The sequence below is a fragment of the Phaenicophaeus curvirostris genome, chromosome 5 (assembly GCF_032191515.1).
Source record: "Phaenicophaeus curvirostris isolate KB17595 chromosome 5, BPBGC_Pcur_1.0, whole genome shotgun sequence".
In the NCBI taxonomy this organism is placed as follows: Eukaryota; Metazoa; Chordata; class Aves; order Cuculiformes; family Cuculidae; genus Phaenicophaeus; species Phaenicophaeus curvirostris.
In genome coordinates this window covers 8,958,154-9,029,658 of record NC_091396.1, presented here as the reverse complement: position 1 = coordinate 9,029,658, position 71,505 = coordinate 8,958,154, and the positions used below count along the sequence as shown (strand labels likewise).

The 71,505-nt window shown below is 44.0% G+C and overlaps 1 protein-coding gene across 5 annotated transcripts; it reads left to right on the top strand.

Annotated features, from left to right (window-relative positions):
* The first annotated feature begins 17,279 nt into the window (after window positions 1-17,279).
* WT1 (WT1 transcription factor) lies at window positions 17,280-70,077 on the top strand. Of its 5 annotated transcripts, none has more exons than XR_011337493.1 (10): window positions 17,280-17,800; window positions 21,531-21,653; window positions 21,778-21,880; window positions 27,283-27,360; window positions 37,431-37,533; window positions 38,891-39,041; window positions 46,497-46,586; window positions 48,268-48,351; window positions 55,530-55,722; window positions 69,890-70,077. XR_011337493.1 is itself a non-coding variant. In XM_069857512.1 (9 exons), the coding sequence occupies exons 1-9, from the start codon at window positions 17,410-17,412 to the stop codon at window positions 55,538-55,540; spliced, it is 1,143 nt and encodes a 380-aa protein (XP_069713613.1). In that variant the 5' UTR covers window positions 17,280-17,409; the 3' UTR covers window positions 55,541-55,781. The 5 variants fall into 5 exon arrangements, 3 of the variants coding, with proteins under 3 accessions (XP_069713613.1, XP_069713611.1, XP_069713612.1); XR_011337492.1 differs by having other exon boundaries at window positions 48,268-48,360; XM_069857512.1 differs by lacking the exon at window positions 69,890-70,077 and having other exon boundaries at window positions 48,268-48,360; window positions 55,530-55,781.
* Window positions 70,078-71,505: the final 1,428 nt, after the last annotated feature.

The following is a 71,505-nucleotide window of genomic DNA, read 5'->3' as shown; positions in this document are numbered from 1 at the left end:
AAGCAAACCATGAAGGAGTTGGTTCTCTCCACTTAAACAAAACTGGAACCAGAAAAGGCTCTCTGGGGGGTTGTACCACTCCTTTAGAGATGGGTTTGTTAAAATAATAACTGGATTTTTAAGTGACAGCTACTGATCTAATAGACACTGGGACTCACTCCAGTGAATGCTTGTTGAATGCAAGCAGATAATTCTACTTCTGCCCTTGTCAAGCCCCCTGTTAACGACTGGGCCACTGCTCTGCCTAGAGCAAAACTGAAACTGATTTTGGATGTCACTGAATACTTAATGACATTCAGAAATGGAGGATATAGTAACAATGGAGCTGGTGTCGCAGGTCTTGTCACATGGGAAAAACAGTAAGCTGAGAATGAGAAGACTGAAATTTTTCTTGTAATGCTATGTATTCTAGAGTGACCTGGGCGCTTTTATATCATGTAAGGTCAGGTTTTGGCAGTGCAAGGAATTGATATATAGCTTACAAATACATTTGCCCAGGGTGGTTTCTGCCAGATGGGCCTTTTGGGTTTTCGGCTTTCTTTTGTGTATGTCACAGGACAACTTTTTATAGGGTCCTTTATAGGAAGTGAAAGAGAATCGGTTTACCTCCTGCTCAGAAAAAATGGCATCAAACAACTTCTTCAAAGTTCAGCATGTTTCCCTAAGCAAAATTAAAAGCCTAAATGGCCAGATCAATCCAACTAACTCAACATCTAGTAAACTCTGTCCTAACTCACACATTCTACTATTCCCAGGCAGAATAAAAGGTTGGTTTATGGGGACAATGGTGCAGATGAAAAGAAGTATAGAATATCCCTCTTTGGAAAGATACAAGCTATTCTCCAGAGTACTTAAAACAACCTGATGTTTGTTACACCTCTAGATCAGAGTTGTTATGCATCTTTTCCTTCCTTCATCAGTGTCAATGTCCGGTTCAGCTTGCTAAGTGTAGATCAGATCTTCTACCTGCGCAAGCCTCCACAGTTGGAAGCAAGACCTCATACGCCAGCAAAGAAGGATTTTGCAAGACCAATGTCAACTGAGCTGTGCAAATAATTCCTTTTCCTAGCTTCTTGGCTGACCTGAGAAACAGTTGTTCTATGACAGTGGAACTAATTAATCCTGGCTGCCTGGATTTGAATCCTTGCCTCTGAGCTCTTTGCCCACCCTTCAGCCTCTCTTCCCTATGCTTCCCTTGTGATTCCCTCCCCTCTCACTGCCTTCATTTCCCTTAATTCTCCCCTCATAACAGCTGGGCAATGGTAGCGCGTGTGGTCAGTTCTGATGAGTAACCAGCCAAGAGGGAGTCAAACTGTACAAATAACTGCTGAGCTCACACGGCAGAGCTGCTTTAGTGAGGGCACTACTTTAGATCCCTTTGTTTCTATTGAACTGCCAGTTTCTTGAAGTTTGTGCGTACTTAGCTTTGTTGGGAATGTCTTGTCTCTACAGAATTTGACTAAAACAGGCCTAAGGTTGAGAAATTATCTGAGAGACAGAAGGACTGGCAGTGCAATCACATAAGCCTTGTTTCCTAAGGGAACCTGCCTTCAAATGCTTTGCTTTTGAACCAAGATAAAATATTTTTGCTTTGGTTTCCAAGACTTTTTAACTGCTTGGATTAAACTAAATATGCATGTGAAATGATACTTTAAGCATGTTAGTACTTCTCTGTCAGTTTATGCATATTTTGTTTTTAAAAAATAGCAGTGGATTAATTTCTTTACATGTTTTACAAGCAAAGCATTGCACAGCTAGTCCTGCCTAGTTTATGTTGGCTTGACAGTGTTTTTTGCTATCATCATGCTGTTCCTTTGATTTCCTTCTTCCCTCTGCATTTGATGATAGCCCGAATGTTGCTGTCTTTGTGGGAGAAATACATGATGTCTTTCCACAAGAAAGTCCACAAGTGTTTTTCTCCTCAGCTTAGCATCGTTTCAGGTGTTCTGATGTTAGGTAGCTTTACTCAATACAGAAGACCAAAAATGATAAAGAAATTACAAAGTAAATCTTAAGTATTAACAAACTGCAGACTTTTGAAATGAAAGTCCTAGTTTACCATTTCCTTGAACAGACATCATGCTTCTGTTTGGCATTTTTTGTTGACAGATAGAAATGAACACCGGGACAGTGTCTTCTGATATGTATTGCCATGTTACATTTAATGATAAAGGTATTTACTTTCCCTAGGCATAGCAGCTATCAATATTACTTGGTTATCCATCCTTGTGAAAAAAGACGTGACTCTTAAATGCATAAATATCTCATTCACTACATCCAGTTTCTCTCAAATTCATCCTTCTTTCCCCAACTCATTCTATGATTTTGACTAGCATTTTGTAATGTACTGCAGGTCATCATGTGATCTTGGTGCTTGCAGAGACACAACATGATTAGGGTTTCTTTTCTGACTTAGAAGCTTCTTACTATGCTGTTATAGAAAGCACAATAGTGAAAAGGTAATTACAGGAGGCCATCAACACTGTCATCATCTAACTAACTTTACAGTAAGAAGAGTTGTGCAAACTATAAAAGTTAGGCAGCTGACAAAAGTAATCAGTAATTCTGAGAACTGTGTGGAAATCCAGGCTCTAGTTTCTTAGTACTAGGTGTTAAGCTAAACTGTTGAGAACTAAGATTTTTCTAATAATTGCTTTTCATCTGCTGCTGCTTTTTATTTGTCCCACTGAAGCACCTAGGAACCCTGATGGCAGACCAGTGTTGTTCTGTTCTAAGCACTGTTTAAACGCAGAACAGATTCCTGCATTTAAGGACTGTGAATTCCCATTAGAAGTAAATCAGTACTTTGAACAACACCAGTAATGGCATTATTGGCTATTAATCTATTCAGTAAATCTAATTCAGTCCTCCTTTCATCTGTCTTCTTTTCCAGATCTCATTGAGAAACATTTTCCTCCTGCATATACCTATTAATTTTTGTCCTGTATTTCATTTAATGGGTTGTACTAATGTACTTAGAGAAGCTAGACTTTCAGTGAACAGCGTGATCACACCATGTTACAGGTGAGCTTTATTGTATTAGTCTTTGCAATGCAAGAACGAAGAGATTATCATTAAGCCAGGAATAGATGCTCACTAAATTCAAGAGAAAATACAAATGTCTCAAAACATTGAGGAGAATGAGAAAGAGGTAGATTGGTAGGTTATAGTGTCTTTTATTATTACTGTATTCAAATCCATTCTATCAAGACTGGTATTAAATGCATCAAGGTGTTAAACGCATCATTATCGCACTGCTGGTTCTTGGTATCTGGTAAATAGAGTTCAGAGGGTAATTCCTGTTCACAGGAACAGCCAAACTTGATGCAAATTGCCAACTTTGTTGCCATGGTTATGCAGAACAAACATCTCCCTAACCCCCGGGCAGGAATCGAGCATAACACAAAGGTAGCTAATTTCGCTCTCTGATTAGAAATAGGTTGAATAGAAAGCTTTGGTCAGCAAGGATACCAATCCAGTTCCAGTCATTAAGCATCCCAAGGTAGAGAAGTGATGTTATGGCTTCCAAGCTGTTAAAACAGACACGAAGTTTTGTCTGTACGTTCTCTGTTACAAATATCAAGCTCATTTGTGCTTTCTGTCCAGAAATATGGCAAAAGAGAAAAAAGGTGGGTTGGCCATGGCAAATGAGAGGAATCATTTTGACACAACCATTGTCTGCCTTTGTTAATGTATAGGAGGTGTCTGTTCTGGGAAAACATGTGGTGTTTTTATCCACCTGTTCAGCTCTGCCACTACTCCCAGTGGTGGTAAACTTCCATAATGAAAACATCAGAGTTTTAATGTGACATAGTCTGCCCAGCTAAGAAATGGCCAAACACTTGTGTCACTTGATGCCACTGGGTTAATAGGGAATGGAGCTCAATGCAAATCTGATGGGTGTGCAGCAGAGATGGGAGAGCTGGGCTGCTGAATTGGAAGGGTGAGGAGGGAAGAAAGACCAGGGCACACACAAAAAGCCAGAGCAACTGGTGACAGGCTGGTGAGCTGTCCAGTGAGCTAAGTGGGAAGGACAGAAGACTGCTGTCCTTTAGGGTGATTGTGGCCTTCTCCTAGCTATTGCTAAGGTCCCTACTTCTCCAGCTCTTCCACTGGCTGCAAGAGGCTAGTAGTCACAAAGGAGGCAGAGGATCTATGGTCATTTTGACACTTTGGATGGTCCACTTGCTTTGACAACATCCATTTTAGCCTAGTGGGAGTGCTGTGCACAGCCATTTGGGCTCACAGTGATGATATGGATCCAAGAAGTTGTGCCTCCAGTTCACAAGTGCAAAACTGAGTCTATCAACTGGCAGCAGTGTATGTCCTGTCTGCAACTACACAGAAATATATACTTAATGAACTCCTTCAGTTATAAAGGCCATTTAAATGACATATGACTTTCAAAACAAGATATTCTATGGGGCCTATATATCTCTCCCCACTCCTGTGTTTACTTTTCCTGCTTAAGCATCTGACATTAATGTCTGTCATTGAACATCTCAACCTGTGTATCTTTCTCATGGGAGGCACAGATCATAGTGTTAAGCTTTGTAATTTGGCATTGCTGGCATTTTTTGTTCACCGCAAACCTTTATGATGATACTAATGACATTTAGCAAGTTCTGGAGGAAAAATTATTAAGAATAGAATTAAAAAAAAAAAATGAAAAAGAAAAATAATTGGTGATGTGACTTGCTCTCTGGGAAGTTTAAACTCAGACACAGCATCCAACCTTTACATTTGTATTAGAAGCGAGGCTATGTGTAGTTATTGCTTAAGAGAAAAACAATGTTGAAAACTTTATATAAAAGGTTTTGGATTTGTTCAGAGAAGGTATAACTATTGATCAAAAATATATTCTATGTGTTTCCAGTTTATTGAGGCATACACATTTCCAAGACCAAAACTGCTGTCTTTTATTTTTACAGTCTCTGTTTGAACTGAGATCCACATTCATTGTTACTGAGCTTTAATAATCTAAGGGTCACTTGAAGGGCTTTTGTTTGAGAGACCTTTCAAGCCAAGCCAAGGCAGCAGTTTAGAGAATGTTTCTTGTTTGTAGACAAAAATATATTAAAACAACCAAGGGAGCTATTACTCTTCCACATAATTATTTTTAATGTCTCATTGGACATGTATGAAATGCCTTTCAGTTCCTGTGGGAGAATTACTTTTTCTGTTTTGTTTTTACATTTTGCAGCGTGGCTTTTGTTAAATTTCTATGCTGCTTTTCAATTGAGCAACAGTCACCCCAAAAGACTTCATAAACATGAACAGTGTCTCTATGAATATGCCTCCAACACAATCCACATAGAGATTTGTCAGCAGTCATGGGGCCCAATACCTTCCATACCTCGTGCCACCTATTTTTTCCAGCCATAATAAAGAACGTGACTCCAGTTCATGTGGGAGAAGTCAGAGAATGGCCAAGAGTCCAGGACTGTGTGAGGTGAGGCAGAGCTGTGTGCTGCAGCAGCCAGCATCAAAGGCAGGAGAGAGGGGAGGAGGGATGAGACTCCCTTTGCTCCCTTTCCCCTGGTTAATGCATGCAAGGTAATTGGAGAAACTTTGTGGTTTTGGCATGAAAAGTATCTGCAAGTGTCCCATGTAGCTCCATTCAGTTACCTAAGAAAGACTGAGATGGAGTGCATCCTTCTCTTATAACAAAAGCAAATTTGAGGAGGAGGAGAAAAAGCATGAAAGCTGGAGGTATATGCAAAGAGTATCCTTATGCAAAGACAGAAACCGTTCTGTAAGAATATAGTTCTAGTACACTAATTTGGATTTGGCTTGAGACATGCACGTTATATGCCATTTCTGCTCCACAGAAGTGAAGGCTTAGCAGGTAGATGCAGGTGCTACGCTCAGATGTCTCCTTCCTATTGTGTATTCATGGTCCTTTACATCTGCCAGTTGCCTTTTCCATTTTGAAAGATGGCCATAAGTTTCTTGCTCAGGCACTGAGAGCTCCCTCAGGTCACATAGTGGTTGTCTTAATTCTGTGGCCACCGCCCTTCTTCCAGTCATGGTGAAAGTTTCAGTGCCCCCAGTGGACCATGCTGTTGAGCGGTCCTAGCACACGCTTTGGACAAGGGCCCAGGGAGCATCAGGGCTCACTCTAAACCTGAAACCTTCCATGGACTAAAAAAGAGCCTACTGCTTATCTGTGTGTTGCACACAGGCTGTTTAACGTGTTGCATTGCATGTTGCAGTACCAGTACCTGTCTCACCTCTTTCCTCGTGGCTGATCTGTGCTCCCAGTGTAACTAGAACGAAGGAAAAATCAAACTTAGAGTTCAGGGAATGATAATGTGACTCTGTGTCAGCTTTGGGACCCTACATAAACATGTACCGTTATCAATGTCTAAGTCATAAAGCTGATTAAGTTTAGCAAAATTGAGTGTCTAGATAACTGTCTTTCTTAACTGGATGTGAATCCTACATCAAATAGACAGTGCTCCCAGATTTTGAAGAGATAAATTACCATGTTCACCATCTTCAGATGACTGGACTTGAAGTCTTTCAACCTGAGCTTATAAAATTGTTATGTAGATGAAGTATCATTTGTGATATGCTGTGGTTTGAGGACTGAAATTGCCTTATTAATGGATAAGAACCACATGTTTCTGATAGTGGAAGGCTATGGAAAGGTTTATTTGAAGTAGGATATGATGATAGAAGCAAACTACTGTAACTGTGTAATACAGTAATGTTCTAATGTTTTAAGCATGAGTTGCTCAACAATGAGTGATTGAATTGGGTAAAAAGTTGCTTTTATATGAACTTCAGTATCTTGGAAAAGTAATTAAGTTGTCTCAAGAATATATTATAAGATTGTGAGGATAACATGCGCCACTATCTTCCTAATGATGCAGTGACAGAATGCTGATGAAATATTTTGTACATAAAAATCCCTGCAAATCTGTACTTAATGACACATTCCTTGAGACAAGGACCATAAAGCAGACAAAGGAATTTTTTTGAAGGTATTACTTGAGGGCTTCCTGTGAAGTTGATCTAACAGTGCTATCCAAAGTTCCCTATCTTGATTTGACAAGTTTATGACTTTGGACTCGCAGTCAGTTCTTCAAGGTGATTTAGTCATTGGTTTGTGTGTCCTTAAATCTAGAGATAGTGAAATGTAATTATTTGCAGAATATTTAGTTCAGCTCAGTGTGCTTCTAGTCTGGAGAGGTGCTGTTGGAGGGAGCTCAGAGGAGGACAGCAGGAAAAATGACAAGGACTAAATACTTGCAGCCTGGATAAGGGGTAGGAAGAGCTGGGATTAAAGGACATAATGGTCTACATGTAACCGAAACATGTGAGAGAGAGAGAACTATGTGGAGTTTGGCAGGAGGATGTAATGAGTAATAGATGGAATGATGGAGGGGAAATAAAATTGGCTGGATGAAGAAAAGCTTCCTGACCGCGAGATCTTGTTTGATTACTGAAGCTTCCCAGGGGACTTCTGTGATTTGGGAAAAGTTGTACAAGCCTATTCAGAGAGTCTTGCAGTGCTCCACAAAGCATAGCTCTGTAGTCACCTAATAACTTGGCATCCGGGAATGGATAGTGTCTCCCATCTTTTAACAGTGTTTGAGGTTCCTTGGACTCCTTGCATTTGCTGGGCAGCCCAGAGCATACCTTGTGTGCTGACTGGCCTATGGCTTCTGTTTGGGTTGGTATTACTAAATAATATTACAGCTCCTGAAGAAAACCTACCTCTTCTGGGCTTGTGCATTCAAATGTGTTTACTGTGACTATGGGATTGATCCTGTTTCTTTGATACTAAGTACAGGAGACTACAAGGTTGCATCCAGCTGCCCAAAGGAACTCAGTCTTTACAAATGCATTAGGTAACAATTCCCTATGCCTTTGTGTATGTAACCATGAATCTGGGCCCAAACCTTTACAATATCTGGATGATATTATTGATAGATGGTATTGGAGTAGAGCATATTGCAAGTGTGAAATACTCTGAAATCCTTCTTTGGCTAGGGAGGGTTTTTATGCTTGAACAGAGTAGGACAATAAAGCAGATTATTCAAGAGCCTGTTCAACTTATTCAAGAACTTTCACTTCATAATAAAGCATATGCAGCGATTACAAGGTGTTCACATTGTCCTTACATAGAGTTATTTCATTATAGATCTGGTGTCCAGCTGAAGTTGATTCCAGTAGTTCCTTTGAGAGAAGTATACCTGAGGAAAATTGTGGTTTTAGCTGACATCCAACCAATTTGATGAACTTATTTTAACTTATACCCAGAGATTTAGAGAGCAAATTGATAGATGAGAAATTGTTTGGATTTGAACAGTAAGGAGAAAAGCAAGCATGCAAAATCCAAGAAACACAGAGCTAGTGAAGACCACAAGGTTCCTACAAATTGGGAAGCTTAGATCATGGAGTTAGGAAAATGGTCTGACAGACTATTTTCTTGGCGGGTCTCTACTGGCCTTTCAGTATATCTTTTTTGTTTTCTAACAGCTGCTCAAAGCAGTAGAACACATTTCCTCAAGTGCACATAGAAATAGCAAAGGCTGCTGCTGCTGGGAGTGAAGCAATGAGATAAGTATTGCTAAGTTTTGAAACCACACACGATCCAACATCTACTCTGGTCCCAAGAGCTAATGGGTTGGAACTGTGGAAGCCCAGAATTTTGAAACAAATCACACAGAAATGTGAGTTTTTCATGTAAGTAGTTTGCTAATAAATAAAAAACTTCTTCTTATAACGATACTCCTTCTTTGAATTATCTTCTTATTTGAATTTAATATTTATTCTCTCATGGGGGCATGATTAACTCTGTGTCAATAGGTACGTAACTGGTACATTCTGAGATATGTCTAATGTCCACCAACAAAAAAAATAAATCATTTAGATCTGGAACAGTGATCACAATGGAAGTTTTGTTTGCCAAGGATTTATGGAAGCTGAAGTCAGTATTATGTTTGGAATAAATGCACCATTGACCAGTATCAGATTTCCATAGGCTTTATCTTGCATTTTCTAAGCGACTGCTCATAAACTCTTTTAATATCTTGATTAGCATGATGGTGCTACTTGCAATTCTGTTCATGGAGCTATTAATCTATGATAGTGCAATCTAGAGAGAAGAATCACGCTTACTTTGTTGTTCCTTTCGTTGTTTCATTTTAAAAAACATAAATAACAAGTTGACAGGGTTCCTTTGTACTTCTTTCTTTTCAACTAACATGTTATGTGTTTCAAGAAAGGTTTGTCAAGCCATCACAAAAGTAGGTCTTAGTTTGGAGCTACACTTTAATAAACACTGCTTTCATGCAATAGGAGGGGAAAAAAAGTGATAGATTTGATCAGTTTAAAAGCCCATAACTCAATGACTGCAGCAAACTCATAGTGTTTTTCTGTGTACTCGAATGAATTTAGCAGAATCAAACAAGCATAAAACATGAAGGGGAAGGAATCTCCTGTTTCTCATGAAGAAGAGACTTGACTTCTAAGGCAAGTCCAACACATGAGCTCTCTCCCAACTGTCCCTGCATGGCTCCCTCTCAGCATGAGCTTCGTGAGACGAGGCTGCTGCTGAGCAGTGACAGTCGCAACTGAGAAAGCAGCCAAGTCCTGCGGTGACATGCTGCTCAGAACTATGCAGGCACCTGCACAGCTCATATAGATTACACTCGATTCTGTGGAGAGCACCAGGACTTCCATCCCTGCTTGCAGCAGATCTCTCTTGGGCTGAGGCCCCAAAGCCAGAGTTTTCAGATGACCGTTCACCCTTGCAGATGGACCATATATCACAGGCAGGAACACATGATACACACACAAGAGAGAGACCGGCCATAAAGATTTGGATTTGAAGAAAAAAAATACATTGAGTGGGAAGCCCCAGAACAAAGAACTGGGAAAGCTCTTGTTTTGGTTGGAGCTAGGTTTCTACTGGCTGTTGCTTCCAGCCAACTGGATGAGAAAAATGAGCTTGATTGCCTTTTGTGTATTGCTGCAATCCACGCATATTAGTACATATAGTCCAGAGAGAGAAAAAAAGGCACGTACCTTTATGTATCTGCAGTTAAATGAGGGACTGGGTATGCTCAGTTACTAATGAAGCTAAAGGGCTGTGCTGAGGGCCTGAAGGCAGTGGAATCTCTCCCAAGGCTATGAAGAAGCTGTTGGTGTCTGCTGTGCTAGTGGGGCTGGGACCAGGGATTCACTGTGTTGCAATAGCTCTCCAGCTCCAGCCCTGCCACCCCCTCACAGGTCAAATCCCTGGCAGATCACACAGTGCTGTGCTGCGTAATGCAATGGCCATCTGTGTTTCTTTGCTTACCCAAGATCTCAAAGGACTCCACAAACACTGCTGGAGTCCCCCAGTGAGCTGGCTAAACTGCTGTCACCTCTTGCATTTCTGCAAGCGCGTGCAGAAGGTATTGAACACAAAACAGGAGCTTTTGTTCCTCCTCTGCTTAAGACACCAATCGCATTGTCTTCACCATTTGGGTTTTGTGCTCACTGAACATCTGTAAACAAAGAGGGTATGCTTGGTTTTCCCTGCTGCATGGTGCGGGGTGTTAGACACTGTCAGACTGAAGTCTTTAAGCACCAGTTTCAGTGGGACCACTCTTACTCTAAAGCACCTCTAGTCAGATGCTTACACATGTGACGTCTTCTGAAGTGTGTAGGACGCGAACAAAATCCTATGAGAAGGATCCTCAACTGAAGTAAGACAGACCAGCTCCACTGGAGCCCCACTAGTTGTGCTCCCTGGTGCTCAGTGTTGGGTCCAGTTCTGTTTAATATCTTTATCTATGATCGGGACAAGGGGAATGGGTACACCCTCAGTAAGTTTGCAATGTTTAATGCACTGCAAAGAGATCTGGACAAGCTGGATTGACGGGCTGAGGCCATCAGTATGGGGCTGAACAAAGCTAAGTGCTGGTTCCTGCACTTTGGTCACAACGACCCCATCCAATGCTACAGGCTTGGGGAAGAGCAACTGGAAAGCTGCTTGGTGGAAAAGGACCCAGGGTTGTTGGTTAACAGCTGGATGAATGTGAGCCAGCAGTGTGTCCAGGTAGCCAAGAAGGCCAATAGCATCATGGTTTGTATCAGAAATAGTGTGGCTTAGCAGGAACAGGGAAGTGGTTGTCCCCCTGTATTTGACACTGGTGACACTGCACCTCAAATACTGTGTTAAGTTTTGTGCTCCTTACTGCAAGAAAGACATTGAGAAGCTGGAGGGTGTCCAGAGAAGGACAACAAAGCTGATGAAGGATCTGGAGAACAAGTCTTATGAAGAGTGGCTGAGGGAACTGGGTTTGTTCAGTCTGGAGAAAAGGAGCCTGAGGGAAGACCTTTCGCTCTCTAAAACTGCCTGAAAGGAGGTTATAGTGAGGCAGGTGTTAGAAGCTTCTCCCAAGTAACAGGTGATAGGATGAGAGGAAATGGCCTCGAGTTGCAGCAGAGGATGTTTAGATTGGATATTAGAGAACATTTCTTCACCGAAAGGGTTGTCAAGCACTGGAACAGGCTGCCCAGGGAGGTGGTTGAGTCACTATCCCTGGAAGTATTTAAGAAATATGTAGATATGGTGCTTAGGGACACGGTTTAGTGGCGGACTTGGCAGCGTTAGGTTTACAGCTGGTCTTTTCCAACCTAAATGATTCTGTGATTCTATGTATGAGACATAGTTTCCCCCTGAGGAGGGCTGGTCAAGACAGTATCTTTGCACAGGGCTGCGAAAGGGCTTTGCAAGACAAAGTGAGATTTGGACTTTGCTTGCGGTGTTAAAATTTGTTGGTTTAAGAATGAAGTTGAAAGATGAAGGCATGACTGGCTAGTGTTTAGGAAAATATGCTCACATCAAATCTACTGGAGAAACTGGTAAAGGACAATTAATCCTCCATCCCTGCCCTGTCATACCCAATGGTTAGTGAGACCTGAGGCTGTGTGGTATCCCTTGTAAACTACCTTTCCCTACCTGTGAGGTACCAGAAATGTTACCTGGGGACAGCAGGTCCACATCAGCTGGAGCTTTACCCAACTCTTCTGAACATGTAAATGTTTGGTTTACATTTCAGATGCGTAATCATATTCAAAGATGGTATTCCATGTGGCTCAAAGAATTCTTCAGATTTGTGTCCATAGCAGGTACTGCTGCTTGTATTATATTATAGAATCATAGAATAACCAGGTTGGAAGAGACCCACCGGATCATCGAGTCCAACCATTCCTATCAAACACTAAACCATTCCCCTTAGCTCCTCGTCCACCCGTGCCTTAAACACCTCCAGGGAAGGTGAATCAACCACCTCCCTGGGCAGCCTGTTCCAGTGCCCAATGACCCTTTCTGTGAAAAATTTTTTCCTAATGTCCAGCCTAAACCTCCCCTGGCGGAGCTTGTGGCCATTGCCCCTTGTCCTGTCCCCTGTCACTTGGGAGAAGAGGCCAGCACCCTCCTCTCTACAACCTCCTTGCAGGTAGTTGTAGAGAGCAATGAGGTCTCCCCTCAGCCTCCTCTTCTCCAGGCTAAACTATATTATATTATAGTATATTCCTTTTATATTATAGTATATTCCTTTTATATTATATTGTATTGCTATTATTATATTATATTATATTGTATTATATTGTATTATATTATATTCCTTTTTTATTACATCTAGAGTTCAGCAATGCCTTTAATAGTGGGATCTGCATACTAAAACGAGAGAGAAAGTAATTCCTTAGATCTCAGTTATCATACGCCAATTAATAATATACTAAGTTTTAGAATATATTTTTCCCCTCTCAATGCGAAAACGTTGTCCCTTTCAAAACCATTAGAGGCGATGCCAAGACCTGAACTTATTACCTAGGGATAGGTTCTCCTCTCCGGGTTGAACGCGGGGTCAGCGCCGCCGTCCCGCTGGACCGGGCTCATCAATTTCGGTGCCTGCGTCCCGGCGCGGCGCTAATGCGGAACAAATTGAGACATATCCTCTCCGTAATTAGTTCCAGCGTTTCAAAGATTTACGGTAAAATAATGACACGGGGCTGGGAGATGCAGCAGCGCGTATCGCCCGCGGGGGGCGTTCGGTGCTCGGGGTACCGGCTCCATCCCCCCGCGGTGCCGTTCGGCACCGCGGGGGGATGGAGCCGGTGCCCCGAGCACAGAACGGCAGCTGGTCCCGGTCCCCAGCCCCGCAGAGACCTGTTCCACGGGCAGGGACACCTTCCACTGGAGCAGGTTGTTCATAACCTCCTCCAGCCTGGTGTTGGACACCTCCATGACTTCCCTAGACAACCTGTTCCAGTGATGCTGAAGCGTGTCCAGAGAAGTTGGTGAAGGGGCTGGAGAACAAGTGTTACGAGGAGCGACTGAAGGAACTGGGGTGGTTTAGCCTGGAGAAAAGGAGGCTGAGGGGAGATCTTGTCTACAACTATCTGAAAGGAGGTTGTGGAGAGGTGGGTGTTGGTCTCTTCTTCCAAGTGACAGGGCAAGAGGGGATGGCCTCAAGTTGCTCCAGGGGAGGTTCAGATTGGACATTAGGAAACATTTCTTCACCGAAAGGATTCTCAGGCACTGGCAGAGCCTGCCCAGGAAGGTGGTTGAGCCCCCATCTCTGAAGAAATTTAAAAGATGGATAGATGAAGTGGTTAGGGATATAATTTAATAGTAGACGGCTACAGTTGGGCTTGATGATCTCAAAGGTCTCTTCCAACCTAGTGATTCTGTGAATACCTTTTCCCCCTCAAGGGATAAACCTGCCCTCTCCCCAGCTCGACAGCGTGTGCCCCCATCAGGGAAGGCGATGCCGCCTTACCGGGAGCTCCCGCTGTGCTCGGGATGCAGGATCGGGCCCTCCGGGATAAGCTCCTGTCCATCTGCCCTCCCGGAGACTCTTCGCAGCTTGGTTTCTGCTGCTCTCGGCTCTTAAATAATCAAACTTCGATCAGCTCCTTGAATGAAAGGAGACGGATTCCCTCCTGCGTGTTGTGAGCGGCTTGAGCAGGATTGGAAGGGCTGGGGATTTATCTGTTTAAGTCCGTCTCCCCCACCTCCGAGCCGCGAGGGGACCATTTGCGGAGTTTATTAAAGTGTAGTAAGAATTACCGGTCCATTAACTGGTTAGCCTGGCAGAGGAGAAAGCGGAACGGGGAGATGCCGGCTGGGGAGATTCTTCAGCAGGGCTCACGTTGGAGCAGGTTCCCGAGCGCATTTTGCCTGGAATCGAGTAGGATTCTCAGCAGAATAATCCTCGTCCAGGGAAATATCTGTTGTTTGATCTTGTAGACTGTGGCTTTAAGCACAATCGAAGACTGAGCATTATCAGGAGTTACCACAGCTCTGGAATATCGGGCAAAACGATTAAGCCCGATTATTGCCTGGCAGAGGTTTGGATCAGCCCCGCTTTGGAGGGGAGAGGGCAGGATGTCGCGGACGTTGCCAAAGGAGATGCTGTTCCTGAACTGCCATCGCTTCCAGCCTGGCACTGAGGCCCGGTTGCAGGGGTGATTTACACCGGGATGCGGCTGCGAGCGGGGTCGGGATCCCCGGGGAGGACGCTCGGGGGCAGCGGCTCCTCCCGGCGTGCCGGGGCGCTCCCGGGGGGACCTGCTGCCAGCGCTCCCGGCCTGGGCTGGAAAAGCGCCCCCGCTTCGCATGGGGAGGGAGATTCTTATCTCTCCCCGGAGCTGGCGAGCGGGGAACGGCTGCGGGAAGCAGAGATGGCTTTTTCCCACAAATCCCCAGCCCGTCCCGGGATAGAAAGCTCCGAGCTTCCATCCTCCTCTTGGGGATGCGCTCGCCTTTCCCCAGGCGCCGCCGGCAGCTGCCGGGAGGGAGGATGCGCGGGTGGCCGGAGGCTCTTCGTGTCTCACCGCTGGGAAGGGCGAGGGGAGCGAAGATTTGGAAGAGCTTCGGCGATCCTTCCTCCCAGGTGGAATAACGCAGACCCAAGCGATCAAGAAAATATCTCTCCCTTTCAAGATTTATCAAGCTAGGTCGTTTCAAGAAAAGGAAAAAAAACCCCAAACCCGCAGTAATTCCAAAAATAGCCCGCTGCGAGAAAGGGTTTTTCTGTTTGTACTACAAGAGGTCTAGTTTTCATGAGAAATTAAATGCTCCGCTTACTCTGACCAAAGGCTTTTATTTCTGTGGGTACATTGTCGATTTTAGAGCCGAAGATTAAATCAGCCTTTTCACTGCCACCTGCAAGGTGTCGGTCCATCACAGAAATGAGCAGTTTCAGCAGCTCGCGATTCTGCTCCTTCCCGCAAGGCCCCGACAGGGACAGCGGTGGCTGCGGGGTGCAGGGAGCCCCTGAGCCGTCAGGGAGCCGGAGGTGACAGAGAGGGCAGAGCGTCACCCCCCAGCCCGGGCACGGGCTGCCTTCACAAAATGCACTCCCAGAGAGGTTTAGATTTGTGTGTACTCGCAAAAAAACCCAGCAGATCCTGTAAACTTAGACGATCTTTAATACAGACAAAGATAATCAACGAATCTTTCGCTCTTACCTTACACGTAGCTGTCCGTAATTAATAGATTCACGCATCAGTAAAGGGAATTATCTAGTTTGTGACAATCACAATAATTTAACTATAGTACAATAGCTATAATAATAAAACCCCGATGGTTTCGGTTAAAGAGTTTAAAAGGAAAAATGAAATTGTACTTGGCTACTCTAATAACGACCTATTTTAATGTCTTTTGTTGTAGCATTTACCCTTTTCAAACCATCGATTCAAGACTGGCGATGCTTGCGGTAACCTTTAACGCTGCGTGGGGCAGGAGATACCACCGGGAATACAACGGGCTCGGTCTTTCCAGCGGCAGGTAAATGTTCCTGGCGTTTCTTTTATTGTTTTTGGCTGCGAAGGGAGGGCGAGGGGCCAGGAGGGGCCGGCGAAGATGCTCAAGGGCCAGCGGTGCTTCCTCTGCCTGTGCCCGAGCGCTGCACCGGGGCGCAGCTCCCGAGAGCTAATCCCCACCCCCACTGCCTGATTATTAGTTAGTAATTTTGAAGGAGGACGGCGAGATCCCTCTTCTCGCGTTTGGAGAGAGCGTCCCCCGCGGGGGAGGCTGCGGGCTCGCCTCGGCCCCGGCTCCCGGCAGGTACCGCCACGTCCCCCGGGGCTCTGCCGCCCGTCCCGGGGCTTCCCGCTGGTTCCCCCGCACCCCTCGCTGCTAGGGGGACCCGAAACTCGCCGCGTCGCCTGGAAAGGCCGCCCGTGGATAACGTATGGGCTGCCCTGGGGGGCTGTCCCGCCGCCGCCCCCGGGATGCGTGCTGAGAAGCTGCGGGAGGCCGGGGAGCGAAGGGAGCGAGCCCGGGGCTTCCCAGGAGCGGTGCCAGGTGAACGTCCCAAACGCCGTTCACTCCCAGCGCTGCGATCCTCCCCCGCCCGCCCAGCCGCTTCCCTCCCTCTCGCACACCGACTGGGACCCGGTCCCCTGGCAAAGGGCGCCCCGCGCTCCCCCCCGGAGCCCCCGGTGCCCGGCACGGCCCCCTCTGCCCCGGGACGGGGAGCGCCGCCGCGTGCGGGGACCGAGGGTTCCTCCCAGAGCCGGAGAGGCACCTGGAAAGGCGCTTTCCCTTCGCGGGGCCGGTGTCCTCCCGCCCCAGGCTGGGTCACTTCCCTCGGCTCCGCGCTGTCCCCACGGCCAGCGACCTCGCCGCCCCCGGGAGTCCCCGCGGGACTCGCACGGAGCAGGCGGGGGAAGCCATCCAGCACGTACTTACTGGCCACCTGGATCCCTCTAACAATCTCTCAAGGCTCTCCTAAAGCGAAGGGACGTTAGGGTGAGATTTAGTGGGGCTTGCACTAGGAGAAGGGTGGGAGTGACGTGCAGGGGAGATATATTCTCCCACAGTAACCTCTCCCCCTCCACCCCGGGCTCTCCGTGTGCCTCCCCCCTTCCCCCCCGGGGCTGGTCCGGCTGGGTTCAGCAGAGCGGGCTGTGGGCAGCCCCTCGGCGGAGGTTGTGTGAATGGAGGATCGGCGTGGCTGACTCCTCCTCCCTTGCAAGCGCCTCTATTTGAGCTTTGCAAAGTTGAGGGCGAGCAGGCATCCGAGGTGAGGCGTGCGAGACGGCTGTGCCCCCCTAACACGGACGGACGGACGGACGGACACACGCACGGGCAGACGCGCTCACGGACGGACAGACAGACAGACAGACACGTGCCCTGCCCTGCGAGCGGGTGCAACCCCGGAGGCGAACCTGGAGAACAACCTTTCCCTGTCGCTGCTGCCGGCTCCCGCAGGGCTGGACCCCGGGAGCTGCATCGCGGAGCAAACCTCCCCCAAAGGGCTGAGCTCGCCGGCCTGGTGCCTGCAGCCCGAGCCGGGCTCCGGCCTGCCGGGCAGGGGCCAGGTGTCCTGGAACAAGTGCGGCCCGGGGGGAGACTGGCTGCCCGGCGGCAGGCAGAAGGTCTGCGAGCAGATGGGCTCCGACGTCCGAGACCTCAACGCGCTGCTGCCCTCCGTGCCCTCCCTGCCGGGCAACAGCAGCTGCGCGATGCCGGTGAGCAGCGCGGCGCAGTGGGCGCCCGTCCTGGACTTCCCCCCGGGAGCCTCCTACGGCTCGCTGGGGCCTCACTCCTTCATCAAGCAGGAGCCGAGCTGGAACGGGTCGGACCCGCACGAGGAGCAATACCTGAGCGCCTTCACCGTCCACTTCTCGGGCCAGTTCACCGGCACGGCCGGCGCCTGCCGCTACGGGCCCTTCGGCGCCCCGCCGCCCAGCCAGCCGCCCTCCGGCCAGGCGAGGATGTTCCCCAACGGGCCCTACCTGCCCAACTGCCTGGAAAGCCAGCAAGCGATCCGCAACCAGGGTAAGGGCAGCGCTCGCTGCGAACGCCGAGCGGCCGGGCAGGGTCAGGCGAGCCGGCGCCTCCGCTCCCTCCCGCCGCCTCGCTCCGCGCAGCGCCGGGAGCCGCGACTCGCTGGCTCCCGCCGCTCCTCGTGGGGCAGCGGGCGGCTCTGCCGGGGGGCCGGAGCGGCCTCCTGCCCCGCGAAGGCTCGTTCTCTAACGGGGATGGGGCCGCGGCCCCGAGGCGATTCCCGCTGCAGAGCCGGGGGAGAGGGGTTGTACCTCCAGCCCTCTCCCCGAAGCCGCTGTCCGCGCGTTAGTGTTTCCCGGCCCCTTGCCGAGCTGTCGCTGGACGCTCCCGGCCGGGGGCACGAGCAGCGGGCGGCTCCTAGTTTCTTTGCAGCATCTCCGCGGCCTCAGCCTCCGCGGCCCCGCCGCTTGCACCGCCCTGAGAAATTCCCGTGGGCCGCACGGCCGGGCGGCGGCTCAGCCCCCGCGGGTGGCACCGGCATCACCATCTAATCGTTTTTCTTCCAGCGGCTGCAATATAAACATCTGCCGGTGCGACCGCGGGGAAGAAAAGAGGGAGGGGGGGCGAGCGTGCCTGGATCTGGCCCGAGATCTTTCCGATCTCGTTCCCTCTCCCTCAGCTCGGCCCTGCGGCCCCGGGGGTCGCGGCGAGGGGGGTCGGGCAGCCGCGGTCCCGGGGCTCGAGGGACGGGGGAGCGGCAGCGGCGTCGGGGTCTCTCCGCTTTCGGCGCGGGGTGACCCTCGCCCAGCCTCGGCTCGGGCTCGCGGTGGTTGCGGGGGGAGCTGATTTCGTTCTCCCGCGATCCGCGAACGAGCCTCGGGCTGGCAGGCAGCGCGTCCCCGCGGATCGGAGCCGGGAACGGGCGGCGCGCTCCGTGCCGGACACCGAGCGTGGCCCCGGGGCCGCTCTGGGAACCCGCGGCGACGTTCGCGGTGAGGAGAAGCGACGAGGAGGCGGCGGGCGAGCAGCGCAGCCCCGCTCCGGGCCGCCATCCCGCTGCCACCGCGCTGCCGCCTTCGCCCCCCGGGCCCCGCTGGGCGCCGGGGTCGGGAAACGCGGAGCGCGGCGCTAGGGTCGCTCCGGGAAAGGCGAGCGGCATCCTCGGAGCTCACGGGGAGGCTCCGGGCCGAAGCCGCCGCGGGGGACAGGAGCAGCGGGAGCCGGCACGGAGCTCCGGGCCCGGGAGCTCTGCCGGCGGGTTGTTGAAGGCGTTTTGAAGGTGTTAGACAGCGGAGAGACTTTGTAATCGCTGGGCAGAAGCAGCGACGAGAAAGCGGAGACGAAAATGAGGAAAATAAGCTCGGCCCTGGGGGAATGAGGGACAAAACAGCTGCGGCGCCCTCGAAGCCCAGAAACACGGAGCCCGTGTCGGGCCGGACTGGGTGCCCGGTGCTCGGTCTGCGGCATCACGGGCTCTGCACACACACACACCCCAGCCCACACCTGTGCCCCCGGCCCCGGGGCAGGCGCCGTCCCCGGAGCAGCGGCCGTGCCCCCGCTCCCCCCGTGCTCCAGGACCGCCCGTGGGGAGGGAGGGTCGGTCCCTCAGCTCGGGGCCCCGCGGCTCAGCCACAGCTATTGTCGGCGACACGCAGCGAGCTCCTTCGGCAAGGAGGAATTCGGCAAAGGGTGTTTGCTTTCTTTCTTCCTTTTTTTTTTTTTTTTCTCTTGTGGATGGATAAAATGTTTTTGCTTTCGTTCTCCTCAAGGTTGAACTCCTATTTTTTTTTCTTCTAGCTGGTTCCTCCGACCGTGGGAAAGATGCTACCTTGGCTCTGCGATGACATTTCTGCCAAGTCTGTTTGGGGTGGGGGTTAGGGAGCTAAGGCTTTGAAACCTCTGCCCAGTTTTCCTCTCCTCTTTTGTCTCTTTCATCCAGCTGGGCTCCTCCAACAACTGGATGCCTCCAGCGGGCCCCGTACTCCAGCAGATGTACAACTTTCAATTATTTTCAGCACATTTTAATCAGGCCCAGCTCTGATAACGTCCTAATTAAAGAGACCTTACTATCGGCAGCTCGGTTCAGAACTCAACTTTCTTATCACATTCCTGAAGCTTTGGGTCAGGCAACACCGGAAAACGCGGCCAAAACCTCGTTCTGCTCCAAGCAGAGTTTTGAAGGTCACCGAAAGTCTGCGCCGGGCCAAAAGTAACGTAGAGAGTGTCGGTGCTTTCTGGAAGTTAAAAAAGAGGCAGAGGGAAATGGGGAAAAGGGAGTTGAAGGCTGAGGCTCTACCCTGCGGGCTAAGGGAGGAGATAAGGAGCGAGAAACAGCTGTGGGATGGAAGCCCGTGAGGTACCGGGCTGTCAGCGCTGTTGGCATCGCCGTGAGAGGAGCCCTAGGGAGAGGGGGATGCGGTGGGGACTTGGCTGGAAACGAGTCAGCCCCACATCTATCCCAGCCCTACAGGCTCAGGGACGGCTAAAAACCATCACGCAGGTGAAGGTTCCAGAGTCTTCTCGATTTTTTTCCCTCCCCATCCCTCCCTTAATTTCTTTCTCGTAACCCCGCAGTTTAAGTCAGTCCCGCACTGTCGCTAGGTACAGGCTCTCTGCAGAGACAAAGAAACGTAGAACCAAGAGCCAGATCCCTTCTTTGCTTCTCGATTTTGTTATCTCTAAACTCCCCCTGTGATTATCGATCAGCGGAGGTGAAGCATAGACCTGCCCAGCACTCGGCACCTCCGGGAACCGAGAGAGGAACATTAAAACCAGGCTCGAGTGTTCCCTCTCCACTAACAAAATCACCACATCCAGACGGGGCTCAGGGGGGTGCCCGTGCTGAAATAAGCGGGTTTGGAGAGAGGGATGTGAGATGGGGCGGGGTGTGTGTGTGTGTGTGCGTGCTCGTCGTCCGTTTAGTTTCTTTACCCAGCCCGTGTCGGACTTTTTGTTTTGGTTTGTTTTTTTGGAAGAGCGACTCTCAGAGGAGCCTGGTTCTCGGGGTAAATGCTGATGAGCCGAGAAGCCGCTGAGATAATATTACTTTGTAATTACTTTTTTAGCTGAAGTTGTTTAGCCAGCTCCAAGTCATTAATGAAAGTTGGTGTCCAAGCACCTGATTTACGATTTGGTGTCGGCCCGGGGTCAGCAGAGGTGGTCTCTTTCCATCTGAATCTGCCCGGTGTAGGAAACAAAATAGGTTGTTTATTATTTTGGAGAGCAATTTTCGCTGAAAGGAGTTTTATTTTTGCGTGTAACATTCCGCCTCTTTATTGCAGACTCCTCAGAAAGCTGCTCTTAAGGAAAAAAGAAAAAAAAAGAAAGAAAGAGAGAGAGATTAAAGGGTAACTTCTAAATTGGAAACGGCAGAGGAGTGCACCGAGCAGATGGGAATCTTCCTCTTTAATATGAGCAACAATTAATGAAAACATCCTTTTTATTACCGAAGCCGTTCTGTTCTCTTTAAACACGAAAGAGACTTCCGACTTTCGGCCCCTCGGCTCGCCTGCCCCGGGGCGGGGGGGTCCCTCGGGGGTCCCAGTGCGTGTGCAGGGGAAGGGGGGGCTGTGGGAGGTTGAAGGAAGGGGCACAGTCTTCCTATGTCTTTTTTTTTTAGGTGCAAAATCAACACGGTGCAATAAAAGCCGAGTATTTCGGGAGCTCGCGGCGGTGGGAGCCTGCGGCTCCTCTCTCTCGAAAAGGCCGGGGGGGGGGACGCCGGTGTCCGAGGGGGCTCAAGGCTCCTCCTAACCCCGCTGTGGGGTTTTTTTTTCGGCAGGTTACAGCACGGTGGCGTTCGACGGGACCCCGAGCTACGGCCACACGCCGTCTCACCACGCCGCTCAGTTTACAAACCACTCCTTCAAACACGAGGACCCCATCAGCCAGCAGCCCTCGCTAGGTAACTTCAGCCTCCGCGGGGCTGAGAGCTTGAATTGAAGCCCCGAACCCCCCGCAGCCGCCTCCGTGCCGCAGGGCACGGGGTGGACACGACCTGGGTTAACTCTTTGTCGCTTTCTCCGCAGGGGACCAGCAGTATTCGGTGCCTCCCCCGGTGTACGGCTGTCACACCCCCACCGACAGCTGCACCGGCAGCCAGGCCCTGCTCCTCCGGACCCCCTACAACAGGTACCCCCCGCAGGCACCCCTGCCTTCCCTCCTTTGCCGCGGGTTCTTGCTCTCGTCTCTCCCTCGCAAGCCGTTCGAGCACCTTTCTCCAAGTAAACAGACTTAGTTTTTCCTTTCTCAAATGAAAAAAAAAAAAGGTTTCACAGGTTAAAATAAAAAAAACCCAAAACCCCCAACACTAAAAAAACCCCAACACAAAACCCAAATAAAAAACTCTAAGCCCAACAACAAACTAAATCCAAACAAACCAACCCGGAAATTTCTAAAACCAAAAAAAAAGGACGCCCCACCGTGTCCCAGAGCGTTCCCAAGGCGCCAGGACAGGGGTTTTGGAGGGGGTCGTTGGGGCAGCCGCTCCCGGGGCAGGTGCGGGAGCCTGGGAAGCGGGAGCCGGGCTGCTTGGAGCACGCTCGGATAAAGGGTTTGGGATTCACCCTCATCTGCGCCGGGGGAACGTACCCGGGGCAGCTCAGCAAAGCCTCGGCCCCAACCCGAACCCCAATTCTGCTCCAGAGCATCGCCTCGCTGCCCGGGGCAGGCGCGGTCCCCAGCCCCTCCGGCCTCGAGGCTCCTGCTCCTTCTCCCCGTTCCTGGCCCTGGGAGTCTCCGCTGCTGCTCTTCCCCAGGGCTGGGAGGATGTGGGGGCGCTGGCTAGTGAGCAGAAACGATGGGCAGAGCGTGGTACAGGGACCAGGCAGGCAATTAAAACTCAGCCACGTCCAGGGGCTTCCTCTGGCAGGCCAAGAACCCTCCCGACGCTCCCAGAAAGGAGCGACGGGCGCTGGCCGGCAGGGAGGTTATTTATTGAAAACGGGGCAATAAACCTCTCGGATTTCCTTGCTGGGAGAAAGGTGCATCTGGAACTTAGCTGCAAGCACGAACTCTCTTTCCAGCTGACGGGCCCATTGCAAGCGCGTTTCCCCGTTTCCTTCGGTCTGACACGGGGACTGGGCGTGTCTCTTGCAGTTTTACAACGTGTTTAGCGAGCAAAGAAGTTCCCCGAAATTTATTCTTCAACTTTTTGTGAACTTGGAGCCGGTCCCGTATCTTGGAGTTGCTAAGTAACTCTCGCACACAAAACAATGTCCCTGGGCGAAGGAAGCCGCGAGCGGCTCCTCTTGTAGGCCGGTTATATCATCTCTGATTAATCAACACTGGACGGGGGACAACAAAATTCTGTCACTTCCAGGAGCCACTTCTCTAATGAACGTGAGTTGACGTCAAGGGAAGGAGGGAATGAGGTAATGAAGGAAGGAAAGCAGCCTATCCAGAGAGATTAGGCTGCAGAATAATTGGCGGGGCGAACTCCTTGCGCTGAAGTGACAGAGATGGTTCGCCTCGCAGGGAAATCTATAAATACGGTTTGCAGGGAGGCTCAGGGAAGGGCAGCGCCCCGCTCCCGTGTGGAGCTCCCTCCTGCGGCGTTTGCGCTGGTTCGTACGTGCAGGGGGCGACCCCTGTCCCGGGAGGTGTGATCCCGACAGGAACCCCCTGCTTGTGCCCAGGGCTCCCTCCTCTATGTGCCGCTGCCCAGGTGGCGCTGGGGAGGGATGAGCACAACCTGGCATCGCCCCAACGCGGCCACCTCCCGCTGCCGTGCGGGGCTCTTTTCTTCCTCCCCTTAGCCTCGATCCTACTCTGCTCCCCGCCAGGTTTACTGCTCACTTCGGTAGGATGAGGTTTTAAGCCCTTAAACCTCACAGGAACCAATATTTGACGTTCTGTGCCGAGGGCAGCTCTGGTTGCGCAAATCCTGCTGCGGCACCTGAGCCTGAGCAGGTGGGTGAGCTCTGTTCGGCCTCGCCTTGTCCTTTCCCGCACGTGTTCAAAAGCATCTGGGAAAACCCGATTTTCCTACTACAGGAGTGCTCTTCGTAGGAAGAGTAGTCTAGAAGGTGAATGACCAGTTACCGCGCAGAAACGGGTGGGACTCAGCCACATTTCCAACAGCCAGAAACCCGACCGCGCCGTGCGTCTTTGCCAATATTAATTTTGATTTGAAGAGGTCTTTGTTATTATTTTTTAAGACCGCATTTTTTTTTCCGTACTTCCTTCGCGAAGAATTATTTTGCTTTTCGCAGTTGGGGCCAAGTTCGCAGCTGTGCTTTGCCTCCTCCGAGCGCCGGGACGGGGCAGGGGATGATGCTCATCCCCGGCGGGACGGGTTTCGTCCCGTCTGTCGCTCCTCGCACCGGTTGAGAACTGGGGAGCTGGCAGTGCGGTGGGAGGAACGGAGCTCGGGAGCGGGAAGCGTTCCCTCTCCTGCCGGCGGGATGCTCCTTCGCACCTCCCGGGGACGCTGGAGAAGGGGCACAGGAGTGGTTTGTGGCCCCTTGCCCACCCACCCCGGCTGAGGCTTCGGGTGTGATCGGCCTTGCATCCTCCCGCTGAGTCCTGCCGGGCTCCGTCCCTCCCTCATCCCCCAAACACCTTCAAGGTGGAGCAAAAAAGCAGCTGCGAGGGGATGCAGGAACGAACCATCTCCAGCTGATGCTCCCCCCTGCGAAGTGCGGGCTGGGGAGCAATTCCATTCCGTCTCGTGTCGAGGCAAAGCTGTCGGGAAGGCGACAGCTCGAAAGAAATGGTTAGAAGATGGTAATTCTGACACTGGAAGGAAAAGTATCTCTGAAATCTCTCGCCTCGGCGACTCCCCGCTCTCTGTTTACAGCGCAGCCCGCTCCCCTGCCAAGGAATCCTGTGCCTGTTGTTGATAGCCGGACACGGGTGACAAACCCGCACAGAGCACTGCAGAGGGCGAGCATTTGTGGGTCCATTAAAATGGTGATGTGAACTTTTCTACCTCGCGCTGTTTAATGTAGTAAACATGCTCGATGTTGAAAATTTACTGTGAGTCACACTTACAAAGACTTTAAAAGTGGAGGAGTCTCGGTTCAGATTATAGCTCTTTCTGTGCAGAGGTCAAGAACTCGGTAATACCGCAATGCAGTCCAAAACAAACTCTATATGATCTACTACTGGTTTCCTTTTAAGTTCCTTTTTTGCTCAGCGTTGACTTCCTTTTATTCCACTCCAACTTACATTAATCCCCGTTGTAGAAATGTTCCCCCCCTTCCTCTCGTTTCTCTTTAAAAGCATCTCTGTAATGAAAATAAGTTATTTTTAGTGTCTTCTTTGTGGCCGCTCGGAGAGCCAAGGATTCTGATTGCAATCGGTGCAGGCGTATCCCCGGAGACCCCGCGTTCCTTCTCATCATTCAAACCTCATCCGAAACCGAGATTTTTGCGAGGGGCTGTTCATTCCATGAGATCACCTCACGGTACCGTCAATAATAAACCACGGCGAGGCGTAAATGGAGTCAGGGATGTCCTGTTCTCCATCACATGTCAGAGGCGAGATGTTCACTCCGGGGTCGGTGCCCGGTGGCCCCGGGAGCGCTGGAGCGAGGAGGACTTAGCCGTAGTTTGGGCAATCCCGGGATTTTCGAGACGTAAAACTCGCGGAGTCGTGAGCTCAGCATCCCCACAGAAAAAGAGCTTTATTCTCTCGGCTAGGAGCGCTCACGGCCTCTCTCTGCAGCCCGTGGGAGGGGCCGGGGGGTGCCCCTCTGCAGGCACCCCGGGAAGCGGCCGTGGGGTGCGGGGACCGGGATGCCGTGGGATGCCAGGACCGGGATGCCGTGGGATGCGGAGACAGGGCTGCCGTGGGGTGCGGGGACAGGGATGCCGTGGGATGCAGGGACCGGGATGCCGTGGGGTGCAGGGACCGGGATGCCGTGGGATGCGGAGACAGGGCTGCCGTGGGGTGCGGGGACAGGGATGCCGTGGGGTGCGGGGACAGGGATGCCGTGGGATGCGGGGACCGGGATGCCGTGGGATGTGGAGACGTGGGATGCAGTGACCACCTGCTCCCCCCGGCTCCTGCCCCCCCGCAGCTGCGGTGAGAGGGCGAGGGGGGCCGAAGACAGCCGATCTCTCCCGCAGCCTCTCCCTGTAAAGGCTGCAACCAGCGCGGGCTCCGCCGTTCAGTCGTGGCCGGAGCTGTAAAGCCGGGGAGGGCAGGAGGGAGCTTCAGCCGGGGAGGTGAAACACCGCGCTGGGTCCCGAAGGGTTTGTTTTGGACACTGTCACCCAAAGGCGGCTTGCAATACAGTGGCTGCGGGCTAGTGACAAGATGAATAAGTGTATTGCTTTATGAAAAAGCAAAGGAGGGGGGAAAAGTGGATATTGTGGGGGAGGCTCTTATAAATGAACTGTCAAGCGAAAGAAAGTTAAAGGGAAATCTCCTGCTGTAAATGCATCGGGCGGGCACTTCTAATAAAAATCAGGGTCCTGGAGGAATTAATTACAGCAGCATTACAGGAAGAATTCGTGGAATTGCAAAACGTAGTTGGCACAGACCAGCACGGACTGCTGTTGCGAATGGGGAAACTGCAGGAGAGTTTAACAATTCCTGAGCTGATATGCAGGACATTGTAGTAGCATAATAGCACTTCAGACGCACTAATGAATAATAGTGTCCAGTGATACTGACAAATGATATTACGCATACTTTGAGATTGAAGTCACTTAATTTGTTTTTATATGCAAAAGCTTCCCACTGGAATCTGACTTTTTTAGGTCGCTTCTACCTGCCACGAAGGAAAAAAAAAAAAGGAAAAAAAAATTCCTCTTCTAATAACAGAACGATATAAATTCACCGCGTAAGTCCGGCGAATTTAGGGGTAATTAATCAAGAGGGAGACTCGCGTTTATTGTGCGCGGCTGCTCCCCGGCATCAATCCCGGAGCCCGGCTGAGAGTCCGGGGGCTCCCGCGGTTCGGGGGGAGCCGGGAGCGGGGCAGCCCTCCCGGGGAGCCCCGAGCCGAACCCCGGCTTTGCCTCTTCCAAGTGGGGAAGACGCGGTCCTCGAGAGCCGCCTGCGGCGTGTAAAGAGCCTTTTCCAACGGGGGCTTCGTTTATCGCTCAGCCACTCCATTTTTCTCCTGCTTGTCAAGCCGCTCGATGTAGTAACATCCATCATGAGTCCCGATAGCGGCTTCACTCCATTAACCACGTGGTCCCTCACGCTCCTGCTTAAAACAGTTCACAGATTTGCCTTTTTAAAACAAATAATCGGCTTCGTTAGCCCCCCGGGCCGCCCGAATTCGTTTCATTAATATCAATGTGTCAATATCGGATACGGCTTTGCTATAAGGAAAAAGTTCTACGTCTTCAGTTCTAGACATTTACTAAATGACAGGCTTGCAGATTAAAAGACGCTTTTCAATCCACAGACATTATTTTGTTTTACTTCCGTTAAAAAATCGTATTACAACAATAAAGGGGATTATATAAATTATTTTGCTTTCTGCTGTTACCTATTTAGAAAAATTAACAAAGAAAATGTTTTGATTTTGATGTATCGGTTTTAATTTGTTCTAATTCTACATATTTTCACAACAGTGACAATTTGTACCAAATGACCTCCCAGCTCGAATGCATGACATGGAACCAAATGAACTTGGGATCCACACTGAAGGGGTAAGGTACTTTATTCCTTTCTCATCTTTTGCCCTAGCGTAGCTGTGTTGCTGAGACAACTTGATCTTCTATCTTACGGCTCGAACCCAGCCACCAGCGCCGTAAAACGCTGGCCGGTTCTGACAGCAGCTCGCCAAGCTGTTCACCGTGGTGGTGACAGCCGGGGGTCGGTGCCGGGGTGCTGGCCACTTCGGTGCTGGCCACTTCGGTGCTGACCACTTTGGTGCTGGTCACTTCGGTGCTGGGGTGCTGGCCACTTTGGTTCTGGCCAGTTCGGTGCCGGGGTGCTGGCCATTTCGATGCTGGCCACTTAGGTGCCGGAGTGCTGGCCAGTTCGGCGCTGGGGTGCTGGCCACCTCGGTGCTGGCCACTTTGGTGGCGGGGTGCTGGCCACTTCGGTGCTGGCCACTTCAGTGCCACGGTGCTGGCCATCTCGATGCTGGCCACTTTGGTGCTGGGGTTCTGGCCGCTTCGGTGCCGGGGTTCTGGCCACTTCGGTGCCGGGGTGCTGGCCAGTTTGGCGCTGGGGTTCTGGCCACCTCGGTGCTGGCCACTTCGGTGCCGGGATTCTTGCCACTTCAGTGCCGGGGTACTGGCCACTTCGGTGCTGGACACTTCTATGCTGGCCACTTTGGTGCTGGTCACTTCGGTGCCAGGGTTCTGGCCACTTCGGTGCCGGGGTGCTGGCCACTTCTGTGCTGGCCACTTTGGTGCTGGCCACTTCAGTGCCAGGGTGCTGGCTACCTCGGTGCTGGCCACTTTGGTGCTGGGGTGCTGGCCACTTTGGTCCTGGCCAGTTTGGTGCCAGGGTGTTGGCCACTTCAGTGCCGGCCACCTCGGTGCTGGCCAGTTCGGTGCCGGATGCTGGCCGGTTCGGTGCCCGGTTGGGTGCGGGCAGCCCGGCTCAGCCCGGCTCAGCCCGCGGAGGGCGGCAGACGGGGCTCCCCGGGCAGCGCCGAGCCCGGTCCCCGGCGGGCAGCGCGTCCCCTCCGCGCTCTCTCGCCCTCGAGCCGTCGCCCCTTCGTAGCATCCCTCTTCCCTTTCCCTCCCTTCTCCAGGCCGGGCGTCCTGTGTCCGAGCCCTGCCGCCTCCCGGCTTCCTTCCTCCCGGCCATTGTCGCCCTCCCACCTGTCGGGAAGAGGCTCCGCTCCCGCTCCCCCGCGGGGCTTCCTGCGGCCGGGAGGGCAGGAAGGCACCGAGGCGCCGCGGGGCCCCGGCGGGCTGCAGGGGGGCGAGGATGCGGTGCTGGGGGCGGACGGGGCGAAGGAGGCAGCGCCTGTGCCTCCCGCGGCCCCTCAGCGTGTTGGACTGGGCTGGTGCGGTAGCGTAACTTCACCTTGTTTCACATGCCGTCACTACCGTGAGCCAAAGAGCCACCTTAGATAAAGCCAAAGATTGCTCTGAACAGAGAATTGGCTGTGAAAATTCCCCCTCCTAAGGTAGGTACCACCTTCCTGCTTTGAGATGTTCTTAGCGTCCAAGCGTGTGCCAACAGACTCAAGTGAACAGTGTGAGAAAAAGCCCTCATAGACATGAACAGCGGAAGGAAAAAAACTGCTTTCATGTAGTTTTCCATGAATCATAGAATCATAGAATAGCTTGGGTTGGAAGGGACCTTAAAGATCATCCAGTTCCAACCCCCCTGCCATGGGCTGGGACACCTCCCACTAGATCAGGCTGCCCAAAGCCCCGTCCAACCTGGCCTTGAACACCTCGAGGGATGGGGCAGCCACAATTTCCCTGGGCAACCTGTGCCAGCGCCTCACCACTCTCATCAGGAAGGAATTCTTCCTTATGTCTAGTCTAAACCTGCCCCTCTCCAGTTTAAATAGGAAAACCTTGTTCAAGATGGACTTTGTGTACGGTGCTGTAGTGTGATAGAGGAAAAAAAAATGTTATGGGTCTGCTTCTAGCTCATTCACAAATCATAGAAGGTTTTGGGTTGGGGAGGACCCCTACAGGTCGTCTAGTCCAACCCCCAGCAAGTGGTGTTGGAAGGTTACAGGGAGAAGACGGTGTAGTAAACTATATGAGAATGAACTAGAGAACTGAGCCTTGAGAGATCTGTCAAGGAACTCTCTTGCTTTAGAAGATCCCCACCCACACCCTACCACTGTGTACAGTTCAGTGACTTTGCTACTGATCTCTTTTTAAAGGTTATTTCCTACTTTTATTTTCCATGAGTGTTTTTGATATCCTCTTTAAACCGTACCCTTTAAAGATCAGTCATTGCAATATTAGACACTGTTTTGTCTCTTCTGAAGAAAATATCCTGCAAAATGGAGAAACACATCAACCTTGACTGAGGTCCAAGTTATTAAAGCAAGGAAGAGGTTATTCTTTGGGGAACTCAGTGAAAAAAAAAAAGAAACACAATAGAAATGTTAAAGGAGTACTGAGCAAAATAAATGGCTTCTTACTTGTCCAGGAGTCAGACTGTTAGCAGTGTAAAGTATGTGACCTAGGATGCATGAAAGGAGGAGGGGGGGGGAAAGAAATCAAGATGAATGATCTATGGTAAAACAAAGCTGAAAGTTTTGGTATAGGCCAAGATTGTAGAATCTGTGGAAAATCAGTGCTAGACATAGCCTCATCACTGGTAATATGAGCCAAAATAGTTATCTGTCTTTTCTGGCTGAGAGTTACAATACGCAGTACCTCCAATCTCAGTTGCCATGAACATAAGGTATTCTTCCCAAGATTTACATCTTTAAAATATATGAACTGTTCATAAGTGATTCCCAGGCGTTTAGTATTTCAGATGCTTTTCTCAATCTTGTAGTTGTAATTTAAGAATTTTGGAATCAGTCTTTCTGTTGAAATATGGAGCTTCTAGATTCTGTCCAACGATGACAGTCCTTGTTTAGCTCCTTGCCTTGAATTCTCCCCAGCACTTAGGATCCTGGCTTCAGTGAGACTTTTGCGCATTATAAGAAGGAAGAAAACATTTCCAGTAAGTTCTGCAAATAGTTAGAGAACTCTGCAATTGTATAAAACTTATGGGTCATAAGCTTTGCACTTGACAGTCAATCAGTTCAGTAGCTGGCTTTCTGCAGTCATGTTCAGTGTGAGTTTTATATAATGAAATAATGCTCTTGCCGTGTGTTTCAGGTAGAGTTAGTTAGCAGCTTCTATGCTTAAGTTATCCAGAGGTTTATCTGAGAGCGTTCTGGTTTTAGCTGTTTAGGTTCTTGCCAATATTTGACCGATCAGCTCAAGAATCTCCTCACTCCAGATTAAAAGTTTGAAATTTGGCAAGGAATACTGTCAGGTGGCCAAAGCTGTGTCCTTTTTAGTTGTGAAAAGCATTCCTGTTGCGCTGTGAGCTTATGAACAGTCCTGTTTGTGTGTGATCAGAAGCAAGAGCCTGGCAGCTAACCTATCTAGCGATTTTATCTGATCGGAGGCTGCTTGAGCCTGTGGCTTTTAGGCCTTAGAAGATTATTTTTTCCTGATTTTTTTTTTCCCTTTCTGGATATTTTAACATCAGATACTGGAGCTGAGGGCAAAAAGTGTTTTTGTCTTGGTGGCTTTTAGTCTTTGAGTGCTTTCAGTGGGTGAAAGCGTTAGGGAGCTGCAGAAGGCACAGCAGTGGGTGGGCAGTAAAAGGTATGGAATAGGGTGCCTGGCCAACCATTGCTAAGTGGTGGAGAGAGACACAGAAAACAGAGGTGGTGTCTTTTGGCAGAGTGTGATGGCGTGAGAGACTGGCAGGGGAAGAGGAGAGAGTTGTAAATGTGGGTGCAGATAGAAAAGGCTGCAGCCAGACTACTCAAGAACATGGAGGAGATCTTGAAATTTGAATTCTAGCTGTTTCTGCTTATTGGTAAACCAGAAGGGAGTCTGACGACCCCAAATGAGCTTCTCTCTGCAAAGATTTGTCTCTGCAGAAGAAAGCAATGCACTGCTGCTACCATACAGTCCAAGTGACTTGAATCTGTGTTGTAGATTTTAGGTTCTGAATAAGAAAGATTGAGCTCAAGTTGTGCTTACAACTCCTGTAGGGGTAGGGCAGTCCATATTTGGTGCCTTGTGACCTGGTGCATTGATTACGTGTAGTTCGTTCAGGGGCTTCTCTGTCACCTTCTGAACTTTGAGTAGGCAAGAGGGAGGGCTGGCTTGTTTTCAGACCAGCAGCTTCAAGGATCTGGAAGGAAAACTTCATGGTTAAGGCAGTGAACATCACTGTGGGACTGGAATTTATCTCGTCAGACCGTTTGCTGGTGGTTTGTTCATCATTTTGTGGTATTTTGTTTGGAGCAGCTGAGATCAGATTTATGCTATCGCAGGAAAGTCAGTGGGTCCTCTGCTTATTACCCTAAGAATTCAGGTTCTGGACATCTGAAAACAGATGTCCCACGTTTGTGAATGCTTTTCCCCTCAATTTCTGCCTTTAGTATTTTTGTGCTACTTTCTTATTTGTCCAATGTGGAAAATACTGCTCTCCTTCATAGCGGTGTTGTAGAGGCAGAGCTTGTGACTATAAAACTCTCCTTGATGTTTTGGTGAGATATATATAAAACTGACATGGAAATGATTTATGCAAAGCAGGAAATGATACGGCATGCTGGACAAGAAGTATAGGCACACACCCAGCAGTAAGACATAGCAGAAATGTTCTGTAGTTTTTTCTTAATCTGCTTGAGTAAGAAGTTTGATTCCTATTTCCAATAGTCATCCGAAATTGAATATACAACCAAACAAAATTTGTTTTTGTTTTGTTTTCCTTTTGGTTTCATTTGGTGTTAAGCATGCAGGTCATTTGTGTAAGCTGCTGTTGGCTCAGACTCACTGGAAGGAAAATTAGGCATGATCTCTGTAGAACACTACTAAAACTACATCTAAAACAGGACAGTGAAAACTTATTTTGTGTAGGAGTGAATGGTAAAATTTTTTTCTGTTTAGCTTTGGTGGTATTATTAGTAAAATTAGGGTGTGCAGAACTACCTACTTGGTTTCAGGTCTGCAATCAACATGAATTGGAAATGGACAATGACCTATTGTCTCTAGTCCTGAAATTTCCCTTTCCCACTGAAAGCTGAGGGTCTCATTTTGAAGGGAAGCATTGGTTGAAAACCCAGTTCTACTCAGGTCAATAGTAAAAATCCCCAAACCAAACACAGACTACTGAAGTTGGAGGGACCACGGTTGTCTGAAAATCCAGTGCCTTCCTTTCATGAACCAGCTGGTTTTCTCATTGAAGATGGCAGAAGAGATGCAATCTGTGAAACCACATTTTTTAATATTCCTTTGCCTTGGAAAGTGCAGATAAAACCACAACTTTATACTCCATACTCGGTATAGTAGTAGATAAAAAACAGGCAGAAACATGATCTTCTATATAACTAGTCAGAATCTTTTTGCTGTCTCCATACATATTTTTCCCAGGGTGCTAGGATGATAAATATTTTAGCAGAGGGAATTAACTCTACTTCTCTTCCTTTATGTTCTGTTATCAACGGGACTAGCCCACACCCTCACTTTGCCTCATTTTTGGCACCGTTTCTAAACCCTAAAATTCCTGTTCCTGCATTGAAACACAATTAAATTGAAGCTTAATGTGGTGCCTGTTTTATGTAATCTTGCTTTCTGGCTTTTTTTATTCTTCCAAGTCTAAATCTCATGAATCAATGTGTATTCACGTTTCATCTGAAATTTTCTAACCCTTCTCAGCATGCCCTAAAGCTTCCCTTTTTTGGTTTATGAAATAATAATAAAAGGCTTAACTCTTCAGATTAAGTTGTAACTGCTTTATACATTAGACAGACAATTTCAGTTTAACAAAGTAAAAATGGTGTGAGAGAGAAATTGCAGCTTGATTATTTTTTAAAATATTCAGATTAGAATGTCATCTTTTATGAGTTTTTTTTATAACCACTTAGATTGATACAACTCTCAAAAGCTGCTCTGTTTTTCATCACACATTCTCATCTGTAAAGCCTTCATTTTTATTAATCTTTGTACAATCTGTACAACTTTGAGATTAATCATTTTAAAAGAGCTACTCTCCGAGTGTTAAGGATTTGCTGGGCTAATGGTAAATGCAAGCACCTCTAATACTATACAATACAGAGTGCTTGCTTAGCGTTTTATGTTGCAGAAGTATCAGTCTTTGTTTCCCAGTTATCTAGAGTTAGATTTTATGGCTATGTTTCCAGGTCTGTTTCTGGCTGCCTAGAACCAGAGAACAAAATACACTGGGTCCTTTTTTTCACCAATGAACATGAATTCTAAATATTTACAGTCCATTTCTGTCTTTGTGCAGTCCCCATTGAAGCTAAAGGGAGTTGTATATTTACAAGTAAAGGCAGAACTAGGCTGTGAGGCCAAATCCTTCAGTCCTTGTTCGAACAAAAATTTCTGTTGAATCCTGGCAGGACAGTTCAGCTGCATCTGACCTTGCTTTGTGCTGACTTCTTCTAGGACTTGTGGAGGGGTCAGTATAGTGTCCCCCTAACTCTAACTCTGGGTCTTATTGGCGTGGTTATTTTTTTTCCTTCTTTGGTTAATTCAGCTGTTTGTCCCTGATTAGCTGTCTCCTTTAGCTGAGTTTCTCCTGGGGGCTGCTCAGCCTTTGGAGCAGGGGAAGACACAGCATAGGAGCTTTGTCCGTGCTCTTGGCCATGCTAGGAGTGCACTTGCAGCAGGGCAGTGAGCGGCTCTCTTGGCGGTTCTCCAGGCTGCTGTGGTGTTGCCTGAGCAGCCCATCCTGCTGGGAGACAACACGTGGGTCCTGATCCCAGAAGCCTGTCTCTCCTGGAGTATCAGTGTTTACTTACCCTGAACTATATCTGTTTATCTGATCAGCATGATATAATCTCTAACATGTCTTCTTTTTAATTTATCATGCGTATATTGTTAGTGGATTTGGGGTATCCAGCACACACATTGCAGTGCTTTACTGCAGATCTAGACTGTCATGAGAATCTAGCCAGACGATTTTTCATTATTATTCATGTTGATTTGGAGGCCTAAGCATATGAGGCATTGTCTCTTTGCTTAGATAAATACAGTGTGCCTGGCTAGAAAAGATGAAAGTCAAGGAATCTCCTGCCCTCTTAAGATTTCCATTTACTTAATGTACTGCAGGCATAAATTCATCAGTTACTTGTATCATAGAATAGAATCATAGAATAGTTTGGGTTGGAAGGGACCTTAAAGATATTACTCATGCATGTGGGATCGCATCTGATCATTATCTCTTGTTTACAATAAAGCAGGTGTTTCAGTAGTGTATTTAGGAGATTTATATTGGTTCTTCTATCAGTGCTTTTATATTAATTTATGAAGTGCAGCAATATGAGAAAAGCCAACAGTGCAAACTGTGGTATGCATTTTGTGACGACCATCATAGGTGCATTGAGGAAAGAAGCTGGATAAAAAAAAAAGAAATTGTATTTTACATTTAAGTTACTGTTACTTCAGGGTGAAGGTTGAAGCTCAAGAGAGCAGTGATGTAGGGACAGTTTGCAAATACTCCTCCTTCAATATTACAGTTTCTTCACTGCCTGGAAAGAACATTCACCTGTTAATTTCCATCTTCCTGAAGGTCAGATTATTCCATAGTACTTCATAGTGAATGAGTAGCATTTTAACTGAGAAATCTCATGTGATTCATTTTGCTGTCATTGTCCATATGACCACATTGAGGACCAGCCAGTGTTGATGGAAATGTGCCCAATGTGAAATGGGAACTAGAGTTCCTGATTATTAAAGAATTTCTCCTAGGGAGTTGGTTAAGTAGATGGCTATTCATTACTTAGAATAGTGTGGGTCAAGAGGCTCAGAAAATAGGTTTTAACCTTCAAGGCTTTGCAGTTGCATGTACAGGTTTAGTGAAATGTAACTAGAAATAATGTGAGGAAATATGAAAAAGTCTGAATGTTGAGGAAGGCATCCCAACTGTGCAATAAAAATTGAGATGGAGATCGTCTGGAAGGTACCTCTCAGTCACAGAGCCATTGGTTTTGAGGGTGGAGATAGGGTCTTTGTTACACTTCTTATTCCTGTGAGGAATTATTTCAGAACTGACTGGTCTTTACAAAAGCAGTCATCAGTGAAAGATGAAAACCATGTGAATCTGGATGGAAAGTTAGGCTGTGTTTTATGGTGTAAGCTTTTATATCATATTCCTGTTCCTCCTTCTAAATTTCCTATTGTGGGAATTCTTCTTATCTAAATTTGTGCCTGTTGTGTATTGTAATGTGTAAGTTTGCTGGAACAGGTGTGAATGAGAAGTTACACTACTGAGGGTGATTAATGGTGAAGTTGGTATTTACCCTTGAATTGCTGCTGTGTTACAGGTCAGCAGTAGCTCCCTCCTTATAAGCGGTACTTCTCATTTCATTTCATTTTTAAAGTGCACTGCTTCATTTGTGATCAATGTGGGTATAGCCATGGGTTGGGTGCTTTTTAACCTTTTTTTTTAACATCTATGGGCTTGCTGCCTTTGCCAGTTAAAATTGAAATACAATTCCTACAAGGTGTAGTCTTTGTTTTATAGAATCATGGAATCATAGAATAACCAGGTTGGAAGAGACCCACCGGATCATAGAGTCCAACCATCCCTATCAAACACTAAACCATGCCCCTTAGCACCTCGTCCACCCGTGCCTTAAACACCTCCAGGGAAGGGGACTCAACCACCTCCCTGGGCAGCCTGTTCCAGTGCCCAATGACGCTTTCTGTGAAGTTTTGAATAGCCATGTGGGGCCAGGATTTGAGTTGAGAATTTTGGGCAGCAAAGGACTTGCTCTGAAGGAGCAAACCTGCAAGCTGCTATGGGGACAAATAAGGAGGAATATGACCCACGCGCTGCAGTAAGAGCAGTTAACAAATACTGCTCCCCTCCTGTTTAGCGAGGCTCACAAACCGTTTAGACATCTCGTGCATTCCAGCTCCACTGGCTGTTCTGCAAATCACTTAAGAGGTTTAAAACTTCCTTGTAATTCTACTCTGCACATGAACTTTGAGTGAAGAGAAGGGAAGGACCAGTGAAATGAGAGTCTGGGCCTCAGGGACCCCTTCAAATTGCTATTGCAAGCGTTTGGCAAAGACTGGGATAACATCCTATGTATCCATCTTTGTCCCCAGCTGTGTGCCCTTGGGCTTTGTTCTGGGCTTTCTAATTTCTAGTGCAGTGTAAAACATGAACCCTTACTGTTGCCAACGTATATTAATACATGTGGTGAAGTACACACTAGTGTAAAATACTCATTTAAAAATAAAATCCCTAAAATTTATTTACCTAGTTTCAACTTGAAAAAGGTTGCAAACAGGAAACACAACAATGTTCATAAAATTTGGACAGAGGAACGTGGGATTTTGAAGAATAAATAGATAAAACATATGGTTGTGACACCCCAAAACATAGCAAAAATTACAGTTTTTTAAAATTATTGTGGTGATGAGAAATCTTGAAAATTTATACCCAGTAGGGATAGGCTAGTTTTGTTTTTTTAATTTTTTAAAGGGTTAATTTGTAGTACATCCTGCAAGTTGATATGTGGGATAAATAGTTTGGACACTGATTTGTAATCTCTGTTTATGAGTACATGACTGCTATTCTTATAAATGTCATCACTTTCTTGGTAGTATCTGGTAATATCTGAGTCATGAGGTGCTGACAAAAATCCACTGCACTTAATGTGAAACCTGAGGCATTTTGTTCATTCCAAAAGATATTAGCAATAGCCAGCCCCCCATTTAACTGATAAATAATGTGTACATGTGCACATGACACAGTTATGCTGCTATGTGGATTTTTTCCTCTTACCTAAAATCTTTGTGGAAATAGATCAGAGTTCAGATCATGACAATTTTTTTGTACTGGACTGTCTTAATGGATACTAAGAGATGTATGGATGGAGTCAGTGCATTGTGCCAATGGGAGCAGATAGATTCGAAGCCAGAGCAGGCTTCCTTTGGTGCATTTCATTTGAACTTGGATATCCTGGCTATAAAAATGAACTCTGCATGTGTTATCACCGACTTGAGAAATGAAACCTGTCACATGGAGCTGAGCACTGAAAAATATTTCTTTTCTCCATTATTCCCTTCTTTATTTACAGCCATACAGCAGGATATGAAAATGAGAACCACAGTGCTCCCATGTTATACAGCTGTGGGGCCCAGTACAGAATACACACCCATGGAGTTTTTAGAGGCATACAAGTGAGTATAGTAGGGCATTCTTCTCAGGGAAGTAAAACTGCTGCCTGTCTATATTGTTCATTTACTACTTCACTGCTACTTATATATCCATCCTTGGTCTGCAATTTCCCTGTGTTATCAGAAATGGTTTAGGTGTCTCAACTTCACTGAGGCCATTGGAGTATGATGTAAGATTTCTTTCGGACACAGTCATTTAAAATTGTTTATTTCTTCTTCTAAAATACATCTCTGAGGCAATATTCCTTACCAGCTTCTCAAGATGGTCCAAAATATGAGATCCAGCTTCCAGCTTCTAGATCCAGTCACTTTGGCGGTGTGAAGCTTCTGTGATTACAATGGACTCCCTCTGATAACTGTGTGTAAGACAGTGTTGGATGACATTTTGGTTTTATGGATTTCTGAAACGTTAGTAATTCTCACATATTTCCTTAAAACAAAACATAATAAGTGATTGTTTCCTAATGACTAAGTAATAAGTGAATATTTGGAAGGAGATTACCTTTCATGGGATTTTCTGGAACAGTCGTATCATCAATAATTACTACTGTAAAAGATGGACCTTTTTAAAACTGATGGCATGATGGCAAAGTCATTACATAATATTTCCCTTCTATGTTGCTTTGTGTTGCCAACATACATCGATGTTTTTAGGTAGCATCTTTTCTCCTTTTCTGTATAGTTTAACAAGTCATTATGCAGTGGCAAACTCCCAGAAACAGGCTTGTGAGCCAGCTTTTGTTGAGTGAATGAAAGTAAACAGCTGAGATTATTTAAGGAAGTTAATTACCCCAGAAGGCAAAGATCGTCTTTGATGGAACATTGTGACAGTGGCAAAAATGCATTAGGGCTGAACTGTTCACTAACACCACCAAGACAATCTTTCCTGTTTTGTTTTTTATTGATTTGTATTAACCTAATACATTCATTTCCTTGTTCTTTAACTTCATATGAGTAAAATAAAAAGGAGGGTGCTACTGTGATGAGTGCTGTTAAGTCTTACACTAGCATAAACCTAAAACTATTCATATGCCAATGAGATTTCTTCCAGGATTGTGTGATTATGCATGAGGTCAGAATGTGGCTCATTTAGTCTTGCATGTAAAGATTGGTGAGAGAATTTAATAAGTAAAATTAATTGCTTTTCACCTCCAAGTGATTTTAAGACTCTGCAAAGAACAGATTAAGGTATATTGAAGTTGTACTTCATTAATGTATAATTAAAAATTGCCAGTTTGCAGTACAATATATTGAAGTATCTTTTTTTCCTGGAGAATTGCCTCTGATTGTTTGTCTTTGAATATGTTAAATAAAAGCTTGGGAACGTACACATGGCATTAGCAAGTCTCTGTCATTGTAGGATGTCCGACGAGTTCCAGGAGTAGCTCCAACTATTGTCCGATCAGCAAGCGAGACAAATGAAAAACGTCCCTTCATGTGTGCGTACCCTGGCTGTAACAAGAGATACTTTAAGTTGTCCCATTTACAGATGCACAGCAGAAAGCACACTGGTAAGTGTCAGCGTGGGTTGGTATAAATCACATTGCAGCACTGGACAGCAAAGTGGACAGGGTGATTTTAAAATAGCATAAGGTGCAAGAAATGATCTGGCAGGTCACAGGCAGTGAGGCTCTGTCAGATGAGGTATGTATGTGCGCTGTCATCTGGGCAATCCCTCTTGGAAACAGAAGACTCTGAATCTAGTGAAGAAAACCACAGAGCGGTGCTGACAGCAAGATCACCTCCCCCCCTCTCTTACTCTTATAGGGCCATCACACAGGGCTGTGAACTTTTTTTTCACATTTGGGAACATCGAAGCTTGCTCCAAATCTTAACTGCTGTTAACTGTTAAGGAGTTTCCTCTGCAAGAAGCTAGACATTTAGCATCATCTTGTCCTCCTGGGTAAACCTTTTCTGTTTGGGAGTGGAGGCAGGGATTAGCAAATGAGCTTCCTTGCTATGGGATCTTTCCATGAAGGAACCCGAAGCCAGTTATTAGTAGGCTAAGACCTGAGTCTGAGTTCAAGCAATATAAGTTACATCTCAAAATGTGGAGATCAACCCCCCTGCTGCACCTTGCCAAAGAATAAACAGAATTATTTCCCCTGCTGGGAGATTTGTACTATTGGAAATGTAAAATTATGATATAGCTCTAGATATGCTCATTATGCATTTTTTTATTGCCTATCATATTTTTGTTTAGACAGTTCTTTCTGTACTGATCTAGAAATCTGTGGATAAAATGGGTATATATGGATGTTCAGCTCAGCATTAATGTGATGGAAGGTCAAAGGGATGACACAGAGAGCAGGAAGGCCATTCATGCTGCTGTGACCTAGCAGATTGTCTAACATTTCATAAAAAAATAGCTGCAAACTGTTCCTTTTGGAGACCATGTGGTGACATTAGTTAGCTGTCTAAAATACTTAGAGGTGAGAAATGAACATTACAAAACTTTTTAAACTTATGACTGGGCAAGTCACAAAACTTTCAGATAGACATCTTCAGTGTTGCTCAGATTACACATTCGGGGTAATTTAGATTGTAACTAATTAGTCTTTAGATATGAAGGTCTACAGAAATGCTCTTCTATTTTCTCTAAACAAATTTGAAACAGAAGAAAATGTTGAGAACTTTTGGGGTCCATTAACTGCAGTATTTTTATTGAGCATGCCTAAACAGTTCTGAATTTTTCTCATAATCAGTGTTTCTTTCATTCCTGAATTGATTTACTCTGTATTTTAACAGTCATAATTTGTTTTGTTTTCTGGTCCTGTATTTTGTTCCATTTAGTTGTTTGGCTTACACAATGTTGTTTCTGGAAATACCACAAGGACTTCAGTTTACACCCTTTATTTCCCCTTAACTGGAGAAGATTTTCAGAATTACGCTGCATATAATCTAGCCATGTAGCGTCACAAAAGCCCTCAAAAACACAGAGGATAGAATTATGGTTGTCTAGCTTCCATAGAGCTTCTGTTGTCTTTAAGGTCATACATGCTCCTTCTTTGGTTTCCACTATAGTGGAACAGGGTAAAGGTAAACATTATTTCCCCTCAAACACGTCTTCTTATAGGTGGTCCTAGGTCTTTCTGCCACTGTATTTTGATATGTTGACAACAAAACTTACTTATTTCTCAAACCTTTGCAAGTTGCTTTCCATAAGAGGCCAAATCTATTACCAAAGCTTGTATTTGCTAATACAAATGTTGCCATTGATAAGACCCTGTAAGCTTTCAAGCCTGTTTGTAGATGAAGAGAGGAAGCAAGGGGTATGAGAATTGCTTGGGTAACTTGCCTGGCTGATGCATTCAGCTTTAGGATCAGAAGGGAGTTCTTCCATTTATCAGGCTGGCAGGTTTTTGTCTTCCTTCTATTGTATGGGTACTAGCCATTTCCTATGATTATTGTCTGGAAATTTTACTTGCCAAATTCACAGCTGCTGTAGAGGCTTTGAATATGACACCCTTCACTTCTTGTCTCCTTCTGTCTTCTGTCAGGCCTAGTTTTTGGGAGTGCTTGGTGAACTATACTATACAGGAGCATTTGGAATGGATAGTCTACAAACACTTCAGAATTAACATATTTTCTTGGCTGCTTGCTCTGGTGGAGGGTCTGAACTTGGTGGCCATAAAGTCTTTTTCTGTTCCATGCTCTTCAAGAGCCCTGGGCAGATGAAATAACTGTTGTGATGCGAATCCACTTCCAGTTTCCTTTGTAATTTCATGTTTTTCTCTGCCTGTATACCCCTGATTTGTGTCTCCTGCTTGTGGAAAAGCTAATTGTCAAAAGGAAAATTTGGAAACCAGTTTTCTCCAAGGGCATATCAATCTCTGTTATAAACAACATAGGTGTCTTTTTGATAGCAGTTACGGGAGCTCTAGTTCACACTTCTCTACACCTTCTTTCTTTTCTTCATCTGCTTGTTTTATTTGTTAGGGGATCTCTTAAGCATGACTTGAGCAAGGCAGTTGGTTTATGTTGAAAATTATGTGTCTGCCTCTTAGGTACTCTGATCATCTGTTTGTATCCCAATAAACTCCAAAATCCCATTCCAGCATTCTCTACTAGGTAAAGAAGTTATGCTTAGTGGAATTAGCTTGTTAGACAGAAAGTAGTTGGCAAACATAATGGCTAATATTCCTTATTCCTTCTAAACAGTGATGTGTCCCTTCCACTGCTGCTTCAGTGTTTTGATGGTGAGGAATCCTGGTGAGGAGCCAGTCTAAAGCCAGGAGAGCTGTCAGATGTCAGCTGGAGGATAATTATGTTTTGTTTGGTATACATCTCTGCAGTCAACATAAAATTTTATTAGTCCTCCTGTAGGGCTGTTCTGGATTCACTCATAGGTTTGAAGTTCTTCTACCTTTCTTAGTTTAGTGGTAGGTCAATTTTTAAAATTATGAACACATGATTTGAAAACAAGCTGTTCCATATATCTAATATTAAACCAGAAGATATTATCTTTGCAGAGTAATGTTGGCCCTTGATTATCTTTTCTTCTTTCTGTAATAGATACTTACAGAGGACTGGCTCATCAGAACTTCTTCACTGATTGCAATATTGCAAAATCAAGCAGGGCTCTGAAACACAAAGTTGGATTCTGTAATCAGTTTTTACCAATGTTTCAACATAGCTTTAGTTGAAAACTCGTTGACATTTTGTACCCTCCAAAACTGCTTATCCATTGTTAACAATGCCTTCATTGAAATATGTACAGTCAAAAAAGCTTTTTTCTTATCTTCATGTATTTTGCTGCAGTAGATGTGCCTCTGAGAGGAAATGCAAAAATACATATAACTTTTTGACAGAACAGCAAATAATGAGAGTTGTCATCCTGTGGCAGAATTCAGAGACCTCTTTGCAGAAAAAAATTGATGTCCAGCCCTCCATAAATTTTGTTTATGGTGGAAACATCAGCATTCTTGCTAGACACCCTTTGGGTTCAGTGCCACACAGTGGAAAAAATGAATTTATCCTAATGGAAAGCTGTGCATTTTAACAGAGAAAATATCTTCTGTCTGTTTGCCAGGAATATTCTTCAGCCTAAATATGCTCAACTAGAGGTATGAGCTTCTACAATGAAGTATGAGAATCTGTAAATCAGGAAGGTTGTCCTTTATTTGGTAGGGGACTAGCTCTCAGTGGTGAGTTTCTGAGGCTCTAGGGGGTGTAATTAATGCAGTCTAATAACTATTTTTATGCTGATCATCTAACACTGACTTCTTTGCTTGGGCAAGAGCAAATTTCCTTTTACTCTGGCATTTGCCACTCCATTGCCAAATGCTTTACAGACATTACTGCAGTTCATCATTACACTTCCTTTGAAAGATAGAGCTACATCCTCTGTATATAGATACGATCAATTGATAAATAAATGGGCATAATTGTGCTTGAGCTGGGAACTTCACAGGCTCTCCTCTTAAGAGGTGGTAATTTCTCTCATGTCATAACTTCTAGGAGAGCACTCTTTCATTAGAGTTGCTTTAAAATACTGACCTTTACATATAAGCCATGGAATACCATTCTGCAGAATACTGTGGAAGCTGAAAGCATACATGAGTTCAGCAAACAACTGGACAAATTAATGGAAAGAAGCTCCATTAACAAGTATTAAATAGAAAGCCATCTTTGGCTTAGAAAGTTGTTAGCTCATGAACTGCTGAATACTGGGAGGGATTCCAGGGAAAGCACTGCTGCAACCTTGCTATCTTCTGCTCTCCTGCAGCCATCTTCAGTGAGCCACGGTGGGACACTGCTGGGCTGGATGGACCTTTGGCATCACCTGGTGTGGCCTGCTTTTATACTTCAATTTCTGTGGCACAAGAGAAGAATACTTATGTGTTTCAAATATAAGATTAGTTTCAAAACAGTAACGACGCCTCACACTTGAACTACATTGTGAAGATGACAGAAAACATTGCATATAAGGGCTTTTTACTAAATAAAGAAACATAGGTTTTATCTCAGTTTGGTAAAGCCAATTATATTGAATAGAAAGATGTTGTGTTAGTGAGGTAAAGTTGTGATTATGGGGTTGTGCTCATTTGGCTAAGTGGGTGTGCAAGAAAAAGCCTTTCAAATGGTGAAAGGAGTACAGACAAACTTTGAGATTCTCATTCAGACTTTCAGTCTCTCATTTCAAAATCAGGCCCATCTCCTCATGTTTTCGCATTAGCAATGGGAAGGCTTTTCCTCTTGCAGTGCTCCTTCATTAAATGTAACGATGATTAATATTTTGTGCAATTGCCACAGCAATAGGAAATTCTGTTTCCCCATGTGTTTGGGCAAATGAATTTGCTCCAGAGAAAATGTGCATGCTTCCTCTAGTTTAAGTTAACTATTTTCGAGCAAATAAGATTGTTTTATTAGAAGCATTTATTGCAAAAAGTGCAAAGGCTTATTCATACTTGTTCCGCTGTTTTTAAGATTTTCTGATTTTTTCTGTAAATATTAAAGAACTGTCATTCCTCTGTGCTTTCTCATTGTGACTATTTCATTAAGCACCAAGTTTAGCCTTTCTTTTGTATGCCCTTTTTCAGTAATGAAATGTAAATAATCATGGAAGCCTCAGAGTCACAGGTGGAAGGGCTGGGGAAGCTTCATCTTCATTTTGTTTTGAAATTTTATATGGTCACAGAGGAAGGTGACAGCATTATGGGATATTTTTAATACATTGAGAGAATTCACCCTTTTACTGGAGAGGCTTTAATAGTCCTAGGGAAACTAGACACTGCCCTAACCCCTCTCAGTATAGTGATTTAATGAGGTACTAACAGACGACTTCTAATCTGGGACATTTCTGTTGTCCTGTTCTGATGAGACTTAGGAAAGTAAACAGGTATAAGACAGTTGGTTTTGGCAGGCATTTTCCTTGGTATTAGGTGACATGGAAGATGTAGAAGGAAAGGGAAATAAGTATTTCTGTCCAAATATTGTGCCTCTTTTTATTTGTTTGCTTTTTGTTTTCTGTGCAGTATCACCATAACTCTATGATTGATACCTTTAATATATGCATTGGTTAAATTTGTCCTTAATTTAATCAAGATTATATTTCAAAGTATTTAAAGAAATACTTTCATGTGCATGCCATCAGACCCTCTATACTGTTTTATTCAAATACCTCCTTAACCATCTTCTGCATTTATATTGCAATTAGCAGACAATCATCCTGTCACTGCATTCTGCTCTGCTGACATTCCCCCTCTTAAATCTGCCAAAGGGCTGAATTCCTTGGAAGTAAGTGGTTTCTGAAAAGCAGGCACCCCCCAGGGAGTCCTTACGGTCAAAGTGTGCAGAACTATTTCAAACACCTGTGGCAACTTTAATCCCTTATGCTAATAAATTAAGCACAGCAGACATGGAAATTGTCCACACCTAGGTTTGAGAATCAGTAAACTCCTTTGGGTGACTGTCACAGGAAGTTAGCTTGTTCTGCAGACTTACTTGCTTTTGTAAAATTTTGATCTTAGCCACACCAGTAGGAATTTGCTCTTCTTAGTCTGCTACTTGTACCTTGTTACCGAGATCAGAAGGCTTCTGCTTTAAACCCAACTAGTTTGCCCTAGTATCTCAGAATACCTGTGCAGCCAGAGTACAACCTCATCATAATAAAATCACAATAACCTCATCGTAATCATAATAACCTCATTGATGCAACCTCATCATAGTAAAATCAGAAATGCAGACATTTACAATGAAGATTTAGGAAATATATGTTTAAAAATAGACCCACAGAAATTACACCCATTGCCCAGCTGACTTTCTTCTTTAAGTCCTTCCTTCTGGACCTTTGTTTTACATCTCAGCTTTCCACAGTAGACAAAGCAGATCCCAGCTGGTCTTGTGTGTACCCTCCAGATAAAACCCAGCTCCTCCCAGCTTTGCAGTGGGAAATGCTTCATGACTTGTGTGTTGAGGCCTCTAAGAAGGGCTGTGGCACTGTAACCAGACTTCATGTAGGTATAAATGTAATTCTGAGACTTTTGCAGGATTCCAGTGTTGTGCAAAGAGGCCATAGACTAGATGTGAATCAGATCTGAAAGATCATACAGCTCCTCCTGTAACAGCATAAGGATTGTGGTTTTTTGTGCTGGCCAGTTTTCACCAACTGTGTGGATTGCTACATGCCAGCAGTGTTTCCCACTTTCCTCTCCTCAATTGTTTATTTTTTCATGTTTACGTGATTGGTGAAGTCTTTTGCATTGGAAATCATGTTCATTGAGACATTAGCCTGTAGTAATTTCATTTTTTAAAGAAGTCGGAATCTCACTTTTCGTCCCAGAGAAAATTCATGCTGAGGATCATTGCTGAGCTATATGGGAGGTGGAGGAAGAGTCTGATTTTACATGAGGCTTTGCAATAATTCATAGTCTTCCCTGTGAGAGATGTGCAGCTACTTAAGAAAGTCTGTTTAGTGGTGCTTTATGAAAGAAACATAATTTCTGTTTTGGGGAAGAAAATGTACTTTTCTGAGGTTGAATTTTGCTCCCTTTCTTTGAATTAATTTATGTGCTTAAAATTGCCACCTACATGGATGACTAGTTTTTGCTTTAAATCCAATTTAGAGCAGACTGCAAGTTATTGCCTTGTATAAATAATGTATTAGTGAAACAGGTGGGAAGGGCTTAATATGATTTTCAGAGAAATATAAACCAAGAGATTTCTGTTCTTTTCCAGAAAAAACCAAAAGAAATTAATGCAACTTGATTTTTTTTTAGGTTTAACCTAATGGGCTATGTTTTCAGAATTAACAGATTAAAGATCAGTGCCAATTATGCCGACCTTTCCCCACTGATTCCGATGCAGTTGTATGGTTTTATAGCAAATGAGTCCTACTGTACTACCAGACTGCTTTAGACAGGAGGGAAGTCTAAGTCTTTTAGTGTAATGTTTTATCTTCTGATTCTAGTTGATGTGTTCCCTCATTTAGACATATTTTCTGATAAAACGTTTGTCCTTTGCAGGTGAAAAACCTTATCAGTGTGATTTCAAGGACTGTGAACGAAGATTTTCTCGTTCAGACCAACTCAAACGGCACCAAAGACGACACACAGGTTTGTTGATAGCACATCTCTACTCATTAGAGTTCATCTTGATACATGAATTGCAATCTGAAAAGTGTACTTCTAAACATCCATCTTTCTGATGGTGCTCATACACCATACCTGTAGTGCCAAGTTCTTCGAGGTAGCTTTAGGAGAGGACTGTAGCTGAGTGTTTTTCTTGGCATTTCAGCACTACTATGGTTGTGTAGGTGACCCTTTCATCCTACTGCCATCTTTTTGAAAGAGCTTTCTTAATGAAAGTGTCTGCTTTATACTCTGTCCCCAGTATAGGGGATATATCAATTTTAAAAACTAAGTGGTTCTGCAAGAAAAAGTTTCCAATGAGTAACCTGATAAAAGCCACTGCTGGTATTCCAGTGTTTGTGTGGCAATGCTAATAGATGAGTGCTGCGTATGCATAACCTGAAGGGCTGGTGGAATTACTGTGTACTTATATGTGGAAAACAGAATTGGAGAAGCAAAAGCCATGCCAGCTGTGATGCTTAAGGCCCTAATTCAGCAAACCACTTAAGCTTAGATTTGAGCCTTTCTTGAATTCTAGCAACTAAAGGATTCTAGGAGCAGCAAGGGGAGAAACATCAAAGATCTAGCTGGTTGGATTGAATGAGTAGCCTAGAAGGTGAGTAGCAGCTCACATAAAGACAGCAGAGAGAGCAGCAGCAGTCATGAATGGGTCTGGGTTCTAGCTAGACTTGTGTATCTTTCTCGATGAGTCATTTACTTGGTGAAATGTTCTGAGATGGCAAAAACTACTTGTGAGTTCAGTGCAGCTTCAACAACTTGGTTTTTGCACATACACCGTTTTCTGGAAATGTCAAGATAGCCCATTTCAGCATTTCAGGAGTTCTTGAAGGTCTAGATTAGACTGACAGGGGAGACAGCTGCCTTTCCCAAAGTCACAGATGAGGAGATGGTGGTGAGCCCAGCCTCCTGTCTAGGAGTGGAACCATGAGGACATGCTGCATGGGACGTGAGAAAGGGCTTCAAAGTACTTCTCCAATGGAGTCACAGCAAAAAATGGTGTTTGGGTCTCCTGTCTCTCAGGGAGTGGCCTGGCAATTGGTTTACTCACTGTTCCTTGGTGGATTTCTGCCTCCTACTTCTCTTGCTGAAGATGTTCTATCCCAATTGAATGGTGTTATCGAGAGATGTAGGAAGTGTCTCTGAAAGCTGGTGGTAAAAGTACTTTATTGGGTTGATACATTTTTAGCAACTGCATAGTATAACTTATCTGTGTTAAACAGTCCCCGAGAGTTGTGTGTAGTGTGTAAAATAAGTAGTAGAAGTGTTAAGTAAGTTAAGCCTATTTGGAATATATAAAAACGTATCTCTACATGTCTATTGTTCTTATGTCATATTTGCTCATACATGATGCAAATAGTTCCAATCCACGGGATCATAATTAACAGATCTTCCTTAATCCAACAGTGTAAGTGGGTGTCTGTTTACTGTGGTGTTATTTGGATGCTTCAGGCTCAGACATTGGAAGAGAAGGTTATAATGGGATGGTAGCCTGATTAGTGACTTTCTGTAATGTGTAGGCATGAAGCTGGAAGGAGCTAGTAACTAGTACAAGAAAAATCCAGACTCTTCAAAATTCAGAAATAGGTGATTTCATTCACCCTTCCCCAAGGTGCTGGGATACAATAGACCTCTTTTGTCTTTTCAGGTGTGAAGCCCTTCCAGTGTAAAACCTGTCAGAGAAAGTTCTCCAGATCTGATCATCTGAAGACTCATACCAGGACTCATACAGGTAAAACAAGTGCGTAAACTTTTATTCACATTTATATTTCCTTATTTTTTAAGTTTAAATCAATGTTGTTGTAAATTATATAATTAGAAAATCTCTTAACGAGGGGTTAAGTATTCAAAACAGCAGAAATAACTTCAGAGTGTGCTGATCTTTCAGTGTGACCACATCCCCCAAGTGTCATAATCATTTTTCACAAATGGATTTAGGTGATTTTGGAAACTACACTTTCTTTCTTCATGTTTAAAGAAGTTTCAGCGTGGCAAAATACATTTTGTCAGCTATTGTGAAATGAACATCATGGTCTCAGCCCACAAATGTCAAGTTGATCTACTGCCTTTACTAAAAAACCCCTGCAAGACAGAAATTTTAATTCTAGCTTCAGCCAGAGGTCTGTAATCTAAAGTATTTGTGCCTACTCATGCTTCTCCTAAGTGTCAGTTGAGACTAATGCAGGATAGCACGGCAAAGCTCCTGCTGTTGCTGCTTGTACTGTAATCTCTCCAGGAGATAAAGGGAGTGCCTTTTGCAAACTCACACTGACAGACAGTAAAGTAAAAGCTTATTCAAATATTCAAGGACCTTTTTGTAGAAACCATAGTATTTCATATAAATATAGGGAAAAAAATAGGGGGCCATTTTAGTCTACTCTGCCCTCGTGGAAATGTAAACACCATTAAGAAGCAACTGCAGCAACCTCTATATCTAGTATTACGTTTTAGAATTATTCCTATGAACTGGAATTTTCTGTTCCATTCCACCATGCATGCAGTATTTTTACCAAATAATTGTTTACCGAGCGCTTTGATGTGTTATTAGATGTCACAGCATTTTCTATACTGGCGTTAACCTTTTAAATTCAGTCTCTGTACAGATGGACAAGGAGCCTGAAAATCTTTTTCTCCCTGCTAAGGATTCTTTTTTCTCTTCTGGACCATAAACACATATTTAAGACTTTCAAAGATAACAGAGAAATTTTAATAAAGGAAATGTTTCACCTGAGAGCAATGGCATTTTCTGTGGCACTGGCCAAATAAAGGCTTCAAGTAGTGGCCATATCTGCACTTGCAATCTGCAAATGGTAAAGGGCATGGCTGTGTTCCTGGGTTCTCCCCATAGTCTCATGGTGAGCTGCAGGGCCTGGGTCTGTGAGCATTCACATGAAGAAAGGTATTTTCTTAATCAGCAAGAGGTAACTTTCTGGTAGAAACAAAATGGCAAGTGGTTGTCACCTGTTAGCAAGCCTGGATAAATTACATTCCCCATCACATTTCATTAACTGATCTGCTAATTCATGACTTCCATGATTCCAGTAATTTTTTACCCCAGATTAGCTAAATCAGTGATGAGCTTGCTCTCTTTTTTTCTAGTGAAACCCATTTCCCCATTCACATTCTTCCTTGCTCCATGTTATCCAAGCCCACACTACACTCATTGCTGAAAGCAGTCTCCCTTGAGCCCTGACAGCCGCACAGCACAGACCTCTGCGTGGGCTTGCTGGCTGCCACTGGCTCAGGTTCTGTGCGAGCTCTGCAACCCAGCTGCGCGCTGCTGTGATGATGCTCTTGTCGGTGGTGGTGGATGTGTCATGCTCCTTTGACTGTAAAATACACATATCCTGAGGGGAAAGAGCACAAATAGTGGGTGGGGATTTTTCATCTCCATTATGTCCCTGATAGCTTCATTCCTTCTTCCTTGTGCCCCCTCAATTTTGCAACAAAGAACCTAGCTCCAGTTAACTTGCTCCATGTTGAGTCATGATGAAGCCAAGCACATGTGACTTTCATCTAATTCCATCCTAATTTTAAGTGAACTGCCAAGCTATTTGTTAAGCTGCAAATTCAGGTGCATTTTTTTTTAGCAATGGAAATGTGAATTTTGGTGTCTGTACAGTGGAGCTGTACAAAGTAATCTGTGCCCCGTGCAGAACTGACAGAGATTGCTGCCCCCTGTTGCAAGAGGACAACCAGAACTGCTGGTGAAACAGTGAAACTGTACTGCTTTTACTGTGGTAGTTCAGTGAAAATCTGGCTAGTGCTAGATAACTCACGGCGCTTCACAAGGTGGTTTTGCTAATGCTGCTGGGATGAAAGAAGACCACTTTATGCAATCTGTGATTTTTACCACTAGCTCTGACTGGATCATTTTTGTCCCATACTGTTTTATGCACTCATGTGAGACAGTTGATGCTTTTTTAGCATATATTTTGAGTGGATAAAGTAGATTTAAACATCCTCCCCCCTTAAATATATTGCACAGGATTTTGCAAATAGAAATACACACTTATGCCAGATCCTGTGTTGCTTGAATTTGGATGTTTGTGAAATGCACAGTGTGAGGCAAAAAAGAGCATTCTGGATGAGCTTGTTCCCCAACAGTGTGTCAGGAGTTGGAGAATATGGGGGGTGTTGGCAGCATTGAAGAGCCCAATCCCAGAGCTGAACCTACTTTAAAATATTGCATCTATTTTGGGGAAAAAAAAGAAAATGCAGTTCTAAAAGAAACATGACTTACTGGGCATGGCTCTGAGCTAACAAAAGCATTCTGTAAGCATTCCTGTGGCATCAGAAACATAGCCTGAACTTCCACTTAAATATTATAGAAAATCAAGACACCAGATTAAATCATAAAAAGATGATGACACTTCTTGTTAAAATTGAATGTGCTTTGCTTGGGGCCATTTCTAGTGACTATTATGCTCATGGGATTCTTAGAAAAATACCGAATGTTTTGAACCTTTAACATTTCCTATACATATGAATCTGCTTTATTTAGATAGTATTGGGAAACTTTCAGTCTTGCTCAGCAGACTTCATGCTGAACTCTGTTTCTTCTACCATATTCACTTACACTCACCAGGTTTAAAGAACTTAAGCCAAAACTCGTTGAACTAGCTGGGAAAACTCTCCTTGACTTGAGGTCAAGCTCTAAATCGTCACTGACAATTTTCACGGTGCCTAGCAGTGAGTCTGCACCACAGTCTGAGGTGTGACTGAAGCTTGTGCAAATGCCAGAATGACTTTGAAACTAGTTTGTTTGAGAGCCAAGAGTAGCACAGACATGGTAACATGGTGTTCAGTAAGGGCTTGTCTTCAGGAATGAACCACTGCAAGATGTTCTACGTCATCTGAAAAGGCTGTTGATCAGCTGAGAGAGATGTACAAAAGCACAGAGTGCTGATGTGAGCAGGAATTGAGGGCACTCCCACACCCTCTCAGGTCAGCCTGGGATGCCTTTCCTCCTGACAGGGGCTCTGCCCAGCTCCTCACAACCCTGCAGAAAGAAAACAAATAGTAGTGTCTCAGGCGAGCTGTATACCCAGTTAATAACAGGGTGTTTTGTTAACAGGTGAAAAGCCTTTCAGTTGCCGGTGGCCCAGCTGTCAAAAAAAATTTGCCAGGTCTGATGAATTAGTTCGTCATCACAACATGCACCAGAGGAACATGACTAAACTGCAGTTGGCCCTTTAGACAGTTCAAACAAGTGAATAAACCAGATGGGACATTATGAGCTACTGCAAACTTTATCAGCCATCTTCGATCACCTCTGTCAGAAAGCTGCAGCTGTCTTCGCATCCCATTTGACACAAGTTAACTAAACCGTAGGATTCTGTTCAGCCTTGCCTTCCATTTGGACTTACACAAGTTTCTATTCAATTAGTTTAAGAGATTTTTATTCATGATTTTTATAAGAAGTAAGCAAGATGGCCACAGTTTCAAGATAACTATAAACTATGCTTACCTTCCACGTCTGTCTCCAGTTTTCTGGTTTTATTTTCACTTGAGTTTCTCTAGGTGCCTATTGTTGTGCCTTTTTAAGTCCTGCAGTGGGCAGGGTGATTCCTCCCTGGTGAAGGTGAGCTTTATGCTTACTGCATCTGTGCATATGCTGAGGTTTCCAAACGCTAGTGCAGCTGTCCTCACAGTATGAGACAGAACAATCACCTGAGATACTTTTGGTAAACTTTGTACTCATACTGCCAAAGGGCAAGCTTTTAAAGTTGGAAGCTGTGCTTTTGAATTTCACAAACCAAACCTTTTTTTTTAAAGAATGTTTTTCTAGAGCAGCTAAAGTTAGATGAACCAGAGCCTCTCTTTACAGAAAACAAGAATCTTACCATTAAGTTAACTTGTTTTATAAATAATCACATAACTGATCCCCCAAAACTGTCTTGTTTGTCAATTAACTCTTTACCTTTCTTTCTCTCTTTTTAATGTATTGGTTTAAATTTATTCTTTCATGAGATGCTTAAATCTCCTTTACACAAAACTAATTCCAGTCATTGTAGACATTTGGGATTTGTTTACAATGTAAAGCCACACTGGTTATGTGGCTAACAAGCTGTATAAACTTAAAACTGAACTTTTAATGGGGCTGGTCCAGGATCTCCATTAACAGATTACTCTTAAGATAAGTAACTTAAAAAGACTCTTTGTCAAGTATATGTGAAAAAGACATTATTAGTGTAAGGAAATATATTGTTTCAGGGTTTCGGGAGGAGGGGTTTATTATTTACTTTTAATTGCTTGAAATTGTGTGTATATATATCTGATAATGTATTGCTCTTAGACATCTAAAATTAGAAAGTGTATAAATATTAGATGCATCACTGTTCTGATGTTGTTGCTGTTACAAACTATTGATAACACTAAGAATGTAACCTGCATTTTTCACTGAGCTTTCAATTAAAGCCCATTCAAAGAGAAACAAATGAGAGTCCAACAGATGTCTTGTTTCATGTCTGGTATTAAATTTCAAATGCCCTGTCCAATAGTATCCATTTTTTTTTTTTTTTTTTTTTGTATATAAAGGTACCACCAGCACTGATGACCACTAGTTAACCTGTCCAGGTCTTGACCACAATTTATCCATCTCTCTTGGGAATCATACTGGCAGCAGAAAACAGTGTCAAGTTTCATATTGCGCTATAAAACAGTTGCTTCAGTCGTTTGTCTTCTTACCAAACTATTCTTTTTCTTTCGACCTATAAGTTCTGCATAAGAACTTTGTAGAATAGTAAAATCCAGTTTATAAATAGCTGTACTGGCCTTCTGTAGAGCTGCACTGAAAGTATAAGCACAGATAACTCCTGAGATTAGGTTGTCTTTTTAGTAAAAGTTAACTTAGAGTTGGGGTGGTTTAAGTCAGTTCAGTAGGTTGAAAAAAACAATCGTTCTTAGATGATGAAGTGTGAAAACGAAGATAAAACAATATTGCTGATTCTTTGTCATACTGCCTACTTTTCCTTGGAAGTAAGTACAGCCTGCCTCAGCGCACTTTGACCTTGCAAAATATTTGTATCTCTTCAGCAAAAATCTTTAATGTATCTTGCCAAGCTTTTTTCTCTAATGTACACAATGGAGTTCTATGATGGGTTGAGCTTTCTCTCTTAAAGTGCAGCTGCATCGTCAAGAAAACTCAACAGTTAATTCTTCAAGTCCTCTTTTTCGCATGGGTATTGCATCACTGTTAATTACTGTTGGGGTACTGTGAGTTATTTGTATAAGTCAACTTTATCTTTTGCTGCCAAAAGACAGCATCTCTCTGGAGAAACTCATAACAAGTGTGGCAAACATCAAATACTTGGAGCGAATAGTATACATAAAACTACACAGAATTAAAAAATAAAGTGACTCCTCCTGCTTTTTTGAAAGGAAAGTTCAGTTGCAATAACAATGTCCTCTGAATTACCCAGCAGTCTTCTGCAACTACAAAACAATCTGTTTTTCAGTCTGCACCCAAAATAGAGAGCTGCCACGAGTGTTTATACTAAAAGCCAAAAAAAGAAAAATCAGCCTCCAGTTGTGCTTGCATTAGTCAAACATAAATAAAGCTCTTTTGTGAAATACAACCAAAACTCCACTGCCACTCAGGCCAGACTTCCAGTGACCTGTAAATAACTACAGCCATGGTTTTGCTGCTTAGTGAATTGTATGCTGGATAGTAATGGTAGATGGCTACAGAAAATGTGGTGTGGGTTGATGAGTGACAGAGCGTGTCCTTTTGTTCTTGCTGTTGCAACATTTTCAACGAATTTACTTATTGCTACTCTGTTGTTTGATGATGATTTCATCCCCCAGTGGGCTCAGTACAGTGAAGACAATGGTAATTGTTTAAATAAATATATTTAATTTTGTAAAATTTTTATTCCTAGTTATTTTACAGTCTTTGTCATGAAAGACATTTTATGACTCTCTCTTTCATTTCCCTGTTTTCAAGATTCTACCAGCAAGGTAAGCCAACTTTATTGAAGTGCTTTACTACATGAATTTCTCAGAAGCAGCCCCCAGATGCTGGTTCTTGCAGCATGCAATTCCTCATTTTGTGGCAAGCAGAAACTGCTCAGCGGGCTGACTTTCTGTGAGCTTGACCTCCACATGAAAGATGAGGGGGCTGCACTCTATTATATCTTACAAGTATCCGTAGCTCTCTGGAAAATTTTCAATCCTACAATTAATTGAGCATATCTTTTATGCCTCTGCCCTATGTTCTTAAACTGAAAACAGTGACTGATGTTATTTTGGCTGATGGTTAATGTCTTACAGTGATTGGCATGCTATTCCTATAGCTTCCAAAGCCCCCCAAAATGCAGAACGTTAATGATATAGGTAACATGTCTACTTTTTCTTGTCATTTCATGATGTACGACATTGTTGGGTAGGAAAAGGAATGTGATCTCTTCTCTCTCTGATGGTGTCAGCTGAGATTCAAGGGTTCACTTGCACCATTTTTTTCCAAGGTAGGTGAAGGCAGCAAAGTCTCCTTTCTACTTTGGGAAAACATGAGAGCCAAGGGTCCTAAATTGTAACCACATGAGCATACTTTTGGGGTATGTCCAATTCTTTAAGTGTACAGACTATACTAACTGAACAGGAGGTACAAAGCCATTATCTTGCTGCAATTAGGCAACCAAACTGAAGGCAGTCCAGCCTGATGCAGATATTGATTCCTGTAAGTGAAGGAGGGGACTTGCAAAGGAGTAGCTCATTTCTTCTCTTTCCATAGTGGGTTATGCGTGTTGTTCGTTTTAGAAGCTACTCCCACCAGGCCTATCTCTTTCAGAAAGTCAGTAGGGTTCATTTCACTGCTCCACCAACCAACCTTGCAGCAACAGGGAACAATTCCTGAAGATGCAGATAGGTGCCTTAAACTGGTGTTTCTTCCTTCTTCTGCTTCCCCAGATAGCCACTGAGAAAACCTTATCATGTGCGGTCTTTTCCCATCGTCAGTCTGACCTGCCAGCAAATCCAATATGGTAAGCAAGCTGCTCCCAACATCTTTTCCAAAAGTCTGACGAGGCTCTGGAGTGGATCAAGGGGCTTCAAGAAGGTCCCTGCAGCCCCATGTCTCAGAGCAGCCTGGAGCTAACCTGAGGTGGCTACACAAAGGCAACCAGCAGGCAGAGGGACACTGCCAGAGGACACACACAAGTTCTGCTGCTCAGTCCTGCGTGGACCCTGTTTGTGCCCTCCCCGTGGGACAAGTACAGGCAGGGAGAATTGCTCAGCTTTTTAACTGGGGAAGTCTTCCTTGCTTGGGGAAAATCCTGTTCCCCTGCCCCCCCTCCAATTAACAAAAGAGTAATTAAAGGCATTGCATGCAGTTCAGAATGGCACTAATGGACAAGAATCCAGCTGCAATATTTGGGAAGAGCCAATAAAAGATTCATTAGGATTCTTTTAGTTATTGGAAGTCCTGATGATGTGAAGGAGGCTAATGAAACAGAAGACCTGATCACAAAAGCAATGAGTTAAAAAAACCCAAACCAACAAACTCAAATCCCAACCCCACTGCCACCATTCTAAAAATTAGACAATTAAGAGTAAAACCAGGAATGTAGCCAGAACTATTCCACCTCAAATAATAAACACAAGGATAAGTTGCCAAGTGAGGTCAAAGAAGCAAATGGTAAAGTGAGTTTAAGAGACAGCTAGACACTTTTATGGGGAGAGAGGGGATTGAAGGATACAGTGACAAAACCGGGGGTAGAGCTGAGATAAACCTGGAGGACAGGCACGGTGGGCCAATAGCTGCAGAGTGCTCTAAGCCCCAGTTGCTCAGCAGAGGAGCAGAGCGGCTCTTGGTGCTCAGGACGTACCAGGGCTGTCAGCAGAGTCCTGTGAGGGATGAAGCAAAATGGCCAGAACAGCTTGAAAGGAAGATAAGCCTGGTAGACAGAAACCAAGGTGCTCTCCATGCACTGCTCCTAGGTGCTGCCCTCGGTTTCTCTAGTGAGATGCCCTGGCAGACTTGCTAAAAAACAGGTGCTTGAAGAACTTCTAGCCAAGCAGCTTGTCTTCTTGGAAGTGATCAATGCAAAGCACAGAAAGAGACACCAAAAGGAAAAACAGAAAGAAAGAAACTTTTTTCCTTTTCATTCTTCATGAATGTAATATGGGAAAGAACAGGGTTGGCTAGAATATGATTCAAATGAGGCAAAGACAAAATATACAAAGATTATGCTCTTCTCTGCTTGTACAAAGCATTGCATACTTAAGAGTTGTGAGCACAGCGTGTGTCGATTCCCATAAAGAAAACAACCTGGCAGAACTTCTGTGGCTTCAAATAGCAGCATGACAAAGCCTAGGGTTAAGTGCTTGGTTTGGCCATCTCCGTGCTGATGAAAAGATGTGGCTTCACCAGCACAGAGCAGTTCTTAAATCACGGTGGTGAGGGAATCAAGACCAGCATGGCCTCTGGAAGTAAGCCAGGGCATAAAATAAATAAAATGCAGTTTTCTACATAGAACGCAGTCCAAACACAAGTGCCAGCTTCTACTGCTGAAAACGTTAGCTTTGACACCTCAAAGGGCCCTGAGCAGTCGGGGTAGCCCAAAAGAACCTAAACATAGCACAGAGGGATCTTGTGCTATGTGCTGTAGGAACACCGAATAGCAGGAAGACTCTGCACTGAAGAAGTTGCAAGCCATAGAAAATGCTTTAGAAGGAAAGTGTTTAAAGACACTGCAAATCTTGAATGAGAATGTTTAGTCCCAGGTAAAGCTTTTCTATTCCTGACAACTAACTGCCTATACCACAGGTATAAGTATAATCCTAAATAATACTACCACTGTTTTTTATGTGAAACAGGCTAGATATATTCAGATGAGCTCTGGCAGAATCAAGATCTTAGTCTGCAAAAATAGGCTGAGTGATCATGGAGAGACCTGTCTGGTCATCCTGGCTTAAATGACAGGATAAATCTAATATAAAAGTAGTTGCTCTTCCCCAGCATCAAAAAAGCCCTTTTGGTGCAAGGGAATAAAAAACATACAAGGCCCTGAGACACTTCAGCATGGAAGTGCAGGAGAGAAATACAACTGTATTTATTCTCAGGCTGTTTCTTTTTATGGCTCATTCTCATCTGAGTCATGCCCCAGAATTCCCATTCATTTGAATGAAATGTTGAAAAACATAACTACAGAAACAGTAACGACCGGAAAAATTCCTGCCCGAGAGTTTTCTTGGGAAATGGTGTGTCCTCATGCACATGCTCTACTCGTACAATAATCACGTCTGCTTAATGTTTCCTCTCAGGAAGGTCTCTGACATTTTTAGCTGTATTGCTGAGGTTTTTAGGTTAAGTTATTGGTCTAGCGGCACAGTAAAGGTACATTGTAAAGGCAAATAAAGAGGTTTTTTATCTACTGTATGGCAAGGATTCCAGCCCAACAAAGACCTATATTTAGAGCAGGAGAGCTGTTGCGCTCTCAAGCCACTAGACGGCTCAGCCTAGAGGGTTTCTTGCTCTCAGGACAGCGGTTCTGGAATGCTCTGCAGCCAAGCCACCCGCTGCAAAGGAAGGAATTTCCTGACTTACAACAGAAAGTTACAGGGCTTACAAAGCAGCAGTCAGAGCTGAAGCCTATCATGTAGTTTAACTCAAAATGTAGTTCAGTAGCTTGAGTATGATATTGTGCTGTTATTGTAATTACAATATTTATCCAAGTGATTCTGGGTAGCTATTGGGAATTACAGAGTTTTAAAAATCTGATTGCCTAGGGAATTCTTCAAAGGCCAAGCTCCTGCTGTCCTTGAGGATGGTGCTTCATGCTCTGAGGAGTTGTGTGCTGTAAATCACTCATTGCTCGTTACCTCAGAAGTGTGGAAATGCATGTTTCTGTTATTAGAAGGAAGAATTAACAGAGAATCAAAGAAAGGAAAGGTCACATGGCAGAAGGATTTTTTATTGCCTGCAATGGATCTTGCCCTGGTGGAAGTCTACTGGACTGTCTGAAATATAAATCTCAAAGTTCTTGTACTGTTGTGGAATGAATGAATCTCTCTAGTGACTGAGCTTCTTGCTCACCCTGCTCCAAACTGCAGGTCTGCAGTGTGGCTTTTTGTCCTCCCCTTTGTGAAGCCAGTCAGAGGAGGATGAACTGCAGTTTGCACTAGTGAAGGTCATCACACAGGACAAACACCCTAAAACCAGTCTAATATTCCTAAGCTGTATAAATTCCTAGTGTCTGCTGCAGGCAGAATCCAAACACTTGTGTCAATTCTGTACCATGCCCCAGACTGCCAAGAAACATTAATATAAGCATATTTATCAGGGCTGCAGTGTGTTACAAGAATTCATTAGGACAATATGTGATATGGTGCTGAAACAGAAGGCTGGGTTTCTCTGGCCAGAGATGAGGAAGTCTAGTCCCTGCTGAACTTTTACTACTGATAAAGACAATGTCTGCTGGCAGCATTCATTTTTTACTAGGCCATCTGCATCTAGTCAAGGATAACTTGACTTTCCAAAAAAGCCATTCATCAGCATCAACCCTGTACAACTTTCTCTTGATGAGTAAAGCAACACAAAGAACGACCGAGATGGTTAATAAACTTCTTTGGGAGCAAAAGGTCAATGCTGGTGTAAACAAAGCAGTGTCATAGTACTATACAGAAGCATTGAAGTTTCTTGCATGTTTATATGGCTGATGCCCCATTTATTTTTTATCAGTGTTTGCTATCATTTATTTTGCTCTGCCTTAGCTGATCTATAAATCTTTATAACAGTGTTCTTTATTTTCTTAATTTTGTCATCTCTCTTATCAGCTTTTATCACCTGTTTGTATCCAGTACGTTTGCTACTCTTTGCTGCTTGATGGCTACCCATGATTAGTTTTGTTAACCCTTTAGTTCTCATCTACCACACACAGGTCTAATAGTTAAGTCCTTCAGAAGACCCTTTTTTTTTTTTTCCTAAAGCTAAATCAAACACTGAAGGAATTTCCATTGTCTCCTAAACAAATAATTTACTATTAAAGGTAAAAAAATGGATGAGTGCATTGATGGGGAATTACTCCCGCTCAAAGTGACAGAGCTTTGCATTTAGCTATATAACACAGAAAGACTAGGCAGTAGCCATGTTATTTTTCACTTCAGGCCTTTATCATTATACTTCAGATCCAAACTGGAGCGTCCTAGACTTGCACCATGTGGGAAGTTAACAGGTTGCTCTTCCTGCCCTCCCAGTCTTTGGCTTTTGTGCTTTCTCGCTGCACATACGGACAATGCAGCCATCAGAAACTGGACAGAAGTCTCCAGGCTCCCATCACATCAATCACTGATCATCCAGCCAAACATTTTATTATCAGCTTGGGCTACATTATGGACAGTCAGCTAACAGAGCAGTCAGTATCCACAATGATAAACATGAAGCAGCTGGTGCCTTGGTTATGTTATATAGCTATTCAGCAGTACTTGTGTTAGAGCCACAACATTTAAAACCTCATAGATAGGTCAGTGATATTTACCTAGAGAAGAAATATTTTCTCGGGCACTTCAGAGAGACCTAAAATTGTTCACTAAAGAATTTAAAAGAAAAGAAGTTAATTTTTCCTAGGGAAGATCCTCTAGAATTCACTTGCCCCCCTCACTTTGATCTGTTATTTTGTTTTCTGTAATTAGATTACAAAAAGTTTTGTACAGTCGAGGTATCCAAAATCATATAAAAAATTGGATTGACCCGAACCAGTTTGGGAGCAATGGACTTAGCAAAACACATACTGCTGTTTTAAGGGTTTACATATTCATAGAATCATAGAATCGTAGAATAACCAGGTTGGAAGAGACCCACCGGATGATCGAGTCCAACCATTCCTATCAAACACTAAACCATGCCCCTCAGCACCTCATCCACCCGTGCCTTAAATACCTCCAGGGAAGGTGAATCAACCACCTCCCTGGGCAGCCTGTGCCAGTGCCCAATGACCCTTTCTGTGAAAATTTTTTTCCTAATGTCCAGCCTAAATCTCCCCTAGCGGAGCTTGAGGCCATTCCCTCTCGTCCTGTCCCCTGTCACTTGGGAGAAGAGGCCAGCACCCTCCTCTCTACAACCTCCTTTCAGGTAGTTATAGAGAGCAATGAGGTCTCCCCTCAGCCTCCTCTTCTCCAGGCTAAACACCCCCAGCTCTCTCAGCCGTTCCTCATAAGGCCTGTTCTCCAGCCCCTTCACCAGCTTCGTTGCTCTTCTCTGGACTTGCTCCAGAGCCTCAACATCCTTCTTGTGGTGAGGGGCCCAGAACTGAACACAGGATTCCAGGAGCGGTCTCACCAGTGCCAAGTACAGAGGGAGAATAACCTCCCTGGACCTGCTGGTCACACCGTTTCTGATCCAAGCCAAGATGCCATTGGCCTTCTTGGCCACCTGGGCACACTGCTGGCTCCTGTTCAGTCGCTGTCAACCAACACCCCCAGGTCCCTCTCCTCCAGGCAGCTTTCTAGACAGACTTCTCCTAGTCTGTAGCTGCACAGGGTTGTTGTGCCCCAAGTGCAGGACCCGGCATTTGGCCTTGTTAAACCTCATTTTGTTAAACATTTTGTTTAGCAGCGACTTACCCAACGTAATTTCTAATGCCATCAGATTACTTAGTGTAACTGGGTACTATAGGGAAATAAAATCCACTAAATTTCTCAATTAACTACGATTTTCGAGGCCAGCCAGTTACAACATTAATCTCCCTTGTTAATATTAATGTAATATAATGTAATGCACTTTTAATACTATGAGCCTCTGCTGAATCTGCAGTCTTAGACTTTTACTTAGAAAAGCCTCATGTTCCTGAAGTTAACAGGAGTAAGAATTTTATCCAACCAAAAGTTGGATTAGGTTCAAACCCACTGATTATTCCAAATTTAGCATCCTACTTATTCCATGAGTATACAGTTAGAGGATGTTCTGTCACACTGATATCAAGACTACAGGAAGGTCTCTGTATTGGGATTATATTCTGTACATCATGTACTTCTGATGGATTGCAGTTCCTCTGATATGTGATTCTGCATTTAACACTATAAGATCTGTATATTTTTTTAAGTAGAATTTAATTTCAGGTGACAGAGAAGTTTAGAGCAGGTTTTTTTTTGTTCATATGCATTTTTTTTTAACTTCCCCTTTCTGCCAGGAACAAACGTTAGCAGATAGAGGTGAGCTCATCTTGAAGCCCAGTTGAAATACCAGCCCAAAACATGAACTCACTTTAGGAGCAATGCAGTGAATAGTCATGAAACGTATAACATTGTTTTTAGTCAGGGGAAATTTTGTCATTGTGTGTTGTTTAACTTGGCCATTTGCTGGAACTAGCTTAGTACATTCCTGGCTCTTTTTTTGCAGAGATCCATTTTTACAGGCAGGGTTGTTGTTTTACATTTTAAATGTTTTATTTAGACATATACTAACTTCAGAAAAATAAATCCTAAGTAACCCAGCTGGATTCTTCACTTTTACTTTTAAATTAAAGATTATTGTGATTGACTTCTTAAATTCCTTTTTTTAATTATCACTGCATTTAGAATTCTGACCTTTTCTGAAAACATTAGTAACTAGTGAAAACAATTTTGCCTTCTAGTGGAAATCCTGCATTTCTCTGCATTGTGCAGATTGCTTGAGCTGACTGGCATGAAATTTAATTTGCATTAATCAGCCACAGGCAAGGGCAAAATGAAATGACGATGACCCATGAGAGTAGGATTTTAGAGTATTTACAAAATTGTTCTTGTGAGCATCGTGGAAAAGCAATGGCTAGTGCAGGTCATGTTCTATCTGATTCATGAAGTGAATCACCCTAATCCAGCTTGGTTGTCAGAAGAATTTGGGCTACATTCTTTGAGCAAGAGACCCTTCAGCTGTGATTTGACAAAGAGCATAGGGTGTGATACTTAGGGAGAATTTGCCATAGTGAATACAAATTGAAATATTCCAGCTTCAGCAGGTGTACGTGGCCCAGCCCCAAACACCCACCTCACCAGACGCCAGAGCTGATGCTGCACGGAGTGAGACCCAAGCAAGGAGCAGTCCCGAGGGATTCAGCCGCCTCTGCACACAGCTGCCCGTGGCAGTTTTTACCTTTGACTAAACTTGGACTAAAACTTCCCCTCCTGTGTGCCGTAGCCTGTACTGGGGTGTGAATTATGTGCTTCAGGGATTTGGTAAAAAGAATTTTTGAGGGCATAATTTTGGTTTGCACGAGCAAGCTACTGAAATCGGAGTTTGAGGCATCCTTGTGGAACGTGGGCTGCAGAAATGTTATGTTTGTGAAACGGCTGAGAGCCTTTGAGATATCTGTCCAAAAAAACACAAGATAGATCATTTTGACTCGGAGTTTTCCATCACATCCCAGTGCTAAATCCAGTCAATAATTATATCGTGGGCAAAAGTATCTGCCTGGCTAAACTGTTCCTTGAGAACTTTTACAACCATACTTGGTTTCATTTCTATACTTAGGGTCTGCACCAATCACAGAGTCGGTAACATGCAATGGACAAAATGTTTTAAAGATACAGAATGGAATTACGCAGTAATGAAATTACATACGCCTTTATTTCCAGCTGAGCTAAACACAATGGTGATTGTTTAGTGCATATCCTAGTGCATTTGGTGCTGTTCAGTGTACCAATTTCCTCCATACAATTAATTTATTTTAGTTGCTTGTGTGGAGTTACCATATTGTTGCTACATTGATATGGCTTTGAACTCTGAAACATTGTAGTGTAAAGTACATTGCTAAGTTAATTAAGGATATGAATTGATTTTTTCAGATGGGTAACCAAACTCAGGCCTCTGTCCCAAATTTAAGTTTCATTGGGCTGAATCTATATTTGGTCTTTTGGACTTTTTTTTTTTTGCTGAAAAGCTCTGGGTCTAGTTGAAAGTATTTCTTTCAAATCCAAAACTGAATGTTTCGGTTCAGTATCTTATGAGAAGAGTGAAAGGAATGAAGGGTGAAGATCTGCTTATAAAAGATGACTTTTACTCAGTGCTATGGAATGAGAGGATTTGAGCTGCAGAAAATGTGAGTTCAATTTTTTTCCTTTGTCTGGTGTAATTCCAGGAATCATTTTCATAACAAGCAAGTGCAACACAGAGGTTTCCATCAGGCAAGCAAATCACATTTTTATCTGCAGATGTAGGAATACTGTTTTTCTTTTTCATTACTCCAGATAAATTAGAAAAAATGATCCTGGTAGCACTGGAATTGCTTGGCCAATGATTACCTACTACAGACTTTGCAGGCACTGACAGAATCCATCAGGCAGGCAACAAGGCTGCGCGCGCTCAAGGTATGATTAGTGAATTTCACTTAAATCACTTAGTTTTAATTTACGAGTTGAAGTCTCACTCAGAACAAAGATGAGCAAAACTTGTTGCTGTTAGTAACATGCCTGAAAAGAGGCTTTTAGTCCGTGCCAAGTTCTTTGCAGCAGATTGTTAACACAATGAAAACTCTGTAACAGAGGAACTATAGAAATAGCTAGAATTCAATCCATCTGTAACTGTAGTTAAGAAACTATCTCAATGTTTAAAATGCAAAAGGTATAAAATTTATAGCCGTAGAACAGTAATACTACCCATTTCAGAGATCTATTATTTCCTACAAGAATTTAACAAAAATAGATTGTGGTAAAACATGGATACATGTTACAATGGAAAAATCTCTAGTAAAGAAAACTTTGGTTAGGGGTCACTAACTTGAGGGAAGTGCTTATCTCCTTTATTTGTTTCCATTATGTAACAAGCAGTGCACAATAGCATTCCAGTATTGCATTGTGCCTTAAATTTTTCAAAATAGGGCTCAGAGATGCGTGTGTATCAATTCTCTGCAGGAAAAGTATTTTTCTTGTGTAGGAAATATATTGCTTAGTGTATATGAACATCTAAATTAATCTAATTAAATGAATCTAAATTAATTTAATCTGAAAGTCTGTTTCCCTTTACAGATCAAAGAAAGGCCATGGAAGTAAACAATTTTTGCAAATGACATCTCTCACTGCATTCTGCTCTGGTAATTTATCAAGGCTCACAGTCATTATTTCAAAAGATTAATCCTGTTTAAATAGTCAATTGAGCAGAACAAGAGGTTAGTGGGATAGTTAGCTATGTGTCACAATATACTAGATAAAGGATTATGCCCCACTTAAGAATTAATAACATCTTAAACCTCCACATAAACTACTTTTTTTATCAATAAACATGGCTCTGACAGAAGACCAGATGCACTCACAGGTCTTAATTGTTCAATCCAGTGACTAATCCCCACTTGATCAAGATTTTACTGACTTAGCAGCTGTCTGAAGAGTGACAAATTTATGATTCAATTGCAATTTCATCTTAAACTTGAAACTGCATGATCATTTGTGGGAATTAGCTACCTGATAAGATAATGAGGGTGGAAGAAGTGCACATAATTCTGTGCAGCAGAATTGGAGTGTTGCAGAACTCTTTCGGATGCATTGGAAAGACGCAAATGGCCATTAAGGGATTAGCCCATCACTGATTGAGTGGCTACATAGAGTTGAGGTTTACTAAATCACTGGAGTGGTAGGTCATTATCCTTGGATACAGGAGACAGTTGGATCTGTGTCCAAATGCATGAACAGTAAATTGGAATGAATGGAGTGTGCCAAAAAAAAGAAAAATAAAAAAATGCTGAACCCTTGTTCTTCAAGTGTTCAAATTTCCAGGTCATACCCCAAGTTTTTTCTTTCTTGGCATAAAAAATATGTTTTCAATGCCTTTAGTATCAGCATATTCCTGTCTCCATAATCTCTTTTGAGTGTATTGCTTCCCCTCAATACTATAAAATTTGTGCTTAGTTAACAAATGCTGTAACTTAGATAACATGTTAGAAACTGATTAGGAAAGCAATGCTAGGAGTTTCCCTCTCCAAGTTTGATGGCTTGTGCATAGTTACTACTAATACGTAATTAAAATAAATGAATTTTCTTCATTTGGGTTTTGTACTGATAACATTTGGGTAAGTCTCTTTTGTTCAGTTGTTTTATGTGTAGTTGAACTGAATCGATAATGCTCTGTAGTAGTTTTGTTTATTTTTAAGAGTTATGACAAAAGTAATGTCTTTGTTAAAAATAAACACAAATCCAATTGTTTTTTCTTAAGAGAGAAATTATAAAATGCTGCAGGAATAATACAACGCTTCTGCCTTCCTTGGACATGTGTTGATGCGGTTGATTAGTGAAATCAACTGCTGAGTAATACCATTTGAGGGGTCTGTAACAATATGTCTAAGGACTACTTGGAAATTCAAGTTAATAGCTTAAATATGTAAAATTTTGGAATTTCGGCTGTGCTGGCTATGGTCTTTGGCTACCCTGAATAAGCCCAAGTTCTCTTGGGGCTGTTTCTCTGTGAGTTGAACTTAATGATCTCTTTTCCCAAGGTACAGATGCATCTAATGATGTCCAATTTATCTCAGTCTAGAGGGGCACATAACTTTAGAGGGACTTGGTTCCAGAAGCCTAGTGCTTTTCACTGGAAATTTGTAAGCTAGTAGATTAGAAAATTCACCTTCAGAGAAATACAGTTAATTTTCATCATGCAGTGAGCAATTTTCATTTCCTAATACAACAATAAAACATGCAATACGGAACAGATGAAGCTGCTGGCCGAAGTTCAATATTGTACTCATCTGTCAGTAAGTATTTCTAACATAATTATACTTTACTGAGATTACAGGAGAAGGAAGCTGAATGTATTCAGCAATAAGGGTCTTAGGCCAAGTAAGCTTATGTAACCCCAAACAACTGTCCTGTTTTGCCCAACTCTCAGCAGGTGGTACCAGGAATGTTGTGTTATTTCCTAGTGCTTTTGCTCTCTACCAGTATCAGTCTAAATGTTGAAAAAATACTGAGGTGCCTCAGTCTTTGGGAATGTGCCAATACCTAAAATAGAAAGCAAATGAATTGGGCCCTGACTTCAGTGGGAACAGGAACAAGATAAAGAAGGAGCTAGCATAAGTTTGGGGAAAATAAGATGAAAGCAAAAACAAATACGCAAAAAAAAAATCACAGAGGAAATGACTGTTTTCTAGATTTGGATGTAACTCTTATGGCAAGCCTGAAGGTTTAAATTAATTGAAAAGCTTTATCTGCACTTTAAATGTTGAAACCCTTGGCCAGCTCTGTTTTCTAAGATTCAACTGATGTTCAGAAGATTTGGACGAGTAGATAGTGAATTGGACTGGGAGAATGAACTAAGAGGAAGGAAAGTGCAAGAAGAAAATCAATCTGCCAAATTAGACAGAGCAAAGGAACAGGAAGAAAAACAGGAAATAACCTAATAAAATATAGTGGAAAATAAATAACTTCCAGTGCCCCAACAATTTCCTCTCACAAAAAGTATTGGCAGTATAAAGCAAATTACAGGCACATTTCTGTCTGGCTATGGAAAGTAAACTATTTAGGGATGACAGATGGCATTCCCACCTCTACTCCCCCCTCAAAAAAACCCGCAGATAACAGTATCAGGAATGAGCCTGAAAGTTCCACAGGTGAAGATGGGAGCACAAATACGACCCAAACAATGCAAGCTGAAGAAAGAACTGGATGGTTAATGAAAGTGAACTTTCTGATGTGCAGTCATGGAAATCTCTTCCTATTTTCATTAGTTCTGCCTTAGGGACTGGTGTCATGAGGAATATAGGAAACCCGAATGAATGCAGGTAATGCCTCTATGCCACACCGTCCTGCATTTCTGAAGATCTCCTAGACAGTACAGTGGTTCCTTTGGGACTAGAGCAGGGAAGGGGATATGTAAGAGACTTTGTTTTATGAACTTACTAACTATTGGTCTCCACTCAGTTAGGTAGCTAAGAGGCCAAAGAGAATCCTACTCTGTCCCAGTGGGTGAGCTTTCAAAGATGGCATTTATTTAGGAATGATGCCACGGCACCAACTCCTCAGTGCCACCAAGTTATTGCAACAGCTTTCCCAGCAGTTGCCTATAAAGATACCTTACGGAGATAGCAAATCCTCCCCCATTTGCAGGAAGTTTGGCAAATTAGTAATAAATCTATTTTCAAGTGGAATCCTCATTCTGCAATGTTTACAGTATTTGCACTCTACAGAGTGTGATTTTAGAGAGGCTCAGAGCTTAATTCAGCTTATTAAAGTAAATATTGTAGCATTAGTTATTTGCCAAAATCAACAGAAATATAATTAACTTGAGTAACTCCTTACTGAGCAACCACATAAGTGATTTACTTGTTTCACTGCATTTAAACTGATCTTCCATGGAAGCAGAAAGCATATTCAGCCCAGCTCAGTTGCATGAAAGCTAAATTGTATATTTTAAGTGAACTGGTAGTTCTTATGAAGGATTCTACAGGTGAATGAAAAGACAGTGTTACTGGTAGTCATTTATTTACATATGTTTCATCCTATGGATAGATACTATGGGGTATAGAAGAAAGCAAATTAATCACAATTAAAGCAAATCCAGACTGCGGAATGCACTTTATAGAATCAGAATCTTTAAAAATGCACATGCAATTTCAGCTTTTCATTTATCATTGATTTAAGTGGAATAATAAAATGTCCATCTTTCACAGTACTAAAAAGAATGAGAGCTGCATTTTTTTTTTTTTTACATCATTTCTAGCTTTAGAATGACAAAATGAACTGGGGCGTACCATGCTACGATTTCACCCGTTGACACAAATGAAAAGGATAGAACAGACATAATACATCTGGTTTACGACTTTTAATTGCCTTTGTGACCCAGTTCATACCAAATCCCCTCAAGGCAGTCTCTTTCTTTGTATGCATCAGGGGGCTAAATCTCTATCTGAGATATGTTGCTTAAAAAAACATCACCATGTTAAAAAGTAACAATATTTCTTGCTCACATAAATCTTTAGTACTTGCAGGTGACCTGAGAAAGTGAGAAGTGGAGAGTTCAGTTGTCTGGTGAATGAGTATGTTAAACTTTCCAAATAAAAGCTACTCCTAAAGCACGAGATTCTTTTAGCAATTAATCACTATACTGTTTATTAGGAAGACACGCCTGGAATTTTTTAGTTACTCAGGTAACCTTTCATGGTTTGATGGATACAAAAGATAATTGTGTCTGCAGTGATTTAATGAGGCTCTCTGATGTAATATAGTAGTCTGTGACTACTGAGTTGGTGTCTGTGTCCTGGGAATAGAGAAGGGATATTGGAGGAGGGCATATGTGCAGAAACACACTGTTATAAAAACAACCTATTGCCAATCAGTTGCAAGAAGTATTTTCTATGTCATGTAACAAGCCAGAATGGATTGCTGGGATAACAGCTCTGAACTTTACTGCTAGACTGGAAATCCTGTGGCAATGTTGAGTAGTTTCAACAAGGGAGATTTTATTGAATTAATAAACGAACAGTGTGCTCAGTACATCTCTTGGACACAAAATACTTTTATTTTTCTGAAGTCTGAGTATTTGCACGCTTTAAAGGGGTGGAAGTGTGGATCCCAAAAAACTTTGCTGTAGTCAGGTGGTGATTCGCTGCATATGCTGTAGGGCTGGCATCAGATGATGGGGTTGATGGTTGTTTTTGTGAAAATATGCAGATGTCTGAAATGTAAACAGCACCTTCCTTGACTGTAACCATCCTCTTTATGGGCCAGGCACTAGATCTCTCCCTCACACACAGCACAGATGGAATTTAACTGTGCACTATATCCAGGAATGCTGATTTCCTAACAGTGTCCCTTAGTACTGCTCAGGCTATTAGATCATCAGATGTAATTTCACAAAATCTTACTGTCTCCCTGAGGTAGTCTCATTAATATACATTCTTAGCTTCAAGTTCTGGAATGTCTGCATTTAGGTAACTACAGGTTTTTTGTTCAGCTGTTCAAGACTAGCCTGGTTTTTAAAAATGCAATGTAAAATTGCTTGTCCAAGGAACCTGGTCCTTCAGTTGTATCTAGCAACTTATTTCTGAACACTGCATTTCCTTTTTTTTAAAAAAAAAAATTATTACTAGAACAGTTAACTGTAAGAAGATTGGATACAATTCTTTCTTGTGTTGCATGACAATAAGAATTTTGTAGGTTCCAGCCTTTATCATCTGTAAGAAAACATTCCCGTTCACAAAAACTGTCAAATATGTAAATTGTCTACGCATTGCTTAGAAATTATGGATTTAGTGAAGTGCATTCCTGAATTAGAATGGAAGACGATGAAATGAAGGTGGTGAGCTCTTACAGATGTACCAGAATGATTGTTGTCTGAATAGTGTGAAAAGCATGTAGAGTCTTTCTTGTAGATATTAAGACCCAAATGAACTTGGAAAGCTGTCGGTAGGGCAAGATGAGGTTCCTGTTTGCAAACTGAGCCCTTTTGGACATGGAACAAGAGGCAGTCAGCATAAGAATCCGCAATGGTATGATGTATGCCCAGCTTATCCATGGTTACTAGAAACCTTGAATGTTTCCATTTTTAAGTAGCCAAGAGGGGGCATGTATTGTTTTCTAAGAGGATTATATATTGTCTTCTGAAACTACTCTTCTGGTCTCTGAAAAATCATAACGATTTCTAACTGTTTCTAGTTGCAGAACCAAAATCAAGGTTCTCAAAGTCATGACTAGCCTTAGGAACTTTGGAGAAATCAGCTTTTACAGAGGAAATAAATTTCAGATCACCTACGTGTGCTCTGAATTGCTTTTATTTTATCTATGTTTTTATTTGTAGTTTCTTCAGAAAATACAGTATTTCTAAATATTTAAGAAGTATATACAGAAATGAAATATTAAATGGTTTGCAGAGATCCCAAAATTCACAGTACAAGTGGAGCCAGGAAATGGGACACACATCAAAGTGTTGGTATTTTAGAGACAGCAAGAAGCATTAAATCCACTGGGATTTAGTAATTCTGCAGATTCCTTAGCTTCTCAGCCTTTGCAAAACATCTGTCCCCACTTGCTCAGCCACTATCTGCCAGTGCTTTCCCAGCTTTGTCATTTTAGAACGTGTCTAAAGCCAAGAATACCAGTTCCAGATATCAATAAATTAAGAATGAGTCTAAATGTTTTGTAGAGGAAAAAAAAAAGAACCTAAAAAATAATCTGTTCTGAGAGCAAAATTGACCAAACCACTGTGTCATAAGCAACAAAAAAAAAAGTATACAACCTTAAGTGTAGTATAAGATTAGTAATATCTTACTGAACATGACAGCTGTCTACAGCATTTTTTCTGGAAAATAAAGGAGAATTTTAAGTTAAGGATTTGCAAAGTTTGCAAAAATTCCTGGTATGATTTTTTGATACTTCAGCACTGACAGTTATTATCATTACATGTACATAATATAATTCCTGTTTTTCTCTTTTCTTGCCTCATTTAGATATTTAATATAGATTTTCAATGCTAAAGTAAGATTTATATTTTGATTGCAAATAAACCTGAATTTATCCTGCAAGATGCTGGACATTATCCACTTCCATTCATCATTTCCCAGAAGTACTTGGAATCTCCCAAGTTTTGCTCATTTCTTGTGGAAATAAAGTCTCTGAAGGTGACCTTGAGATCTACTGTTAGTGCCTTTCACGTAAGCAGCAACACATGCTGACGGTGCAGTGGTAGTTCTGAAAACGCTCATTACTTTGTAGTTACAACCTGTACAACCTCTTTGCCCTATGCAAAGGGTAAAGTTGTCATATCCCAGAAGATTTCACTGAATGTGCATCAGTGCCAATGCTGATATTGGGCCAGTGGGCATTAACATACAGGGAAGGGTTCTGCACACTGCAGATAATGAAAATAACAGTCAGTCATCACCATACTCCTGTAAGGTATGCATTATAATATCTGTTTCAAAGAACAAAGCTAACCTAAGTCAACCATCCGAGCAAGTGAAACTTCTATCTTTCTGTATAAACTGTGCAA

Excerpts from the sequence above, each read along its gene's own strand:
- WT1 (XM_069857510.1), top strand. The coding sequence starts at position 17,410 with ATGGGCTCCGACGTCCGAGACCTCAACGCGCTGCTGCCCTCCGTGCCC. Across the intron at positions 21,881-27,282 it reads CTCCGGACCCCCTACAACAG|TGACAATTTGTACCAAATGA; the intron begins GTACCCCCCGCA and ends TTTTCACAACAG. Across the intron at positions 37,534-38,890 it reads GAGTTTTTAGAGGCATACAA|GATGTCCGACGAGTTCCAGG; the intron begins GTGAGTATAGTA and ends CTGTCATTGTAG.